Genomic DNA, 54090 nt, shown 5'->3' with positions numbered 1-54090 from the left:
GAGAAGGTGAACAACGATGTAGATACGATAACGACGTCGTGGAAAGGGAAAAACGCAAATACGGAGAAGAAGAAGAATAACGTTAGAAATCGAAGGGGCCGGTTTAAGTCGTCCGACGCTATAAACACCGATTTCAACTCGGAATCGAAGAGAAACATGGAGAGGAAGAAGAAGAAAGAAGAAGAAATGCAAGTAGGATTCATCGATTGAAGAGAAATCGAAAAGCAACACAGGTTGAAGAGATGGGTGAAGACGCGTTTAATGGAGAAGTGGAGAGGCAGACTTTTCGGCAGAATGAAAGAGAAAGAAGGTAAAGTCGCGTAACCCTAGTACCAAATACGAGTTAGGATTAAGTAACCCTAACCCTACGGTGTTAAACCGCCCCTAAACAGCCCCTTAAGCATTATGTTGCATATGCTAAAATTGCTTATTTATAAGCTTAATTTAAATTTAAGATTGCTTATTTATAAGCTTAATTTAAATGTAAGATTCTTTTTACTATAATTGAAAAAGGAGACTTCAAACTACATATTTTGTGGTTAGAAATGAAATAGGTGAGCACTAAAAGTGCCTTCTATAAGGTGTTTACTGTTTACCACTTTTGCAAACTTAAAACAAATCAACTTTAACATATCACAATTACTCGAGAAGATAATACAATTCGAAAAGAAACCTAATTGATTGTAATTAAATGACAAAAGTTGAAAAATAAGAAATAAAATTGCAACCAAGTAGCCTATGAACTGCACATGCATCAACGAATTAATGGCAGATTTACACATTCACTTGATAATCATGCAGTTTTTTAAATATAGAAAATTTAACTAAACTATTTACAAATTAGTGCAAAATTTTCTCCATTTCCTATAGTCCATATAAAGACTAATTATATAAGTCTATCGATGTTTTACTACAACAAGTTGGGGGATTTCCAATGCATAAAAGCATTGTATTAGACTGAAAATATGTCAAGAAAGGCTTTTCCGACGCACAAAGCGATGTCGGGAAGAGTGTTAGGAGAAATGCATTGGGAGAACTATTTACGACGCGCTACCAGCATGATGTCGGGAGTGAAGGTCTCCCAACGTCCCTTTAGCTGATGTTAATATGACGTTGGGAAACTACATTCCCCAACGTCATCCCGACGTAACGTCGGAAATGGTTACTCCGACGCACTTAGAGTAGCGTCAGGGAATGTGGTAATTGCCGACACATTTGCTGCGTTGGAAAATATTTTAAATATATATTATTTATTTATTTATTTATTTGAATTGTTCTTTATTCAATCGTATATTATTCTTTTCGGTTCTAATTCGATTTAAAATGAATCAAATTATAGAAAATAAGCCATCAATTAGTAAATAATTATATAAAATACAACTTTAGACCTACAATGACACAAAAGTAAGTTTAGATATACATATCACTTAATAATGCAAACTAAGAAACTTAATAATTGAAAGATATATACGTATCGCAAGGAATCATGGTCTCCTTGTGTTTTATGCATTTCTTCAACCGTCTTCTTCATTTTTTCCATTTGTGAAGTTAGCAGCTTCAATATCCTTCTCTATTCTTCAATCATGCATTTAGCTTCTTCAAGCTCGACTCTTTGTTGCTCAATCATGACTTTAGCGTCTTTGAACTCCCTAGCTTGCAAAAATGAGGTCAAAGAACTGCTAGCATGACTTGGGTATTGGGTCCCCAACCAAGACCTTTTGAGTAGTCTGATCGTCTACTCAAGACGGTCTCGCATATCTCGTTTTGAGAGAATGGCTGAGAACCCTCTAGGGTAGATTGAGATTGGAGTTCTAGCATTTGATTCTGCAACAAATTTTGTAATTAAGTTATTAAGACACAAATAAAAGTACATAATAAGACAAAAGTATTGCTCGAACTTACATGTGCATCCTCAGCGGCCTGGGAAATGAACATGCCACCTCGAACATGTGTTTCCTTGAATAATGACTTCACATGATCGACTAGCAGACCTCGTTGCTCAGCGAGCTCGTGCTGTCGTTGTAGAAACAATTTGGACTCACTATTATGATTTTAAGACTGCTTTTATCTAATAGTCTTGTTCGTTCTTGATTGCACCTGCATGAAAACTATTGTTTATTTTATACATACAAAAAGTAAAATGAAATGACCATTACAATATATAAGTCTCACCTAAAATGCACAACTCATGTAGTGATTGCATAAGAAGTGCTAATCTTCCATACGTCTCACCAATATATGTGATGGGTTGGCACGTACCTGTTCAGGGGTCGTTGTAGCTTTTTGTAATGTCTATGACAGTTGCCCTTAAACTCCTTGAAAAACGAGAGCATTTAATGTTTAACAAATCTATTCATTGCTTGATCAATGAAATCAAACAAAAAAACGTTACACATTACAAAACACCACATATTATCGTGGTTACTTAAGTATGTTTCAAATGAAAACGAATTATGTACTGCATGTACCTATAGATCACCCTTGACGACTTCAATATATTTTCTCCCAACATCAGTCCACCTAAGGTAGCAGACTGGAAATAGGTTTGATTAGTCCATCGTTAAAAACCTAAAACATAAACAGGTTTTATTAGTTGTATATTCCTCCTCTCAAATCCTAAACTTACTCCCCTGAATAAGCTATGCCCAATCTCCCAAACTTTTTCACAAAAGCTAAGTTTAAACTATAAAAACTACCATAACTGCATGATAGCCACCACAAGCTAACCACAAACAACTTCAATCTTTACAACCAACCTACACCTTCCAACATATATACTTTACAAGCTACCTACAATAGCTTCAAACTTTCACAAATACTAACAAATTCAAAACTAAAGTTAGCACTTACTAGGCTACCATAACTATAGGATAGCCATAATAAATCAACAACAAATTACTTCAATATTTACAATCTACATAACAGTTCTAACAAACAAAACTACTAAGAAATAAACAACTAAGTTTGAACTAAAGACTATCATACTACAGGATAACCAAAACAAATCTCAACCATAAATTATAGAAATTATAAAACAATAACAACCATCACCTCTTTCAAGTTTTCAATACAATCCCCCCCCCCCCTCAAATTTTCAATTAAACCACCTCCCATTCAAATTTTCAATACACAATCCCCTCAAATTTTCATTTAACCCTAACCCCTTAAATTTTCAATACAAATTCAATCTTAAAAATCCATAAAATACTTAACATTCAAATTTAATATCGAAAACTAATTCAAAAACAAAATCCTAAAACTAATTCAAAATCTAAATGCTAAAACTATTTTTAAATCTAAATCCATAATCTAAATCAAAATATACACAAAAAAACTAAACTAACCCTAAATTAAACCAAAATTAAAACTAAAATACTTACAAAAATTAGGAGGAGCGGTGGCAAACGGTGACGAATGGAGGCAAGGGAATGGTGGCGAGCGATGACAGACTTCTCTTTCACTTCTTCTCGATCTTCCTCATTCTTCTTTCTTCTCTTTCGATTTTGTGATTTACAGAACTGAAAGATCGTTTTTATAGGGGAACTCCTAATGCACAACGAAAACGTAGGAAGAATTCTCCATTTCGAACGCCATTAGTAGTGCTTCGGTAATAACCCCCACATTATCGATGCACTACTAATGGTGTCAAAAAAATGAACGTCCATTCCCGACGCCATGCAAGGTGCGTCACGAGAAAAGATATATATTATTTAATTGTTCACCTTCTCCGACGCAGTAAGTTTACACGTCGAGATTAGCGTCCTTTTTCTTGACGTCATGCACATGACATCAGGAAAGGTGAACAATTAAATAATGTATTTGTCTTTCCCCGACGTGTCCATTAGGGTGTCGGGAAAAGTCATGTGTCCCGATGTCCATTTTCCCAACGCTTGTTTGTGCATCGAAAAATTCCTGATTTCTTGTAGTGTTTATTAATGATAAAAATCGATATAAGTCTATCACTAATAGATTGCAGATAGAAGTTTATCAGTGTCTATCAGTTTATCATTGATTGAGACTCATAAAAGTTTATCATTGATACAAGTCTATCATTGATAGAGGTTGATAAAAGTCAATCAATATGTATCGACATTTTTTTCTATATTTGTAAACAGTTTGACATTTTTTTTATCAGTGAAAATTTCTCTATGATCATTTTAGTTTTTTATAATTATATCAATACGTTTGTTTTCTTACAAAATTTTCATCATTATTTTCATATGTACTAGCCAACACTTTTGAATATTTAGTCATATTTTAAAAAAAAAACCCTACTCTTTAAGAAAAATTTTAATAACGATATTATTTTTAGTTTTCTATTTTTACAATATATGTTGGTATCCTTCTAATTTTTTTATTATGATTTTTCACTTTCTTAAATTAACTTTTGAGGTCACCTTTATCTCTCCTGAAAAACATAATAAATCAACGATAGTGAGAAAAATGAGTCTTATTTGATTACTTTTGGTGTTGTTGACTTGTGTTCAATATACTACTGACACATGGAGCTCATTTTCGAATCTGTAATTAAAAAAATACAAATTGATTGACAAATGAAGCATGCTCAATCCAATAACATTTAAAAATTACGTTGTATCATTACTTTTATCATTATAGTTACTGTTACCATTATGGTTTTCACGTAATTTTAATAGATTTGAATAAGAGTGAAAATTATATATAACAAAAGTAGGAAGTTAATGGAGAAGAGATGATAATTTGAAGCAATTAATGATTGTTTGGTTGCTTTATAAACAACAAAATAATTCTTAAAAAGAACAATAAACAAATAGAAAAGAGGGGGTCAGATTAATCCCCAATCACTATACTATGAGGTCCTTGCTACTTCCTTTCCTTTGCTTGCCTAACTCCAATTATTTGTTCATTATTCATATTCCAATACTTGGGATTTCACACACATTATACTGATACTTTGTCATATTGAATATTAGTTTAAGTTATAAAAAACACACTTGAACTTCGTAGATTGTGTAAAAGATATTTCTTAAATTTTCAAAAGTTCAAAACATACCTATAAACTTTCAAAAATGGTTCAAAAATACCATCTACAGTTAGTTTTAGATGGAAACTGTTAAAGATTTGTTTCAAAAATACCTTCGAACTAATGAAAAGTTTTATAAATACAGTTAAATTTTTTTAAAAAAAGAATTAGAAATATTCTCATCGATCCAAATTTTATATCAACCGACAAAAAAAGACTAAAACTTTTAATTTAAAATATAAAATTTCATCAAATTTTAGAATAAAATATTTCTCCTAAAATCATATTAAAATAAAAACTAGTCAAATAAAAAATATATATTTAACTATTAAAGCAATAAATTTTTGAAAATACCCTTCAAAAGTTTTTTTAAAAAAAACCCTTTTTGTTATATAGCACAAGCTTTTAATACCAACTTTATTACTTATGTAGTTTTATTCTTTCTTCTTTCCATTCTTAGCTTATTCAATAAAAAAATTCTTGTAAGGTGTATTAACTCCGATAAGAGTAAAAAGAATCATGGAATATTTTAGGACTTAATGTTTTAACGAGGTTGTTTATTAATTGTTTAGTCTGTGTTAATTGTCAAATATATTTTTTTATTTGACTAAGTGTTGTTTTAATGTCTTCAAGATAAATTTTTATTTGAAATTTTTGTGAGATTTTGTGGTATTTTTATTGTTTAACTTAGCTCCGATTGGTAATTATTTTGTTTTCTATTTTTTTTTTTTGAAGTTAAGTCTATTTGCTCCTCATTTCATGTCATTATTTGTATCATTGTTAAGTCTATAATGGTTGAATTATTCTTTGTCAAATTCCAAAAATAAAAACAACTTTTAAAAGCTATTTTTTTTGCTCAATGATAAAAAATAGATGACAAAAGAAGAAAGTCAGAGGTGGGTACCGTATCTTCTATGTTTAATATTAAAAAACAAGAACCTAACAAAAATATGAAAAAGTGTTTTTTTAATTAAAAACAAAACCATTTTTATTTAAATTATTTTGATAAAAAAATGTATAAAATTAATGTTAAAAATGTCTCAAAAGCTACTTCCAGAGGTTGTAAAACAATGTCCAATTTTTTTTTAAAATGACTTATTTTCAAAAATAAACACTTGAAAAGCTAAACTAATTAAATACACCTTAAATCTAATATTTAGTACAATAATTTTGGAAATCTAATATTTAGTACAATAATTTTGGGGAGAGAGGATTTAACCCCCACCTCTACAATGGAAGGTCCATGTTCATTACTAAGTTAAACCCATCTTGACTCTTAAATCTAGCCGTTTGAATACAAAGGAAGTAAGAAAAGTATCTTAAGGAGTGTTTGAGACAAGAAATATCTAAAAAATTATAAGAACCCCTATTGTAAATACTATTTCCCGTTCCTCAATTAACTATAATCAACATTATTTCCAAACCTCATGTAATTCATACAATATTTACTATTTACTTTAATTATTTACTATTTTACATTCATAATTTTTTTTAAAACTACAATGTTTACTATTTTTTTCAAACTAAAATAGTTTACACCTCAACTCATACTATTATAACTCAAACTAAAATAATCTATATTTTGAATACAAACCATTATAATTTAATTATAATAATCAACTATTTGCTATTTTAATTTTTAACCTTATGGACTAAAGGGTTGAAGTAATATTTCAAATTTTAAGATATAGAGAAAAGAGAAGAAGTTAAAATAATATACACTAAGAGGAATATAATCCCAAAAGTCCGTAAATAGTAAAGTCTACCTCTCTAGCACTCACTCAACTTGACTTTGGAAGATAGCAAATTGGAGGCAAATTCGTATTGGTTGCCTTATATAGACCCTCACTTGCACAAACATCTCTCAAATAATCAAAATTCACCCCATTTTTCAACACTTTCAATTACTCTTTTTCCTTTTTCTAATATACACTATATTTTTTTACCATTACTATTATTATTACCATTTTAAAAAAGGTTCTCAAAAGCCATGTGTCACGTGGGATCACTCAATTTTGAATACAACCGTAGTAACACTCAATTAAATTATCCACTAAATTACCGAATCTATTCTATTACAAGTTTTGCTAGTGTATTTCTATAGTTTGATAACCTTAATAGAACATAAAATCTAAGAAAAAAAAATCTAAGAAGAAAAAAAAGAAAATCATATACTTCTTAACTACTTATTAAATATCTTTTAAGAATCATTTGAACTTAAAACAAAAAGTTTGATATCAAAAAATGTGTTTGATGTTTTAGACAATTGTTGCTTGTTTTAAGTGAATAATTTATAAGAAATATATGGTTATATTTGTAGGATTGGTGCTTGAGATTATGAATTATATCAATAATTTACTTCCTACATATTTTATATACGGTATTCTAATATAGTTTAAATTCACGTTAAATGTATTTTAGTCTTTTTCAATTTAATATTACATATTTCTAAAAATTTTAATTTTATAAAAAAAATTCAAAAATAACATTTCACATAATATTTACATTTGTAAAAATTTTTATTTTTTAGTGGTTTTGTTCTATGGAGTGTAAATACTATATTAAATTCTTTATTTTTTTAAAAACCCCAACTTTATATGTTATTTTGTACATACAATAAATTAATATATATTCAATTTATTTTTCTTTTCAAAAGAGACCATTAATATAGTTATTAAGTACAAGTGTACATTAATTTAACTTTTAAATAAAAATTTCAAAATGTGGAACAAAGAGAATTAATAAATAGAATAAGACTAATGTACGGCAAAACTATATCATATTAAGGGATGTCCTTTACATAGAAATTTTGGAAACCCATATTTCAAAACCACATCAAAAATTTGTTAGATAGCCTAGATGACAATCACAATGTCAAAAATCATTAAAAATCTTATACTATCCTAAAACAAAAACGAATGCTCTCCCATATTTAAAAACTAAAATTGTAATCTAACTTAAGTTATTTGAGTTTGACAATCGAGTTAATAGTTTAATTAGTTCAAACCTAACTTAAATCATTGAAAATTTCTTGTTTTTTTTATTTTTTTTATCAACTTTCTTTAATTTAAATAATTAAAGTTTTGATGGTTTAAAAAATGAAACAGAACTATTTTTTTCACGCAAGCAAACATAGTTGGTGATGCTCGCCTATCCAAGTGAACGGATAGACTACATACGTGTGGGGAAAGTTTTTCATGCCTACTCTCTCTGTTTTTTTCAATTCACTTGAAATACTCTCATATTTATACCCTTTAGTCATTTCCTAATTTCCTAAGAGACAAATGGAAAGTAAAATTCTCAAAGTGACTAGAGTCTCTTAATTATATATATGCGGCATTCCCAACAGTTGAAAATACTATCAAATCTAACGTATTTCATTAATCGTTTGATATTTGAATCGAAGTACAACAAATGTGATATATAGGGATTTGAATTTGCAATATGACTAAGTTATGCTCGTGTGTTGACTACATCATCAACAACAACTTAACATTAAAGATCTGAAAAATAAATTGTAATTTATGTCTTCAAAACGTATGTATATAATATAGTAATATAGAATCACTACAAGAAATTCCAGATATCCTGACGCAGATATAGCCTGTTGGGAAAAAAAGTGTCGGGAGATAGGATATCTTTCAACACAATGAATGCACCTTAGAAGATCGAGTATCTGCCAACGTGTTACACAACGTGTTGGCATAAAGCACTACAAGAAATTCACCTTTTGCCGATGACAAAAATCATCGGCATATCTTCAAAAAACCATCGGCTTTTCTTTTGCCAACGATTTTCAGCCATGGGCACAAACCGTCGGTGTAGGTCCGTCGAAAGAGCATACGCTGACGACAAAAAAGAGATCGTCGGTAAATACTGGAATCACCGACGGAATGGAATCAACGGAGCTATACCGACACTAGAAATTAACTGTCGGCGAAAGGGGTGTTCACCGACGAAAAAAATATTTTTTCGGCATTTATTACATCGATGGTGTAAGAATGTCATCGGTATATCCTCGTATTGCCGACAACATTTATAGCCGACGATGTCGATTTATTACGTTGACATTTATAATTTTCGTCGACAAATCCATGAAATGCCAACGGTTTAAAATAATGTCGTGGGCAAAAGCCTTTTTTTTAAGATATATATTTTACATTTGTATTATTTTTCACAATTCTTTTGGTTTGTACCTAAACACAATTCAAACTATAGAAATAGAAAATACTAAAATTCATTTAATGTTTCAACAAAAGTTACAATTGTTTCTTACACAATTAATATAAGCCAAAACAGTAAATTCGTCCAAAATAACAAAAATTACAATAATACATAAAACTACATAAACTTTTAATTTGCTTGAAGTGATCCCATTGAAAGGTGAACCTAAAAAAACAAATAAAAAGAAAACAATAGAAATATATTTATATATGTATATATATCTATATACATATATACATATATATATATGTATGTACACAAAAACTTTACATACTTTAATTTCTTGAAAAACAAACTTAGAATAACAAATTGCATATTTTTCTCTACGACTAAAACAATAACAATTACATACTAAAATAATCAAACTTTACATAACCAAAACAATAACAAAAACAACAATAACTTACAAAAAGAAAACTATATTTCATCTAACATCCAAGAAAACAAATCTAAACCTATATTCATAAACCTTTCTCTACAACCAAAACATAACTACTTCATACTAAATAATCAAACTTTACATAACCAAAACAATAAAAAAAACAACCATCCTACATTTTCTCATCACACATTCAAGAAAACAAATCTACATTTACATTTACTACATTTTAGGCAAAATTGCATAATGAATCAGAACATCTCTCCTAAAAACATCTCAATTGCTACCATAACTGCAGGATAGCAACAAGTGCTCAAACAAAGGTCATATGAATAAAATAATAGTGCATACCCATTTTGAAGTTCCTTCTTGTGGCGCCATGAATTGCTTGATTAATTCTTTAAAACCGTCAACCTCTGCCTTCATTGCCATAAGCTTTTCCTTTGTTGCATTCCTTGCTTCTCTCTCTTCTTGAATCTCCGCTTTTTGCATGTCAAGTTGTTCCTTCAAATTTCTTATCTCAATTGATATCAAAATTGAAGTTTTAGATGGTAAAAGAAGAAGAAAAGAAACTCAAAGCAATTTAATTTTGAAATTAAACAATGAGAAATTTTAATAAAAGCTCTTTTATGTTAGAGATAAGTTCTCTTTTGTGTCTTTTTAAATTCGATTGCTTTAAAAATAAAAGAGTTTTTGATTTAAAATAACGTTAAAAATTTTGAGAAGAAGTAGTAGAACATAGCTTCACTGGAAATTAATAATCACAATAGTATGTGAAACAAATACAATTATGTGTGGATGATAAAATTGAAAACTTGAATTGAGCTAACATAGCTAATTCTAAAAATGGGAGGAAAGTATCAAAATTTCTCAAGATCTTAAATTTCGATACAATTTTATTACAAGAAAATTCACTTTATACCACACATGCTTATTATATCCAAGCAGAAAAGTAACCAAAACATGATGATCATCAACTGGATTCAACAATACTTAACCTTCTATGCAATATCTTTAAGAGCAAAAATCATTAAATTTGTATGTTGATTATGAGTAGTAATTATGTGAACTTATTTGTTAAATAAAATCATAATTTTGGTTCTAAAATGTTTGCCCTAAAAATTAAAACAAAAATTTTAAATTCCATTTACACTAATCAATCCAAACAAAACTCTAAGTTGAAATTGAAACAAGAATAAACCTAGGAAATACAGAATAATGAAAATGAATGATAAATTGACAAGAAAGCAAGAATAAAAAAGAAGGGAATTAAATTTGAATTTACGAAGAAGAATTGGAGAAAGAAGAAAAAAAGAGGAAGGCGCTTCGATGACGGCGGCTAATGGAGACTTGCGGGGGTTGGCAGCCAATTGAGTCGGAATTGGAAAGAATAGAAGCAGCAGCCGATGGAGGGTGTTGGTTGCGGAAAAATCGTCTATAGATGTCTTCTCGGCTGCGTCGGCGTATTTTGGGAGAAGAAAGACAAAATTGGGAAGAAAAGAAAAGCCCTACTTTTGTTTTAAAAGAATTGTTGACGGTAATTTTAATTCCATCATCATTTGTCCATCTAAGCCAACGGTCATAAGACACCGTCGGCATATGTCTACAAATGCCGACAGTACAAAAACATGTCGTCGGCAAAAACTATCTACGTCAACGCTATAATTTTTGTCGTCGGCGATTCCACTTATTGTCGACGCTAACACAATCCGTCGACGTATACCACTTCTACCGACGAACTTTAGGGACGTCGGCAAAGGTAAAATTTCTTGTAATGAAGACGCAAGCTCTCGATGCAATAGGAAACATGTCGAGAAAGTGTGGGCTACTCCCAATGCCATGTGTGTATGTGTTGGTATTTGTGGGACTATTCCCAACGTTGTGCTTGTATGCATTGACAGAAAACAATCATTTTAATAACGATAGTTCTTATCTTAATGCAACACGTGTATGCATCGGAATTGGTGTGGAAACTTCCGATACATTACTAATAACGTCGGAAGTAATTGGGAACTCCCAACGCATACGATGGTGCGTTGGGAGTTCTCCTTCATAAACCATCTTCAATTTTAAGTTAGATTGGTGTAGGGATTAGGGAATTGGTTGAATGATTGAAGAATGGTTTGGGTTGGGTTGAGGAGGGTGGGGTCATTTGGATTCAGATGTTTGTCTCCCTCCTTCTACTCTCCCCTATTCCTAAACAGTCTTTTTATCAAAATAATTTCCTTCTTTGTTCCCAAATTGCCCTTTTCAAGTATTATCTTTCTGCCACTCACCTTATTCTATATATATATATATATATAAAAGAAAAGTCCTCTTTGAATTTTGATTTTCACAGCAATGCCCCTCCTTTTGGTTTCCATTTGCAATTTTCACCCTTCCTTGATTCCTTCATAATCATTTCCCCATATCGGACAATTGCCCCATTCCAATCCCAATCTTATTCCTACTTTACTTCTTCTTCTTTTCTTTTCTTTTTTTTTTTCCTTCTAAATTCTGTATCTTATTTTGAAAATTATAATTTTAGATCTATTTGGACAATATATTTCATTTTCTGTTATTTTTTGTTTTTAAAGTTAATCGTTTTTTTTTTAATTTTCTATCTATAGCAACATGTAATTTTTTGGTTTGATTATTAAAATCATTAGTAAAAATTGGATAAAAAAACCATTAAACAATGAATGTTTATAAACTTATTTTCAAAAACTAAAAAGAACGATATATTTTGATATACATAGATCTATAATAATAATTATTATTATGGTTAGAATGATATATTTTAATACATTATCATCTAAAACAATTATGATTATTATTTTAATGGTATAAATATTTTAATCGTTTTAAGGTTATAATAACATATGTTAATACAAAAACCGTTATAATCTAAAATAATAATAAATTTTGATAGATATAAATATTGTAAGGATTTTATAGTTATAAAATATATTTTAATACACTAATCATGATTGATATAAAATTGACGGTTATAAAAATTACTAACTATTTTATGATTATAATAATATATTTTAATAATTAGATCTATATTTATAATCATCATATTTTCAACTCGAACGTTAATGATGACAAAAGTTGATTAAATAAACTTATATTCTATAGAATATAACAAATATATAAGGAATAAGAATGAAAACACGTTATGATCGGAAGAAATATATGCCTAATTAAATCAATTATCCTAAAAAAGAAAAGGTTATCCTTAGTAGAAAAATGATTAATAAAATAAAAGAAAATGGGAATGATTGTGTAGGGCAGTTCAATGTGGCTGCCCTTATATTAACAAATCCAAATTCCAAAACAAAATCACTCACTCACTCACTCACTCTCTAAAGAAAAAATCTTTGAATCTTTATTTCTTTAGACCAATATTTGACTCAAAAACCACAAAATAATAATAATAATAATAATAATAATAATAATAATAATAATAATAATAATAATAATAATAATAATAATAATAATAATAATAATAAAGTTTTTATATATAGATTGAGATATGACAGCTCGCTGTTTTTTTTCTCGTTTTCTGTTTCGATTTTATGACCTTACTCCACTTCACTTCTTCCTCCTCCATCTCTGGCCGCCGATGGCCGTACTCCTCCTTCACCATTGTCGCCGCACTCATCTAACCCTTTTTCTTCTCCTCCTCCTCACTTCCTCCATTGCCGCCCGCCCCACTCCCATCGGTAAGTTTCACTTTTTATATATATATATATATATATTTTTTTTTTTTTAAAAATTTCCAATTCTTTATTCTCAAACCCCATCTCTTGATTCCTCTATTTACGAACCCATTTCTCCGTTTGTGTTTGAACAAAAACAGACGAGGAAGCAGAAGCAAAGCTTCCAGCAGGAACACGGGAGCGAGTTTTGACACGGCGGAGACTCACCGGACCAGGGTCGTCGCCGCCCACTTGTAGATCGAAGTGCGGTAGTTGCCGGCCGTGTACGGCTGTGCACGTCCCAATTCAACCGGGGCTTAGTTTGCCCTTGGAATATTACCCTGAAGCTTGGCGTTGCAAATGCGGCAACACCCTCTATATGCCATGAAATTTTATCAAAACAAAATAAAATAACAATCCTTTTTTTTTTTTTTTTCCTTTTTCCCTTTCTTCTTCTTCTTCTTCTTTGTTAAATATATTCTGCTCGAATGTTTTCGCCACTCGTAGTCACTTCAATGGAGTTTTTTTTTTCTTTAAAAGAAAATGTTTATATGATATATAATGTCATCGAAACTTGAAATCCCCCATTGTTTTTTGTTTTGCTGCGTTGGGAAAGAAAGTTTAAGCACTTTGGAAATGCAATAGTTATTTGTTTTTCCTTATTTTATTAGGCCATCATTCTTTTTTTTTTTTTCTAATTCTAAGTTTTCAATTTAATTAACATTAATTGAACAATAATTAGTAGTTATTATGTTAAACAAACTCACTGATGGAGAAGATCTTATACATTATCCTTCTTTTGTAGTTTGCTTATTTTCTAGTTATATAGTTAAGTGTACATAGTGTTTATTAATCTTGGATTTCATAAATAACTAAGAATATATATAAAAAAAATTTTCCATGGTTAATTAAAAAAGATTGTGACAAAGGGATGTTTTGAGAGGGGATTACATGTGAAGGGGAGGAATAATAATAGGGTTAGCACATTTCTATAATTAGGGTAGTAAGAGTTAAGTGGACAAAATGAGTGGAAGATGGAAAACATAGCAAATTAGAGTAATGAATGAGTGATATGTATGAAATAAAGTACATGAAAAAGGGGGAAATGGGACACTTTGGTTTCTTTTTTTAGTTCCACGAGAGGGAGCGATGAATTCAAATGTATGACCACTTTGTCAACAACGTTTGTCTAAACTTAGAAATCCTTTTTACATGGTTTGTAGAATGAATGCTAACTAATCTATTGTGAGTCACGTCAATATTGTTTAGGAATATCAATATAAGAAAACACCATTTTCTACGCCAAAAATAGTCGAAAATTTGTCGGAAATGCGTAGGAAGTTTAACTTCCAACAACAACTCTGTCATCGTTGAGAGTTTGTCTGAAATGTACCCATCGAAAAACCATCTCCCGGTACCTTAATATTCACCGTTGGTAGTTGGGTGACAACTCACGTATAGGTCTAAACATGAAGTTGGAAATTAAGTATATAATAACTATTAGAAGTACGCTAATAGCTCCCAACAGCTTTTGGCATCGTCGGGGAATTGATTTCATAAACTTAGTTTTTGAAAGTTTTTTTCTTGTAGTGTATGAAGCTCCGTAGTATATTAAAACGTTAATTAGTACGTCGATTTCTTTTCATTAATTGAACAATAGGTGTGCTAACATTATTTGAGTTGCTTCGGACCTATCATAAAATCAATCTCCTATGTCTTTGAGTTATGAGGGACACTATACAAAAAGTTGGCCTTTTCTCCCTTTTTTTTCCTTCTTCGCTCTACACACATCTTTATTAATTTATTCAACACTTTGGGTTTGTAAATTCTCACTATTACTTTGTGTGTCAAAAAAGGCTATTTCTAAGGTAGAATATATATTTCAGTCCAAAATGCCTCTCATAAAAGATGGAAGATTTTGTTCAAGATTCTATGATATATATATATATATATATAGTTGTTTTCCTATTGTAATTCTCGAAAACTGTAATAGAATATACAACATTAAAATCACTATTCACAAAACCAAATCACAACCTTATTAAGTATCATCGTAAGGTAAAATTAATACCACATAGATTAAAAGATTTGAACCTCACACTTGTAAAATAGAAAGATAATACAAATTACTATTATACTAAGCTCGCTTTCGCGATGTCTAAACAATTTAGTCTAGAAAAATTATTTTGGTGCAGGAGGAAAGAGAAGTAATATTTAACCTAAAAAAAACATGTGAGCAGTGGACTATAAATTAGAACGTATAGTAAGATGCTAAAAGTGGAGACTGTTCATAAATAATAAATAAATATGTAAAAGAAAAGAAAAAAAAAAAAAGGAAACAAAAAGTGTAAATTATTTTTGCAAATGAAATTCCAAAATAGCCCTTGATGGAAAATTTAAATCACATTTCATTTTGAGAATTATAAATATTTATTAGTAATAAAGAAAGGAAAAAATGGGGGTGGTGCATTGTGCCAGAATTTCTCAGCTCACACGTGGGGCCATTCTCACTGCTGTCACCCTCTTTCTATTTTACTTATCGATTTTCATCAAATCTATATATAATTGGGGTCCCTAAATTTTTGAATGGTCTATTCTCTCTTAATCAAGTTTATTTTATCGAGGGTAAAAATGTCAGAATTGGTCTAAATTTGAAAAAAAAGAAGTAAGCCATTAGATATTGCTAGAACATGATAGATGTCTGTTACTATTTATCGAATCTAAAATTTTAGTATACGTCATAAATATTTTCAACATTTTTATCATTTATAATAATTCTTCCTTTAAAAATGGACGACATTTGAAAAGTTGAGATGCACCTATTTTTGTGAATGTCACTCACGTGAGATATTCATTCAAGAAATAAGAACAAATTTGTCACATGGCAAAATTTGATCGAATAATTAGATTAGCAATATCTATAATGCGTTCAAGTATTAATTAGGATGGATTTTTTTTAAATCTCAATTTCATGTTATATTAGTTTTTACCGCGCTTGTTTTTCAAACCACACATCTCATAATTACCAATGTATTAGTAATTTGGTGATTAAAATTTTGGAGGTTTTTATATAAGAATAATGAGAATGTCACCCATATTTGTAGATTAAAAATAGTTTATCCAAATTCTAGCTTTCTAATTTGGAACCATGCAAACCCAACTTTTGGTTTTTTTTTTTTTTTTCTTCTTAAACAAAATTTAACATGTAGAGTTAGGGATTTCTAATCATTGATTAAAGATGCATGCCTAAATAAGTTAGACATGAGCAATAATTTTAACCTATAGATTAATAGAGACTTACACATTTGACCCCAAACTTTTTGTAGAAATAACATTATAATCCTTAATCTTTGGCTTGTAACAATTAATTTGTTCTATATTCAAATTGATAACAATTAGATCACTTTTAGAATATAGAAGTTAAATCCCTATATTTTTAAATATATAACAATTTAGTTTTTATCATGAAAAATTCATCGATATTAAATATCAATGTTTTGCTTTGATAGTTTGTAATCAAATTTAATCTTTGATCTATTTGACGATCTGCACATATAAACAAATCAATTTTCGTATGAGAACTAAGTTACTACAGGTAATAACGTTAGAAGACCAAATGCTTTTCAACTCAAATTATTTAGAATAAATTGTTCAAGTACTTGAGCCATTTTTCAAAATAACAATATGATTTAGTTATCATCAATACTTTACATTTGTAAACTGGGAAAAACATCATTTTCACACAAAATAATATATTAGATCTCACCTTTTTCTTTTTCTTCTTCTTCTTTTTTTTTTTTTTTTAAAAAGATGTAATATTAATATACTAAACCTCTACACTTTTTTTTAGTTATAGGTCCACCTCAACATTTTTGATATAGTGATGGGTCCTCTAAGGGTAATGATGATAAAGGGTTTAGGTAAAAGGTGAAAAGAAGTATATAAGACTTGAGGAGAGGGATAGTGGGGAATGCTTGTTTAATAAATAAAAAAAAAAAAATGAGTAAACAAGGTGAGGTTTTGATTGAGTTTTTAGACTCTATAGAGTCTTTAGACTTTGAGATTAAAGCAAAGGAAGAAAGGGGGAAAATAGCAAGAAGAAGACATTCAAAGAAAGGACCCACTTGTTTTTTAGGGGAAATTGGACTGTGAAATGAATTCAATTTGAATTTAAAAATAAAAAAGAAAAGAAAAGAAAAGATTGTGTGTTTTATGTGGGTGGGGAGAGACAGGTTTGACAAGGGAAGATGTGAAAGGTGTGGGCCATTTTCCCCATTCCCTTCACCATCTCCTTTTGGTTTTAGTTCTCAGATGGGTCAAAAATTAGAAAAAAAAAGGGTTATTTTTTTTTTTTTTGGTGAAGTGATGGTTTGATTTGATGGAGAGGTTTGGAAGGGAGAGGGTGGGTTTTACAGACTTTTGATGGTGCAGTCAAGACCAAAGACCATGTCCCTCCATTCCTCATGTCTATGAATTTTCGTCCATTCATTTTCACTCTCCCCCTTCCTTAACAATTATCCATTCCCAAGGACAGTTTTCACACACTTTCATGTGTAGAGATATAATAACCACAACTTATCTAACCATATAGACACACAAGGACACGGTTGTACACCCTATATCTATAGAACAAAACATTTTCAAGTAAACAAGGTTGGTGATACCTCAATTCTCATGTTTATCTAAGCATACAAAGTTGAAAGCTTAAGTGTAGATACAATTACTAGACATAGATTCAACAAAACATGAACAAACATACATATGTAATTCGAAGTGGATGAATGGGTTTGTGCATTTATATACTTAAAATTAGTTGATGAATTTTGCTCATATTTATTGTTTTTTATCACGTGTTTAGTTAGTAAATACAATAAGTGTTTAATGCATCTCTAACAAATGTTGGTCTTGTTTTGACTTTATACAACAATGTCTAACACATCTCATGATATAACAAGACATGGATACACTACCAAAATACAAAGTTCCGGCTTCTTAGGTTAAAAATGTTACTGCTTATACGAAACAAAAGTATAGACTATGTTATTATCACTAATAGAATAATCTCAAAGCAGCTTACGTAAGAAACCTAAAAGAGTGATTTAATAAAAATTTGCAGATCATTATATGATGGGGAAAAGGGAAGAAAAGGAAAAGAAAATATAAAGTATAAAGGGCCTGACCTGATGCATAAGATAGTATCTAAGTATGATATGACGCTAAAATTATGAGAGCATGTATTGTTGCTGTCAGTAATTCAGTGTCGAGAGCATGTGCTGCCTCTGCTGTTTGCTTTGAGGAGATGGGAATAACCTAGGGAAACGAAAATCTCGGATTCTTCTTCCATGTCTAAAGTATTAGGGTATATTTAACAAATAGAAGAATAGTGATGAAAAGAAGCCAAACCATTTTCATTGTTTAGCACTCAAAAGCTTTCTTTGACTTTAATTTCACATTCTATATATGGGAACTGTCCTTCTCAGTTTCATCTTTCACCTGAAACCCATGTCTACACGCACATTATGAATAGTTGAGTTAAGGCTTGAGAGGGAAATCAAGCACAGGCAGCTCATTTAATCTTATATCTACCAACATTCACTTAATTCTCTAACTGGGTTCAAGTGGTTTGGATGGGTTCTTCAACAGCATCCCCTGCTCCTTCTTGCTCTTCCATGGTTTCGGCCTCGTTACCTTCATTTGGAGTTGCTTCAAGCGTTGGCTGAATTTGAGGTGTAGGGAATACGTGTTCCACCATCGACCCCATCTCTTCCATTCTTTCAGTTGCTTCTTCTCCCATACGAACATCACAATTCTCTATAATCTAGAAACAAAAGTAATAGACTCCAAATTAATCGACATTTCATTCATCCAAATTAATATTTTCATTTCCTTCGACCAAAAACTTCTTATGTGAAGAATTCCTAACAAAGCGTCCCCCAAGTTCCCAACATAGAAAAGGGACCATGGTAAAACCACCGACAAGAATTTGTTTGGAAGCGGATTTGAAAAACAACTTTGCCTCCTAAGAATCGTCCAAGATTAGATCACATGAGTTATGGAATGTTTGGGAGGTATCTCTAAGTCTTAACTCTTAAGTTCAAGGCTCTAGCAGAAAACTTAAGAACCAAAAAAACGTCTTTGAAGTAAATTACATGAAGTGCTACAGGTACCTCTGAGGTACGGCGGAAAGAGCTCTTTATTTTTATTTACAGAAATATTTTCAAGTATAAATTTTGGGCAGCTTGCAAAAGTTAAGTTATATATTTTGCAGAATACACGAGGCTCCATCGTTTTGGAAAGGAAAAAAAAAAAGACTTTCACAGTACTATTTCTGAAGCAACTTAACCCACGAGTAGAACTTCTGTCCAGAAAGCTGAATGCTATTTAGGAATACTTCCGACTACCCCCAAGTCAGTCTTTACAGAACTACAGATTAACTGATGAAGATGACTATAGTTGAATTTAACTACAATTTCTGACACCTACTCCATGAAGTTCTTAACAATCAGACAAATGTGGTTCATAGCCAGAGAATCTAAAGCTTTTTGTATCGTCAACAGAAAAAATGAAAGGCTTCAAAGACTACGTAATTCTCTTCCAACACATATTTCTAAAATAGCTGAAATGTTATGGATTTCCTCTGTCCACCAAACTTTCTAAGGCATTCACAGTTTCTTTACCTTCGAACACAAAGACTAAGGCATCAATGAAAAGAAATAAGATGGATTTAAAACGGAGATATATCATAATATTAATTTTAAAAATTCAGGGAAGAACTACTGTGAACTGTCATGGAAGGGGGAAATTACCGGAAATAACTCAACCGGGGTAATAGGCCGCAAATTGATGATATTGAGAATTTCAGCTTTCGCGAGATCATACTCTTTGGACTTCTCAACAAAAGCAATGACGGCTTCTCTCGTTTGATTACAAGCAGGAGTTCGATTCAAATAATCAAAAACCTTTTAAAAAAAAAATCAATGAAAACCTGCAACATCAACCGTAATCCAGCACAAAAGAAGGGGAATATATAACCTTGTATTCAGATGGTAACACTTTCGCAAGAACCCTAGTGGGATCCTTAGCTGCCCCTTTTGATCTTAAAAAGTCGAGCACCTCAAAATTCGTAAGAGGGCCTGCGTTGGCCTCTAATCTGTAAGCAATACTTCCAACTACATTGTTAGCGAGAGTAATTTGACATCGATTTCTAACAGAAATCGTGGAATGAAATAATTTGAAGAATATTGAACCGAATAACAGGAAGAATGAGGACTCAGAACTGACATTTTCATGGAGAAGAAGCTTTAAGATTTGGCCGGAATCAAGAACTCCACGACGGCGGCGAGAAAACCCTCGTCGATCCGAAATCGTCAATTACCGAAAAATTCCCACGGAAAGTGTTTACCCTGGGCTTCGGAAAATAACTATTGGGCTTCTTAAATGAATATTTCGGCCCTTTTAGAGTTTATGTGCCAGCCCTATTGCTATCCCCCCATTTGGGTAATTAGGATGGATAGCAATTGTTAGAATAATTATTAACTATGTAGCAACATTTTAAACAAATTGCAAATATAGCAAAATCTATCGGTGATAGACTTCTATCGTTGATAGACTCCTATGGTTTATCAGTGATAGACCAACATTTGCTACATAGTCTATCGGTGATAGACTCCTATCATTGATAGATTTTGACAAATTTTGCTATATTTGCAAATTTTTTTAAATGTTGCTATATCCATAATTATTTTGAATATAATTGCTACATTTGCAACTACCCCTTCCATTTTGTGATGTAAAATTTTATGACAAGTTAAAGAATGTGGAATTCAATCCCTTCAAAATACGTTCTTAATGTCTATCACTTTGATTGAGAAAGTGAAAGTAAATGTAGTTCATAGAATAAATGGTGTGTAAATATATCCTTTTCATAATTAACAAACTTGGAAAAGACACATAAAATAATATAATTAGTAAATATGTGTATTCTTCGAGTTACATTTTAGACTTCACCCAAGTTGATTAGGGAATCCTTGTTTTCATGAGAAAGATAATTGAGTGGTGAGCTATGGTTCTGTATATACTACAAACTAAATACAACTACATAATTTGGACTTTGTTCTTCATCCAAGCCCCCCTTCCATTTCAATATCAAGATGATCCACATGTTTTTCCATAAGAAATTACTCAGCGGTGAGCCATTTTCAGAGAAGAGATTCAATAGTTTGAAGATGAACAGGCAAGATCGAATCGCCACCTTCAATGGCTTTCAAATCCCCTTCTTCCCCATTCAAACAACTCTTCAAAAACGCAACCACAGCCCCACCAACAAACCTCCTCATCGGCTCTCTAGATTCACCATTTTTACACAAACAGTAGCTTACCTTCCCTCTAATCCCTCCAGTTTCATCGTCCAACAAATCCATATGCCCGTAATCCTTCACCACGAAATGGTACGCCGGATTCCGACACTCCTTGAAAAACTCCTCGTGGTTGATCCCCTTCGGAGCGCAAGGCGGAAACAACGGGTTCCTTTTCAATTCCCCCAGACCGGACCCGATTACCAGAACCGGGATCCCTAGATCTAAGGATTGAGGGATGTATTTCAGGACTGGGGGGTGGGTTTGCTTGCCGGAGCCTGTTCCGTCCACGGGATCGAGGCCGATTAGGGCTGATAATTTTGGGGATTTCTGTAGGGCTAAGGCGAAAGAGGTTTTGCCGCCGCGGCTGTGGCCGGCTAGGGCTATTTTGGTTAGATTTGGGTTGACGTGCGGTGGTAGATGTTGCCGGAGACCTGTGGGCAGCCAGTTTATTACGGCGGCTGTTGCTTTGATTTCCTCGCTTGCGTCTGGTCCTGCCACTGTGTATAACTGTACACACAAGTTCATTTTGGTTAAATTAATTCCAACAAAATCAATTATTTCAACCTAACCATTTATGTCAATCATCCCAAGCAAAAGTTGGTAACCCCGACCTAAAGAACATAAACATTCTGGTATGATTTCGGGCTTTTTCTCCAAAGAATATTTTAAATTTGAGAAGAATGGTAAAGTTGAACTCTAACAAGAGAATGATGGAACCAAACCTAGAGTTGAGCTAAAATAATCCATTTCACCCCTTCAAATCTACCATTATAATAACACATATTATAATAGTCTACACCTCTAGTATAGACTATTATAAATCACTCGTCCTCTTAAATGCCTCTTGTTTCAACAAGCTAAAAAATTTGGATAATAAATTTTGAATTTCACCTCTCAACTTGTGCTAGACTAAGAGTTGATTTAAACTCAGGATTGTTATTCCATCAACTCTCTAAATTATCTCTTCCATATAATAATTCTTAAATCAATTTTTTTTGTACGAAATTGCTAGAGAATAAGATTTAAAAGTCTAGAAAGTTGCAAAATTCAACCCAAAAAAAGGGTCAAAATCTAGTATAAACTTAAAAGTGGTTTAAGAAGTGGGGAATGGGGATGGCTTTATTTCAATGTTGTGTTGACAAAGTAACACTTGGAGGTCTTTTGATAAACCAATGGCGTGGAGCTATAGATTCCACTTAAAATCAACAAATTATGAAGCATTAACACATTAGATATTTTAGTGCTTTCACCATTTATGTTTTTTACTACTCATAATAATGGTTTTCTTAAACATTTTTTCTTCCTAAACCCTCAAAATTTAGTATTTATACTTAAGTGGACATCGAAAAAAGAATAAATGATATGTTTCAATCGCATACTCGATCAATCTATAATTTGTAGTATGAGTGTCTCAAATTTTATCAATTAAGCTTTTCAAGATGTATAACATTTGGTCTTTCTTACTCTTACACAATCAATCAAAGAAAAATATTTGAAGTATTACCCTTAGCAAGTGATAAACACCCAATGGTAAGCAACTTAACCCACAACCCAAACATGAAGCTTCGCTTTAAGTTATAAAAATGGTAGCCATCTATTAAGAAAATTAAACCAATAATTTAATTGAATAAGAATAATTTATAAAATGGATTAAAAAGAAAAGGAGAGTAAGAGAACCTGAGGGGCGACGACGATGAAGCCATGAGAGGCGATGTGATGGATGAGCTGAGAGTAGAAAGTGTTGTAAAGGAGATACCCATGGACGAGCAACAGCACCGGGAACTCTCCGGCTTCGGAAGGCCGGCCGATCAGCAGTGGCTTCGGCGGAAGGAATCGCCCAGACGAGCAACATCCATCCGGTTCGACCTTTTCAAGCACCGCGTTGAATTTTCCGATCTCGAACACATTTGACAAAGTTGCAGAGCCGGCGGTGGGCAAGGGAGGAGGAAAAGAAGCAGTAGCCATAGCCATGGCGATGGGGAGTGAGGTTTGTGGGAGTTTGGATTTCAATTTTTCATCCCCTTTTTGTTTGTGTTTGTGTGTGTACGTGTTATTGAAGAGGCGATAAGCCCTTTCATGCTTTTATTCAACCGATCTGAACCGGCTGGTGAACCGAACCGAGTTAAGAGGAAGGAGAGAATGGCGGCATTAACTAAAAAAAGCATTAGCAGTTAATAGTAATGCTACATTTAAAATGTAACAAACGATTAGCTTCAAAATTCCAAAGAAACTCAAAACCAAAACTTCAATTTCCAAAATTCCCCATCACAATTCAGTTCTCTGCCTCCATCTCCGACTCTAACTTCAAATTCCCATCAATTTCTTTCTTTTTGCAGAGAACTGATTTCATTCCCATCAAAATTCTTTGTTAGAAAAAAAAGAAACTAAACCCAAAATCCCAATGGGACAGACAAAAAATAGAGATGTAGAAAACGACGAAATTTATCCCATGATGATGGAGAGTCCTCAACTTCGGTGGGGATTCATCCGTAAAGTGTATGCCATCATCTCTATGCAATTGCTTCTCACCGCCGCGGTTGCTGCGGCCGTGGTTTTCATCCGTCCCATTCCAAATTTCTTCGTCAAAACCACTCCTGGTATCATCGCTTACATTGGCATCGTCATCTTCACTTTCATAGGTTATATTTCCTTTTTTCTTTGTTAAACTTTTTTCTCATTAAAGAAAGAAAGAAAAAACAATTAGGGGTTAATAATTTGTTTTGTTGCAGTTCTTTGTCCGTTGTATGCTTATCATAGGCATCATCCATGGAATTTTATATTGCTTACTCTCTTTACAATTGGGATTGCCTTTTCTGTTGGAATAACTTGTGCATTCACCAAAGGTAATTTTTTTTTTCTTCTTCCATTCTTCTTTCTTTTTCTTTTTCTTTTTCTTTCCTTTCCAAATATACTAATTTATATTTAAAATATCAGCAGATATAGCAATAGCAATATATAAAGAAATGGCAAATAGAGCAAAATTTGTCGGATCATATTGCAATATTTGATCTCTTCCATAACACTCCTGCAGTTGTTTAACTTTGCTATTATTATTATTTCTACCATTGCCATTCATTATAATTATTTGTTTTTCTCATAATTAGTCCATCGGTTTAGCGGTTTCTTTGCTGAATCTGTCAAACTATGATTGATTTAGTTTTTTCTTTTCAGTTTTTGAAGGGCAGATTAGGTTTTAAAATAATTAAAATCCAAATTTTCATTTTTCTAAAATCATTAGGGTTTTATTCTTAAAAAAAAAAAAAAAAAAAAAAGAGTTTTACCAAGAATTTTCTTTTGTTGAATGCTTGAATTAATATGGTTTTTTAGTTGTACTAGGAATTGGAATTTTATCTCTAAACTTTTAATTAGTTTGTATTATTTTCCCTAATTTGGGCGAGCCAATGGATTCAAGTTGATTTTATAGACTCTATGTCCTATATTGTTGAATCCATAGCTTTTAACCATGGTTAATTCAAAATCCTCAAAATAAGCTGAAGTTAACAATTTCTTTTTATCATTCCTAACAAATTTAAGCTTATTATTATTATTATTAAAAACTTAGATAAACTATTGAAAATCACATACAAAACCAAATAAAATGTCTCATTACAAATATAAAACAGGGGAGATAATACTAGAGGCAGCGGCTCTAACATCCGGAGTAGTAGTGGGCCTAACTCTCTACACATTTTGGGCCGTGAAACGAGGCCACGATTTCAACTTCCTCGGCCCATTTCTCTTCGCCTCTCTCCTCGTACTCTTCATGTTCGGCCTCATCCAGGTAAAATTAACTTATTGGACAGCCTTCTCTCAACACAAAGCCCATCTTCCTTATTGGGCCTGCCCTAACTTGTTATCTCTCTCTCTATAAAAACAGATATTTTTCCCACTCGGAAAACTGTCGGTGATGATATTCAGTGGGTTGTCGGCGTTAATATTTTGCGGTTACATAGTTTACGACACCGACAATCTCATCAAACGATTCACTTACGATGATTATATTTGGGCTGCTGTCTCCCTTTATCTTGACATCGTTAATCTCTTTCTTGCTCTTCTTCATCTTCTCAGAGTCCTCGACGCCTAAATTCCACTTCACTAAAAATATCTTTCTTGGTCCCTAAAATTTGAATTTATTTGGTTCTTACATTTTAAAAGTTAATTCAATCTTAAAAAGTAAAAATGTGATATTTTGAATTTCATAAATAAAAGAAAAATAATATAAGAGAATTTTAAATGGTTATTTTGTTAGAATGTGTGAGAGAGAGAGATTTAGTTATACCCTCCAAATTCAAAATTTGTTTTGTTTTGTTGTGTTGTGTAATGATAGGTGATGAATGTGGGATGGGGTTTAGGAGATTTTTAGTTTATGGTGTGTGTGTTGTTTAATGATTGGTTTGTAAAGTTTTTTTTTTTTTTGTTGTTGTTGAGTTCTTTGTTAATTATTGTTTGTTGGTTGCTTTCACCTCTAATCATGGAGATGGAGGTTTAATATCTATCTAATTCTCTTTTTATTTTATTTCTCATCCTCTCATTTTCTTCCTTGGGTTAAATTACAAATTTTCTTCTTTACTATTTTTATTCCTCCTTTAAAAATTGTTTGGTACAATTTTTTAACTCTTAATTTTATATTTATTAAATTTCATATTTTGTGTATATGACTTTTACGTGTCATAAAATTTTAATAATGAATTTAAAATTTAAAACCTATCGAAATAAGTTAAAGCCTCTTAGATATATTATATACAAAATTAAAATTTAAGGATTGATTTGTTTTAAAATTCAAAACCTGGTTAGATAAAAAAGATTGAAAGTTAAAAAATTGATTGGACTTTTAAAAATTTGATGGCAAAATAGAGACAAATTTAATTATTTAGTTATAGAATGAGTGAGATTAATAGTATATTTAGAGTGAAAAAGTGAGAGGATTGGATATGTAAGTTGGGTGATAAGAAATATAAGGCAATGAAAAATGTTGAAAAAGAAATGTATAGGGTTGACCTACGATCGTAGGGATAAAGAGCTCAATTTTGTCAGATATTAAATGAAGGAATAGAAGAAGATTTGAGACAAATATTCACATCACTACATTGATTTAGTCCAACACTTAATTAACATCTCTCTTTCCCAATCTCTTTGACTTTCTCTTTAAACTTCATCACATTTCTCAATTCTAATTTCAAACCTTCTAAACCCAGATTTGAATTATAATCATATAATCAGTTGATTGAATTATACTTATGCTATCAAAGTCAAAACGTGACTATTTTGGTTCGTTCATTTTGGATTATCGATATATTTTCATGACACTTCATTGAATAAATAGTTTAAAATGCAGCCATAATTACAATTTTGTAACTTTAAGTTATACTTTTGTAAGTAGGTATCAATATTGTATTTTTAAAAGGTATCTGAATAAAATGAATATTTTTTAAAATATAGAAATCAAAATGAATATTTTGAAAGGTAGGTGAACTAAAACTATTAAAACAAAAACCAAATCATAGTAATATCATAATGTAGGAGATCATTACATAGCATTAATCTATTAGCACACTTTAAAAAGTTGAGCAAACAAACTTTGAAGAATTTCCTTGTTTTATTCCACCAATCATTTAGTTCTTAACGCATAACTTAAAATCAATTAAACTAAAACTAATTCTTAGGCATTTTAGTGATTTGGCTATGCTTTAGCAAAAATGGGATTTAGTGAATTAAAAAAAAAAAAAGGACCTATTATGATTAGTTGAAGTAGAACCCAATATGTATGTTTTTTTTAATTCACTAAATCCACAATTATAAACAATCCTTAAAATGATTACAAGAGCAAACATCAAGACAATGATTACCCACAACGTAACCAAAAACCTTAAACAATTAATCCTTGGCTTGAATTAATTTAGAAAAGAGAAAGAAAAAAAAAAGCATTTGTTATTCCTAAGTAGTGGGGATTTTATATTTATATTGTTATTTGCTACCTCAGTCCAAGCTACCTCTTTTGATTCCAAAAAAAAAAAAAAAAAAAAAAAAGCATTTAAAAATAACAAAAGAACTTGTATCACATGGTGTCACTTTGATTCAAATTTTCCTTTCACTTTACCATCCCAAATTCAACCAAAATCAAAATATAAAAGGGCCCCTTGTTTACATTGATATCATTAAAGAGAGACCCCATTTGGATAACCTTTTCCTTTCTTTTTTTTTTACCTTTAATCTAAAATTCTTTTTACAAAAGAAACACAAAAAAAAAAAAAAAAAAAAAAAAGAGGAAACAAAAACAGAAATTTTGACATATCTTGATCTCCCCTCTCCTATTCTTTCCCCCTCCTTTCTTACTTAGTAACAACCGACATTATGTATTTCCTCAAACCACAACTCTACCTCCTCTCTTCTCAGCAGCAATAGAGAGAAGTCGAGCCACACCTTGAGTCCAAATCTCATACTCACGGACACTCTTACATTCGAATTCGACAACCCCGCGAAGGACGGTTTTCAAGCCGAAGTAGCGACGGTGGTCTCCGCCTTCGAGCAGGTGGCGACCGGGCCAGGCAGGCATGTCTTTGATGACCTCCAAGACAACATCTGAAAGAGTTGAAAAGCAAAGGAGGGTTAAAGAATAAAGAGATTAAAGATGGGGTTCACCCTATAAATTTCTTTATTCTTGGGTTTGCTTTATAGTATGTCACATTTGTACATAACTTTCACCAATCCCAAAATGGAAGAAGACCCACATCCATTTCTGTTCAAATTATTAGAGAAAGACAAAAGAATTCTCTCTTACTCTTTTTCTTTTTTGTGAAGGTCCCAGCAACGTGCTTGCTCTTCATCTTCAACATAACCTGCACATAAAGAAGTTTCAATAAAGTTAAAAGAAAAGATATTGAAGGCTGGCCATGGTGACCAATAAAGTTAGATCCGTTGCTTCTTGTACAATATCGTTCTTTGATCTCTGTAAAACTTTATATCCCCAACAGGGTTCACATCCCCAAGCATAAAAAAAAGCTGAACTTCAATACTGAATGATTAACAGATTGAATTTAGATCAGGAAATTTAAACAAATTCAAGATCTAGTAGCTTTTTCTTACCTGATTCATTCTGTTGATATATACAGAAACTATTTTCCAGTGAAGATCACCTGCAAATGAACAATAAAAAGGAGCAATCAAATCAACCATCTCATGAATTGAACTCTACTCACTACTCACAACAAAAACTGCCAGAGTATGACTTGTGTTTGATGTAACGAAATGGCATATCAATCAAACATCTTCGGAATGAAACTTGAATGGAAAGCAAATATTTTACCTTTACGAGTGCGTTTTAGGAGTTCACAGCCTCGAGCGAGAAACTCTCGGCTGCAAATGCCTAAGAAATTTTCTTCAGGGACAAGTTCACCACTGAAACTACTGTTGGAAGTGCCATTACTAGCATTCTCAGCAACTCCCATCCCTTTATCCACTGGGATCACTGCTGCTATGTTCCAAACTTCCTTTAATGCCCTCGCCTTCAAAGTAGCCGCCCCACGTAAAGCTGAATTGAAACAGAAGCTTTGATGTTATTTAACGTTAGAATCAAGAACTGTTAAATAAGCATATCTATTTCACATACCAGTGGCTGCAGCAGCAGTTAGTGTCATGATATCACCAGCAGACTTGACGTTAACGGCGTTACTCAAGACCGAAGCGAGGTGATCGCGTTCGGCACCCATAACTTCAGCTGCCTCAACACATTGAGCAGCGACAAGCGTAGCAGCAGAGGCAACAGCCATATCTGTCTTGGCTTTATGTTCATCTTTGCTAGATCCAGATGAAGCAGCAGTGGCAGCAGCAATAGCAGCTATGGCTGCAGCAACACCAGCAACAGAAATAGCAGCATGAAGCTGAGCATTCTGAGCTCTTGTTTCTTCTTTCTTCTTCTCTTTCCTGTCCTTAAGCCATCTACCAACAGTCTTTCCACCACCAGCAGTGGTGGATCCTCCAGCGGCAGTAACTCTGTACTGGTTACTGAGTGGGATGTTCGAACGGCCACACTACAGAGAGAAGGAAATTACAGGTGGGACATTAATCGAAATGGATCACAAAAAACTTAGATATGAGTCAATTTATGGTGAATAACGAAGAATTGACAACCCCCAACATGCCATGGTGCTGGTGCTAACTCTGTAATACCGCACCAACCAAAATGGCCTTGGGGTCCATAAGTCATTAAATGCCTAAACATGAAGACAAACCCTCTAAGAAATTAAGCTTAACTAACAAAGCACACTTGCCGGAGATGGATATAACTCAGCAATTAGCCGATGGGAGCAAGTTTTCAGAAACCACAGAAGCAGAAACAGAGAGGCAAAATTATAAAAACCAAAACCCAATAAGCAAAAACTGTGAAAAAGTGAGCGAGGTGTTAATTAAAGAACATCGATTACTGTGAAAGCTGAAACATATATTTGGTCTGTGAGAAATGGTAAGTGTGCACCGTAATCAGAAAAACAACCCCTATAATATTAACCGAAAGAGAAGAAATAAACAAACAGAAAAAGAAAAGACAAATGGGTCGGCACGAACTGTGAGTGTCAGAATCGGAAGACTCTTCTATTAAACAAAAAGCCACGGATGATCGGAAAACTAACCTTAACGTCGTCGATCTCCGACGGGGAGACAGGTGGGCTGTCTGTTAGTGAACCGCAACTTTGAGCTCCATTGAGAGGGCCACTGCTATGAGACAATCTGCCTGAAGTCCGCGGTGAAACTTCTTGCTGCCATCAAAGTAAAGAAAAGGAACAAATCATTAATGGGGTTCGCAGACTGAAATCGGAAACGTAGAGATCACGAAAGGGTAAATGCAGCAGTCCATAAAACTGGGGTTGGGAAATTGGAATTATCCTTCTGTTCTCACCATAAATTTCGAAAACCCCATTGATGTTCTTGGAAGGTTCGATTAAGGGTTTAAGAGAAAGAAGACGAGAAGGAGAAAAGAGAAAGACCCAAATACAGAATACAATGCACTAGAAATTGGGTTTAAAAAACAAAGAAACAAACAAACAACAGGAATTCAGCAAAAAGAAAGTGGGATGTACGCTGCGTGAGACAAAAGTTAGGCAAAATAAGAGAAATCAGAAGCATGTTTTATTAGTAGATAAAGCCAGAGAGAAAATGGGAGAGAAGAAGAAAAAAATAAAAACAAAGGGGATGAGTGTATAAACAAAGTTACAATCAATTTCAATCCCTCCAAAATATAAAACAAAAAGAGAGCAAATCCCATTATTTGTCCACACATGCTCTGCAAAAAAAAACTCTGCTCCACCAAACTTACCGACTGTGACATAATCCGCTCCATCACCATCTGCGAAGTTTCAGAAGAGGCAAACGAAAATGGGTTTCCAGAAAAAGTGGTACCCTCATCGAGTTCGCCAGTCAAATCCTCCAAAATGACACCACCGCCGCCGGCAGCGACGGTGGCGATGAGGCCATTTCCAGAGGTGGGGTGCTTAGAAAGGGTTAAACGAGGAGGGGCGAGAGCTTTGGAGACCTCTAGAGCCGAGACACTCCAAGAGCGGGAGAGGAACTCCATGGGCTCGAGTGGAGTGTCCGGAGGGCGGTAGACGGCAGAGGAAAGAGGGTGTGGCGGCTCAACACGCCAAGGCTCGGTGGCAGTTTTGTCCATAGTAGTGGGAGGAAGTGAATGGGAGTATTTTGGTTGAAATGCAGAGACTAAGTGAAGATGAAGATGAAGATGAAGTTAGTGAAAGAGAGAGAGAGAGAGAGAGAGAGGGGGAAAGTGGGAGCTGAAGAAACGAAGGGACCTGAAACTGGGAGTTTTATCGAACCTCAGTAAAAATCAAACTTTTCTAAAATTAAAAAAGAAAAATTGAAACTGTTTTCATTTTCCATTTTAAAAAAAGCAATTTGTACTATGAACAAGAAGGATATTATTGGCATTACTTGTTGGAGGTGGGGATAGTTTCTCATACATAAATTTTGTACTATCACTTCAAACCTTACAACTTTAGTTCTCATAATTGATTAAAAACACTTCTTAATCTCAATTTTAAATATAGTTTTTGCTATTATTTTCAAACTTAATTTTTCCCTACTTATTTATTTACCTCTTCGTAATCAAAATTACAAAATTATCCTTAAATTTTCTTCTTTCCTTTTTTTCTCTTCTTCTTTTCCAATTTCATTCTCTCAATTGTGTCGACCATTCTTCATTTTCCCCTTTTGTCCACCTTTCAAATGTTTTGCAATGGATAGATTGTTAAGAGCAAAGAACCAGATACCGAGATGAGACCAAGAAGGAGTAATACTAAAATGCGGATCTATTTAAATAAAATTTTCCTCATGATTTATGAACACTTCTTTTCTTTATTATTATTTTTTATTTTTGAAAATCTAAATACTCGTTATATGCGAAATTGAAAGGATCTTAATCAACGTATATTTGTATTTTAAAACATGTGTATATGTTAGGGTTGTTATAAGAAACAAAAACAAAGATTGTGGCGACATATTTAGCAACATTTGTGTAGAGGATATTATTTTTAATATATTATAAGATATAAACTATATACTAATAATGTTCTAATCAAACAATCCACTTATATGATCGTAACAGTAAAATTCAAATTCTTTTACATTACTTTTCTTCCTCAAATGGGGATGAACAGGTAGACATTTATGTGAACATTTTGTGGCCAAAGACTGTGGAATACCAAATTTTCATACTTTCTCATGCAATTTGCAACAGTTGGTGGTACTTCAAAAATTAGTTTATGCAATATTTAAAGCACTTAATGTTAAAATCTTACAAGTTTAGGCAGTAATTGATCAAAGAAAATGGCTAACAATATGATAGCAACAACTCAATCGATTGTAGACTAATATATTCTTGACAAGAAAGTTAGATGTTCAAATTCATCATTTCGCTCGGTTGTTTTAATTAAAGTAAAGTCCCTAAACATTGAAGTAATTTTGGTTTAAAAGTTCAAAAATATATTTGACAAACTTTTAAAGATAGAAACAAATGTTCAATTATTTAGAGAAATAACAAAAACAAAAACGGTAGACACGGGTAAACTTTTTAGTAAACACTTGTATCAATTTCAATCATCAATATTATCAATCATATGGTTCTATATATCAATTTCCATCATTGACGGGCGTTTTTATCACAGACAGACAGTAACATATTTCTATCAACATTTATCAATAATAGACTTCTATCATTTCTTATCAACATTGATAAATTCCTATTAACGTGTATTAAATATAAGCGTGTATCACTTTCTATCTAAACGGTAGATAATATATATAAAAAAAAAATTATTATATCTTGTAAATAATTTAAAGATTGTATTTGGAGTATTTTATTTTATTTTATATTTTTTTTAATTTTGGTTTATGAGATATAGAGCAGAGGGGTTAAGTGAAAGCAAAAGTTGTTTGGACAAAAATGGAAAGAATAGAGAAATACGCGCTGCCAATTGGCGTGTTTAGTACTTTCCTATATCGTACGGTTGGATTTCCCTGCTTCTATTTTCCTTAGGTTTCTGCACACGTGTCACTTCGTGACTGGTCCATGTTCTTTATCTCTTTTGTTTTTTTTAACCCTCGAGGCTAAATTTGGTATTTCTCCATTTCTTCAACATCGTAACATTTCTTTTAATTTCTTTCTTTTCAATTCTTCGTAACAACACTGGCGGATTTCGTATAAGTTTAGTAGGCTCGACTTCATCGTCTTTATATAATATATAAAGAAAATTATTTAATTTTCAATATTTGTAAGTAGTTTAGCAGTTACTAACTCTTCTACACCGAAACATATTTATAAGCCACAATAAATTAGTATCCGTGAGTCTATCGTGTATCACAATCTACTAACTATCGCTGATAACCAGTGATATCTCATTCTTATTTGAATTATCTAAAAGAAATATGATATTTTTAGAATGAAAGATTAATATATATATATATATATATATATATATATATATATATACAATAGAATGTTTCCTTATGATATACCTTAATTAGAAATAATGGATGTTGAATTCAAGGGCAAAAATGGGAAGTGGGAAACATTTGTTACTTATATTACATGGTTGTTCCCTTTTAAGGAAATGTTTAAAATATGGTTCTTGATCTTAGATTTGTATTTCTTTCTTTTCTACATCAATTGTCATTTTTACATTTTTGTGCATTGGATGTGATGATAAGTCATTGTCACCCTTCAAGGATTTTACAAGGAAGAAGATTAATTTTAATGATTAGTTGGACTAGTTTCACCATCTAATTAATTAAAACTATCTAATTGCAAAAGATAATCTAATTAAGTTATAAACATATTTATGCAAAAATTTGAAGCATAAAACTTAAAATGACTATTCAAATTTATCGTTTTTTAAGATAAAGTAATTAATATCAAAGATCATGTGTAAATAAGATTTATTATATTATATTATATAAAAATTTGTGGACTTATCGAATTGTGCCTTCATATGGTATGTTGAAAGAGAAGTGACGAAATTAAACATGGAAGTAAATAGTTTGTTTTTATCGAATAATAATAATAAACAATAGTTTTTTCCTGTGAATTATTTATATTTACAATTGACTACTTGATTTTTATTTTAGTTTTTTTTTAGAGTTTAAGGTAAATGAGGTTCAAAGATGTTATATCCTTATATATAACTCTATATTTGAAAGTTCGAAAAAGAACAGATTTGATAAATAATGTGCATTCAAATAAGAAGATTTAAATTTAAATAAAAATGATTGATCAATCAATTATATATCATACCCATAAAGAGTTAAAAGAAAAACCTACACCATATTATTCAAATGAATGAACATTTAATAATTGAAGTTTGTATGCTTCATAAAAACAAAAAAATAAATCTTCATATATATATATATATATATATATATATATATTGTATTATTTGAGTTAATTTTCCACTCATTACACTGTATTTGTATAGGACATCTCATTCAAATAATCAAAATTTTCTACTTTCTATTATTTCTTTTTGCAATTCGACATTTGATTATTATTTCTTCAACGAGGTGTATATAATGATTGGTTACTCCACTCAATAAGATAATAAATATATATAATCATATTCAATAGTATGATATTGTTGGTTTTGAGTTTTTGAGATCAATCTCATGGTTTTACTAACATCTCTTATTAACAAATTAAGTTTTTAAACATAATAGTTTTCTTATCATTTTTTAAGATGGTCAATCAATGTTTGAATTCTTAGTAAAACTCAGAAAATAAAAATATTTACCTTTTCTTTTTTAAAGAAAATACAAACTTATTTTTCACTTTAGAAAAATTCAGTTTGAGTTTGTTTAAATATTTCAAAAAGTAAATTTAGAGAAACAACAAAACTTACGAGTAAAAGTATCGTTGAATTTTAAAAATCAAAACAATCATGACCCACCATTTAGCGAACATCTTATTTTGTATTTTAAAAAATTAAGCATATAATCACTATTTTAATTCCTAAATTTCTTAATATGTTATATACTTTTACTAATTAAAAAAATAGATAAAATTTTGAAAAGACAAAAAATTTTTTTAGGAAGTATAAACATTTTATCAAATATTCCAAAACGTCTTGAAATAAGAGTAGTCCTTAAAAGAGTTGTTTTTATTTTAGAATTTTACTAAAAATTTCAAACTAATTGACTTAAGATGCAAACAATCTAAGTAGAAATAGTTAAAGAAAAGAAAAGGGTATGAAGGGAATTATATTCAAACTATAATGAGTAAGAAAGTTGAAGAATGAAAACAAAGAAGGGGCAGCATGAGAAATAAAACAAAAAGGAAGGAGTAAAGTGCAACAATGAAAGTTGAAAGAAATTTTAGAAAAATAAAAATGGTGTGTGATTGAGAGAAAGTAATGGATGATATCACAATTTATTGCATAATACAAAGGAGGAGTGTTAGTAATATATTTAGGTGTGAGGTTATATGTCAAAGATTTAATGATCCCTCAACTGTCACTTTCTCTAAATTTGGCCCCAATCTAAAATTAAAAAATAATAATAATAATAAAAAAAAAAAAAACTCCATGGTCCTAATAATCATAACATAACTCTTTTCTTTTCCAAGAGGCCCTCTTCCCCCCCCTTCATTTAGGTATCATATTTAATTCCTCTTCCCTCAATTGGTTCTTAATCTTACAAAAACAATTTCTTTTTTTTTTTTTCCTCCAAACCAATGTTTTTGTCTTCTATACTTTGCATCTTTACTTTAATTTGTTTAGTGACCGTTTAGTTTATTTATTTATTTTTTTAAATTAATTGTGTTTTTTTTTTCTTTTTTACGATATTTACTCATGACTTTTCTATATTTTCTAGTCAACATTTAGTCAATTTTTGAAAAGCATTTGATGTGCTTATATTAGACTAAAATTGATTTAAGATAAATATTTAAAACCAATTTTTAGGAAAATAGATTTCGAGAGAGAGGTTAATTGTAATTAATATATGACAAACTTCAACCAATTCTATTCACTGCTTATTGATAATCACCATTGGCCAACTTCGACCACTACATTCTCACAACAACTTCCAACTAACCTTCGACCATCACAAAGTGAACTCCACCACACCTTTGACATCCACATTTTGAAATAAAAGGTTGTGAGTTTAAAAATGCTATTATGATTTACAATCAAATTCTAATATTATATTACATTATTTTTCAGACATGGATAGAAGTTTTGTTAGCAATAGATTTAAAAAAAAAAAAATATGATCCATCTTTTTATATTTGAAAATGTTTCTATCTAAAACTCATTAATCACCTTTTCAATATTTATATATTAAAAATATTCAAATGATTTTGTTTAAAATTAATTTGAACCTAAAATCTCTTAATTCTTATTAGATATAGATTAGATTTCAGTTGAACTAAGTTCTTATTAACTAGTCAATAGCGATTTTAGAACATTTTAAAATTGTATTTTAAATATTTATTTTAACAATATGTTAGATGACAAAATCGAATGTCCATCCTCCAAGTTGACAGTAAGAACTATGTCAATTGAATTATCATAAATTTCTAAACATATTTGATTTAATGATAGCTCTTATATGAGAAAGTTACTAGTTTATTTATTTTATTTATTTTTCTATTTTACATGTTATTTAAATTTTATAAATATCATAATGAAAAAAAGAAAAAGAAAGAAAGAAAAGATTATGTAATTTATGCATGCACTTTGTTTTAAATATTTTTATTGTAAATAATCATTTACCCTTTTTTTTCCCACCAAAGTATAATCATTTACCCATTTCATACTTTAAAAATAACATTTCATCTCCTTATGTCTCAAGAAAAAAAGAAAAAAAAAATAAAATCTAAAAACACTCTTCCTCATCATTTCTACTTTATTAACATCATCATTGACATCCTCCTCCCAACACAAAATTACAACTTTTCTTTTCCCATTTATTCAACATACAGTACACAAAAATTGGTAAAACAAAATATTCAACGTTTAGAGGTTTCTTCCATTTCGGTTTTTCAAAATTAAAACTATTAGTGATAATAACTATAGTTAATAGTTGTCACCATTTATAACGTTCAATGAAGCTACTTAAGGGAAGCTTGATATCTTAATTTTTTTAAATTTTTTTAACAATGTTTGGTTAGGACACATCGAGTAGAAAAATGAATACGAGGGTGAGATAGATGGTAATAAAGCAAATAGAATTAAATTAATGATGAAGGTAGATACTGGTCAAGGTAAAATGATAGAGTATTAAAGAGAAAAAAAAGAAGAAGAAGAAGAAGAAGAAAGAAAATTGAAGGAGAGACAGAGAGATTTGAACTGTATCCATCTGGAAAAATTAAATGAAGAGAGGGCCCTTTGTAGTTTATATATATATCCTTTCTCTTTGGGTATCAAAGAAAGAACCTGAGAAAGAAAGAAGGGAATACCTCTCAATCATTCTCATTCATCAATGCATTCTATGACTTATAAGATTTATACTGATCATATTTTTGCTCACTTTCTTTCTCTTATATTATTATTCTTGTTATCATCCTCTTTTATCATTACCTATATCTCATCATTATTTTAATCTTTTATACTTTATTTCGTTACACCCAATCCAAATATTTCGTTGATGAGTACTAGACAATACTTTAATTGTTATTTCAAAGGTCGATATAGTTGATAATTGATATTTTTTTGGCTTATACATGTTGTGCGTGAGTCGGTCAATATTTACGCAAAAATTCATTGGTTTGGGTTCTCTTAGTTTATAAGTTGGGTTGTTATCCTATTGTAAGAGATTGCTTTCAATTTCTATTATTTGGTATAACTTATCTTATGAAATTAAGTTTCCTTATCATGTATGTATGCCATACATTACTTCTACTACAAATTGAGGATCGAGAAATTTAAACTGCAAACTTTTTGGTCTTCGATATATAAGAATGATAGTAAAACTAAGCTTTTGTTAAAACATATACAAGACTTAATTTGTATATAAGTTGACATGGAAGGAGAAACGAGAAAGGTAATTTTTAAACCTATAACGACGAATACGTAGGCTATTTTAAAGTTATTTGTTAGAAAAATAAATAAATGAAAAGTAGAAACTAGTTTTTGAAACACCTATATATGGCCAATTGTGTTCTGTTTAGGTGAAATGGAATGTTTTGAGAAAAGTGAGTTGAAATTAAATTCTACATTATTAATAATCAAACCAATAATTTCATATCTTCTATTTGTTTTATTTTATTTTACTTAAAAGATACTTTCATTCATATACTTGATAATGATGAATTTTGACTGGTATGTTGTTGATAAATTTGTCAAAATCATATACTCATTTATACTATTAATAAACTTGATACAGTTTATTGATATGCTTGATAATTATTTGATTGATATAATTTACATGAAAACCTCCTAATTTGGAGAAAAATCATCAATATGAAAGAAATCAACTATGTGAAAAATTGCTACAATTACAGAAAATAATTTCACCTTTTATCCACTTTCCATCTAGAGAATACAAAAGGAATAATATAATTAGAGTTAGCACACTAAAGCTTAATTAAAGTGTTTCTAATTAAGATATTCATAAACAAATGAAGTGAACTTCTTTTATAGACTTGGAGCCACCCACATTTCTAACAAAATAATCGGATATCCCACAACTTTGCCAAATCCAACAATTTTATCCACACAATTCACTTCCCGTCACTTACCTCCGTCAGTTGTTGCACGTCTAGCTACTAGTTGCCTCTAAATAAGCCCCTCTCACCTATTCTTTCCTCCATCCCCCTCTCTCTCAATGTTGATCATATTTTTTACATACATGCAAATTTTTATAGTTTAGTTCAACTCACATCTATCGAAACCACCACGAGATATGTTGTTCATTTTTTTTTCCTTTTTCTAATTTTCCTAAAAGAAATGATACATTTAAAATATTGATGGTAAAACCACTTTTTCAATTCCTATTATTGTGTGGTCAATTAGTGAGGATTCCAGTCTTCCTATTTCAATTCCCAACATTCATTTTTTCTTCCATCACATTTAAAAAATGGAACATTATTTCTATCACAGATTTTTCAAATTGCCACTCTCATGTTCCCCAAAATAAATAAACTTCCTATCATTCTGTGTACCATATCACATCACTCCCATTAATTCATCATTTCTGTTACACATTCTTTCCTAAACTTATGACCAAAATATCACACACATATATTTACACATTATAAACAAAACCCTAATCATTTTTTCAATAATTGTAGCCATAAAAAAAATATTGATTTTTCACTTTATTTTACTAAACGATTGCATTCTAATAATCTATTCTTTTTTTTCTTTTTTTTTTTTTAACAATATCACACTTCTCTTATTACATTTTGGATTTATTTTGTGGTCGGTGGAATAAAACATTGTTGATAAATAGTTGTTTGATTGACATTATTTTAACTTTTGTTTTTAATCAATTATTTCGTCAAATATGATTTATTCACTTTATATAATAATTCTTATTCTAACGCTTTGCTCTATAGAGGATTTACGACATTGAATTTATCTTCTTTATAACCTATAATTTTTTTATACTCATTTTTGTTATTGTATTACATTTCTTATATTTGTGTCCATTTGATCTCATACAAAAAAAAAAATTATAAGATTGAATTTTGAATTTTATGTTTAATAAATCTAATATGATATTTTTTTTTTCTTTTATCTAATATATTATTCATTTTATTTAATTTTGTTATTGTTGATTAATTTTTAAAATTACTTGGGAAGAAAAGATCTCAAGGATCTTGTCTTTTATGATTAACACTAAGAGCATAGGTTTAAGGAAAAGTTATGTGCTTATGTATTTTTAAACGCATAGTTTCTTATAAATCATATTTTAAAATTTAGAAACTCATATTAAAGATAGGTTTTGTTAGAATGTTTAAAAGACATTTTAAACGAGTTTTGTGTTTGACAAGCTTCTGCATGGAGATGTGTATCATGTATTAAATATCTTGAAATGCATAATGTACTAATTACATATTTATCTTATAAATCCAAGGTTGGTAAAAAAAAAAAAAAAAAAGAAAAGGAATGATATAATCCAAGGTTGGTAAAAAATGAGTTTATGGGAAGAGGAGGGGGAAAGGGTGGGGTTGATAATTAATGTAAGAGAGTGGGAGAATAGTAATAGGGTCCACTAAACTCGATGGCGTGGACGTGGGTAGGGCCTACGGGCAATTGCATTGCATTGCATTGGATCATAATATTAATATTATCAAATCCCATTTTTTTCCATTTCTAATTTCTTTTTATTCTTGTGGATCCCACCATCTCCCTTCCTCGAAAATACCCTTTTTTTTTTTTTATAATTCAATTATTTATTTATTTATTTTGGATTTTTCTCCCATTTTTTCTCCCACGAGTCAGAGAGACACCATTCCTTGTTTAAGTTATTAATATTATTATTTTATGAATTCTAAAAATCATCTCATTCTCAATACACATTGTGGTAAAGATGATGAGATATAAATATTTTAATTGTCTTTTAGATTTTTGTTATTAATTGTGAGAGTGAAGATTGGAATTATATTGTTGAATACAATTGATCGATTTCTCATAGTTTTATACTTAAAACTATGTTCAATGATGAGTCTTTTCCTATGTGTCATTGTCTATTGTAATTAAACTCATTTGAATAAGCAATGCTAATGTTCAAAGTTTTTTTAGGTTACTATTTTTATTATTCTTCATGGTTTGGAAATATAAAAGAAAAATCTAAATTAGTGTTGCACTACTCAAATATATTGTATATTTATCTAATGCCAAATAACCTAATTAATTAGGGTATGAATTATTATTTCTAGGGGAAAAAAAAATACCTTTTTGATTCTTAGGGTTTGAGTCTAGTTCTTAATTGGTTTCGAAATGTTACACATTTAGTTCTCAAACTTTGATTTTGGTTTCAATTTAGTCTATAAGTATTTAAATGTTTGTAATGCTCTGAGTTTAGGAAGAGAACATGAATGAACTGTATCACATCTGAATCAGAGCAATCCTAATGATATGAAAATAAGGTTAAAGAAAGATTTTAAAAGAATTAAAAGTTACTACCTATACCAATAAGATGCACTTTCTTTTTCGACAATTCAATAATTTTTAGCCAGGTCAGGAAAACGTTGGGGATCCAAATTTGGAATCCTGGATCTAGTGCGTTTGAATGTTACAATTTTACTTTTAATATTTGAATTTTGTTTCAATTTGGTAACTTACAACTAAAACGAAATGAAATTCAAAACTAAAAGAAATAGTAATTTAAAACTTACATACCAATGGGAAAAAAGAAAAGGAAAAGGAAAAACCACGGGGCATGGATAGAAGGAAACCAACCAATTATGTTGATGGCGGTGGAGTAAACTTGGGAACAAGAGAACTTTGGGTCCATCTCTCACCTCTCCCTCTAACATTCTCTTTTTTGCATCCTCATTTAATTGCTTAATTCCTCATCCTCATCCTCATCCTCCCCCTTCACTTTCTTATTTATTTCCCTCAATTATCTTTTAACACAAACTAATTCTACTTTGCCTCAACAAACTCATTCTTCAATCCTTATTAAATCTGTACATCAACAACTTAGATACTATTTTCAACTATACCAAATATTATCTCTCTTTACAAATTTTAATATAATAACTACCAAATAGGATAGGATGGAAGAAATGTTCAAATAAAAATGAAACATTTGAATGGTCACTTTTTAAGATCGTGAAACATTTCTTCCTAATATATTATATAAAAGTTCTAAATGGGCTATTTTATTTCACGAAAGAATGGGTCAATTTACTTTAATACTCATATTTACTTAATGTAAATGAAAAAAAAAAAGAAAAAAGAAAGTTTTGGAGATGCGTGAAAAGGGAAAACTATTAGCACGTATAAAGAATTTACACTCTGTCCGACAAAAACTACCATCGTTTTTTCAAAAATTTCCCAGTTGTTCGTCGTCTTCTGTTCTTCTCTCACATTAGAGTTTTCATTCTTCGTCTCCAACAGTGCTGGCACCGTCTTTCCACTGTGTTGTGAAGCAATCTTCCATTCGGGTGAGTCTATATTTCTTCGGTCTTATATGAAATAAAATGGGGTATATTTGCAACGCAGCCTCGAATTTCTTTAAAGTATGCAATTTTGGCCATCCTAACGAAATATATTAGAAATATACGTTACTAATAATTTATGTTGTAATTAATGAGGGGTATATATATACTAAACACTGAAAAAATATATAATCTTCTTTGATTACTGGATGTCCATATATATGTATTATGGTAAATAAGAAGTGGTATATATATAGAAAATCACATAACACATATATCATATTCATCGATTACTGTATTTCAATTTATATGTATTATTGTATATATTCACATAACAAACGATTCATATTCCTTGGCGACTGTATGTAAAATTATATGCATTATTGTATATATGAAGTGGTACATATCTAAAACAAGTATTTTAGAATATAAGGTTAAACGTTTTAGGAAACTACGATGTAATGGAATTCCAAAAAATATAAGGAATCGAGGAAGAGAACTAACCGGAAGTATGAGGAGAATGAAAGTTATCGGTGGTTGAGGAAGACAACTAATCGGAAGAAATTGAGGAAGACAACTAACCGAAAGGAATTGAGGAAGACAACTAAACGGAATTGGTGAACAAATTCGATAAGTTGCCTGCGGCGAAAAGTGGACGATGTATCGAAATTTGATGACTGCAGATATTACCAATGATAATCGAAGAAGTTGACGGGGGCGGATGAAGAATTAAGATGATTTAACCGACAGATGAAGAATTAATCAAGAGCTATTATCAAATTAATCAAGGTGACAGATGAATTAGTACCAAATTAATCGATATCTATTTTGAAAATTATTTTTATATTAAAAGATATATTATTAGATGATAAATGAAAATAAATTATAAAGGTAACGTTTTTTTTTTATTAATAATAAACCTTTTATATTAATTAATATAATAATTAAGGGAGTTATGAGTTAGATTTGAAGAATCAGTGGGATGTAAATAAGGAAATATATGGTATTTAAATTTGATAAGGTTAAAACTGTCTTAAAAATATATAAAAAAGAAAAATAATTAAAAAAAATTATTATAGAATGTTTGTGAAAATGAGAGTGGAAAGGCATTTTTTCTAAATCTTTCCTAACTAATTACAGAAACATTTAGATGGATAGTTTTAGAGTTTTAGGATGGCGGGTAAAATCAAAATTCAATTGTCACGTTTCACACACGTGGCAGTGGCAGGACGCATCTTGTACTACACACCACGTCATCATCTTCTTCCTTTCGAAACGAACCAGAGGCAAAAACGGAAAAAGAAAAAGAAACAGAAACAGATGCTTTTGAACTTTTAACCTTTTTGCAGCCATGGATCTAAATGAAACCCAAAAACTCCCACTCTCCTTTTCTTTTTTTCTTTTTTTTCTTTTTTTTTAAGATTAAAGCACTAAATTTTACTCTGAATTCCATATATAATACGTACCCTCTTTTTCTCTCTCATCACCAATCATAAATATAACATATTTGAGATTTGTATAAATTGAGAGGTTAATTTGGGTAAAACCAATAAAAGAATAGTTACAAAATAGTAAAATATGATATAGTGACATGAATAACTATATATTCTATTAGGGTTTATGTTTATTAATGTCTAAAAATTTTGTTTTATTTGTAAATATTTGATAGTTTTGTTATTTTAAAATAATTATTTTAAATTTAAATCTAATAAATAATTGTATCAAATTTATAACTATATTTTAAGTTCTATTGGATAAATATTTTTATTATTTATTTATAATTTCATCGATAATTCCTATATATTTATTTACTCTTAATTAAAGTTTTATTGATAATTTGTTTATGGGTCAATCTTAATTGCCTATTATATTTCAACTTTTGAATAAGTCCATACACATGTAATGTAATTATGTAAGAGTGGAATGCATGAACAATTTTCAAAGATAAGCACAATTGTTAATGTCAATTTTTAAATATGGGAGAGTGTATGTGTCTAACTTTCACGTGACATCAACAGTGAATTTGTTTGAAGAAAAGAAGAATGTGACCTGCAAAAGATAAAAGTTTCACGTTGGTATAGTACTTATCACACACACTCGATGATTAAATTGGAGAGTGAAAGAATGCTAAAACTACAAAGTTTGAGAATAAGACTAAAGTTAGTTCATACGAAGTAATAAATGGTGTATTCATAGACATAGTTGACTTAGATTTTTTCTTAGAATTTCAGGATCACCTCAAGATGATTAGATAATTTATAGGGTCAATAGACGAACTTGGTTTCATATTTGGCTAAACCGGAGTCGAGCATCTTGTTTATGCCCGAATCTTTTGGGTCGAGACATGCATAAAGCATGTCCCATTCAATATTTAGCAAGGCTCATATTCGACCGCAACCGTCATTTTTCTTAACACATTTTGGTTCTCAAATGTTAGTTTTAGTCTATATCATACCTTTTCTAAAACTTTGTCATTCCCATTTACACTAAATATCAATTATATCATTTGATATAACACACCCATACAAGCAATGAATGGTTGAAATTTATTGACTTGTAACAATTTAAAAACAACTACATATTTTGTACTATATTTTTTTGGATTACCATTAAAAGAGAATGTTAATGTATACACTTTATATAACTTGGAAAGTTTAAGGTGTGCCCTAAAAATTGTTTGTATAAATATTTTATTAATTAAAGTTAGTACTAGATGTCTCACAGCATTGGTAGAAACTAATCATACTGACGCAAGTTTTCCATAGAAACGTGGGACTGTTGGTAGCATCGAGGAATGTTTGTAGTTTGTTCATACGATTCCCAACAATTTACTGTCACTTTCAAAAACACCAAATTAACAATCTTTAATTAATTAATTAATATATAATAATTAGCTGCCTAAATTTGACTGAAGTATTTGTATAGAGTTTTGTGATTGTCGATGTAATTATATTCCATTTTCTGTACTAACTCCTCTATTTGTGTTCTTTCTCTCTTTGTTGCTTTCCGTCCTTGGTTTCAAATCACATTTTAGTTTTTAACTTTATTTTATGTTTTCAACAAACAGACATAACATTGAATTAGAAAAAGGCCAAATCTCATTTCCACCTCTTTTGTTAGAGGAGGAGACCCAAGAGGGAAACTTAGATGAATGCTTTTCAAACTAGCAGAAAGGAACCTACGCAAAGTTTCCATGAATAGTCGTGGCCGGTGGATATTATGGTGACTATATTATAGACCCACGAGAATTGGGAGATGGAGACTAATCAGCACTCTTGCACCAGGACTAACGCCTCCATCTCCCCCCGCAAAATCTAAAGTTCAATTTATAAACTCGATTACCCTAATTGAGTCTAGTTAGATATATACATGAGTTGGGACAATTTTCTGGACCAACCAAAAAACTTGGATCGGTTGAGTTGGCTACCAAAATATTCCAAGCATGGTATCCAACTCCATGTTTAAAATTCGAGTTGAGTTGAGTTAGACAAACCCAAGATGTAACTAGTGTAACGATATAATTTCTTATATACATGTTAACAATATAAGAAATTCTAGAGTTTAGTTGGGTTTGTTGGGTCAACCCAAAATGTTACCATTGTATCCCAAGATCCATCCCAATCAAACTCATACAATTTGGATTGAGTAGTTTGAGTTGTTTTAGTTGTCAAGTTATTTGAACAACTTTCGAGAAAAAGACTTACCTCAAAAAGAATCACTTACACGTTTTATGATTAGGCATGATAGACTAAAGCCTACTTGAGCACAAACAATACATATTGAAGATCTAGTAGAGCCTTGAATGACCAAAGCCTTCGACCTCTACCGAAATGACTTTTGATCTACGTATATGTGTTTCTTTTTCCTAAAAATTAGTATGAGACATTGAGAAAGCCCCCAATTCAATAGAGCGTTTGATATAAAGAGTTGAGTAGGTCCCAATGAAAGCGACCAATCCTCAATCCACAAAGAATTTTAAATAGATTATCATTTGCGAGTAATTACATGTTCGAAATTAAAGTAGTTTTGGAATAGTTAAATGAATAACTCTAGTTTTTGTTCGGGCAAAATTAATTTAATGTATAATTTTATTACATCAAAATTGACTCTTGAGGGTTTAAAATCATATTTTGGTTTAATTTTTTTAAAAAAAGAAAGTGATTTAAAAGTAAATTTAGACCATCGTTTAAATAATAGGATTAATTCCCTTTAGGAGGGACATTATAGTTATAAAAAATGTGGAGACCCCATTTGAAAATTAAGGAATCTGTATTGTCGATAGAGATAAGATTTATGTTATTGTTTTTCTTCTATTTTAATTAAAAGGACAATGACTTATAAATACATTCCACCATCCTTCTAGGCTCCACCTCCAATTCTCAAACAATATTATTTAATTCATGTCATCTCTGAATGTTTTCTTTATATAAACTCTCTCATATATTAAAAATTTATATTATAAATATTGTGATAATACATGTCAAATAGATGCTCGGATCTATTGTTAAGTGGTAAATTATAACTATTCCATTTATTGTCTATGTGTCTCAATATGATACATCATTAATGTTTATCATTTGTCTCGTTTTCATAACAATGTAAATATTATTATTATTATTATTATTATTATTATTATTATTATTATATTTAAAAATAAGAAATTGAAAAAATCTTTTTTAGAAAAAATAATGTAAATCAATAGTGTAAAGGTAAATACTAAATTTTTTTTATTGAAAAAGACAAGAATACAAATAAGACATAGATAGTTAAAGATAGAGAGGAAGGGATTAATGTTGGTGTTGGAAAAAGTAGATGCAAATAGATTCCTTCTGGTTGAAAGTTGAAAAGAATTAAAGTAGAGAGAAAGACAAGGATTATTACTAAGGTGATGAGAAAAATGAGAGAGTTGGAATATGTATAGCATCTCACTTTCATTACAATTATTTCAACACTCAATAGAATGCAAACATGCAACGTGTAACTTTGAAAGCCTTTCATACAAATTTTACTACATCCTAAGTATTTACTCTTTAAATTTCACTTTTGTGTTTGTTAACACTTTGATTTTTGTTGACATGTGTAAGTAAATTTTCGTACTAATGCAGTGGCAAGTACTTTTTGTATCTCTTTCAATATTCAAATTCTGATGGTAAGTAGCTAAGTATCTTTTGCACTGTCTGTTGAAAAAACGATAATGCCTTTAAGTTGAGTCGTTCTTCTGTTATTCCGTGTGGTCTCATCGAATCGCACACCATATAGAAGTCTTTCAAGTGCTTACGTGGATCTTCTCCCAACTCCATTTGAAGATGAGAAAGAGGTGGAGTGGTGGATTAGTCTCTGTTTTACAACTCAAAGAAAATGTTGTGGAAATGACAATGCAAGGAAGAATTTGCGTGAGATTCGGCTCGATGAGCCCTCCCAACATTCTTTTATGTACTTTATCCATTTCTTTCTCTTTCTTTTTTGGAGCTTCAAACTCCTCGAACTATCTTTCTTGATCTCGATCTTGTCGGATTCTTTCTTCTCTTCTTTCCCTTCGTAATCTCTCCTCTCCTTTCGAGTTATATCTTCAAAGCAATTAAACTTAAAACTTGAGAAGAGCGACAACAAATGAAAGCTTAAACACAAATAATACAATCTCATTTTGGTATTTTTTTTAGAATTCAAGATTTTTGATTAAAGATTTGCAACTTTACTATATTTTTGATGCCGGCATAAGTACGAATGTGATTATAATAAATTTGGTAATATCGTGTTGTTTTTGACGTTGTTTAAAGCCTGCAAGATGTCAAAATGTCAAATCAATGAGGTTTCGAATTTTGTCTTTTGGGCACATGTGTTTTTAATCTCATTATTGAGCCCACAAAACTCAAAACGCAAATTAAGTTCAACCAGGCCTAATCCAAATCCAGCCTAGACCAACATAATCGAATCGGGCATTTTCAAAAATTGAATTGGATATGAATCTATCCCTTCCTAAAAGAAAATTTGGATATATAGCAATTTGGTAGACGACAGTGGCAATTTTTTTTTAAGAAATATAGCAAACTCCTCCATGTACGTCATATTGATTTTCTATATATAATACCCAAAAAAATGTCCCTCAACACAATATCTTGTGTAACTAATTTTGTATTCTATAGATATATAATCTAATTTTCTCCTATATTATCTTCTCAGGTTGGATACAATATAATCTCTTTTTCATTTTTCAAATTTAGCAACCATACATGAGATACAATAAGGAAGGGAAGAGTACTGTACACCATAATCTTCCCCAACATTGTTTTGTACTTAAAGTGGATCTCCTCAACCAATTGCAATTTCTTATGTGTCTCTACAGCTGAAGAAGATGCAACTGATCAAACAGCCAAAAGAAAACATTTATCTCATGAGGATATATGTGGGTTTCTCTGACCTATCACCTATATTTCACTACAACTATATAGTTGTGGACTAGCTACTTCAACGTTAAAATAAACAATTACACTAACTTTTTTTCCTTACCAACCAATCCTACGTTATAATTATCCCCTTTTGAATTCCAATCTTACTTGTAATTATGGATTTCTTCAACTTTGAAACTGAACTTTTTTTTTTTTTGGTGTACTTGAAGCACATTTCAATGCAGTTTTTTACAAAAGAAACCCTAGGGACGGTGAGTTTAAATAATATTTGCATCAAACTTATATTTTTCACCAAAATACTCACATATGTTACTTTATTTCTATCAACATCCTCTATAACTTACTTATAATTATTACCAACTCAATCGTGTCAACTCCCCGATAACTTCTTTGTAATTATTACCAACTCAATTTAACTTAATTCTTTGTTTTTATCGCTAACCAAACGTCCACTAACTCCTATCTTTTCCATCTAAATCATTCCGTCTTCTTTTGTTTAGTTTTATTGTCTTATAGTAAATAAACCTCCTTTTAACAAATTTTGTATCTTTATTCCATTCAAAATTTTCTTTATTTTTAAAATTTTATATTATTGTTGTATTGAACATAACTATATTTTTTTAGTGTCTTCTTAATATATCTTCACCTTGTTCCAATTTTTCATTTCTTTATTTTTAACTTATTCTAATTTTTATTTGTTCTTTAATGGCTTGTTACTATAATTAAAATTTTTGCATGAATGAAATCTATTAGGGTGGAAGATATTAATGACAGTTGTAAATTATTAGATTGATTCTCCTTTGCCTCCTCCAACTACCCTTTCTCTTTGCCTTTCATCAACCTTAACAATGTTCAAAAGGATTGCACTCTAAAATATGGATATATCTTTAAATAAGTCTCTCAATTTTCAATTTTATATCAAACGAAAACTTCGAAAATGAACTCATATAATACATATACAATTGAATTTTCTTTTAATGTTTAATAGAATTGTGAATGTTAAAAGATGTCGAATAATAGGATCAACAAGTTACCAACACACAAAACTAAGATTTCAAAAACTGGTTGAATACAAAATTAAAAGTCTAAAGACTAATTATAAGACTTTTTAAAATAAAATTCTAAGATTACATATTGACACAAATCAAATTGACCTAAATTTTAATTTAACCTATAAATTTAATATACATTTATATCATCTGTATATATAGCAATTATATATTAATTAACTTCAAAACGGGACTTGGAGTACGGATGCAACATCTATCTTAAAGTGTAAATAATATAAGTTCTTAAAACAGTAAAGTTTAAACATTGACGTTTACATTTAAAAGTTTTGTAGTTGTCCTATAAAATTTTTGTATGTTCAAATTCGATCCTCAACTTTTCAAATCAAATATTAAACAAAACGAATTGTCCAAGGTAAAAAAATGTTGAGAATTGATGGAGAAAATACAGAGAGGGATTTGAAAAGATTGGGATGAGTGGAGTATATAATAATGCACATTAAGAGGATGATATGAAGGTCCAAGTCTAAATCGTTGGATTCAAATAATTGGCAATTCCACAATATATATATATATATATATAACATCTCTTTCTTCTTTATTCAACTTTGATTTCATTGGAATCTTTGAGTATCTCCATTTACTTCTTCTTGTTTTCTTATATATATGTATGTTGGTCAATAAGCATGCTTGTGTTATTATTATTCATATAACATCACCATACACACTATTTCAATACTCATGCCCCGTTTTTGGATATGAAATGACTTGTCTACTCGACCAAATTGAAAGTGATATCTCAAGATCAAGATCAAGGCACGTACGTATGATATTGGAAAAATTAGAACTTGGTGTGTTGTTAAAAAGTACACGAGTAATTCTCGAGGCCTCCCACGATTCAAAGTTGATTAACTTTATGTCTCTTTCATTCAACAAGAAAAATATCTCCTTAATAATTTATGCATTTCAAAATATATAAAGAAATAAATAGAGTTCTAAGAAAATTAGAAGATAAAATAGCAGAAGCATTTCATTCCTAGTGAAAGCAATTGAGATACGTGAAAGATGAACAAAAAATAATTTTGATAAATGAAAACAAAAAAAAAAAGACAAAATAAAAAGATGATATTCCTTCAAAAATAGTCAAACGAGTCGACATATTTATAAATATAGCAAAATTTTAGTTTTTATATGTGATAGATCACGATAAGCTCATACAAACATCTATTACTTCACTAAAATGATAGGAATTAATACTTATCTATTTAAATTTATTGCAATTTTCACTCGTAGAAGTAAATGTTTCTAAAAATTTTTCGATAGTTTTTCTAAAAAAAATAGATAAGTTCCAAATTTTAAGTAGACGAGATTTCGGCCATATTTTTACAAATAATTTTAAAAATAAACTTCAATATTTTTCTAAAAATAACCTTACTTTAGTACTTAATTTGAATATATAATATTAATTTATTATAACATACGTCATTAAAAAAATTTATTAATAAATTTTGTGATTCCCAAATAGGTTTGGTTGAAAAGAAATTGATAGCATAGAATATGGTAGTAGAAATATTATATTGTTGGTAATGGATGAATTAAGCTAATAAGGTATGAAAAGATGAAAAGAAAGGGTAGGCAGTAAATAATAGGAAAAAGAAAAAGGAAAAATTGGAGACACCACCAAACACCAACCAAATCATATTCCTATTTCAAACTTAACCAAACATATTAAGCTTCAAGTTCCAATGTCCATTTTCTTATATATATATATATATATATATATATATATATATATATATATATATATATATATATATATATATATATATAGTTTTCTTACCATTTTGAGTATACTCTCTTTTTTTTCTTCTTCTTCTTCTTGTTTTGCAGGTTAGATATGTTTTTTATTGCTTAAATTTCACATACAATTATTGGAACTAAGAATTTTGACAAAAGAGAAAATATCAAAGTATTAAACTAAAAGGGGTTTTCTCTTTTACAAATATCACATTATAGATTTCTTTTTATATTTAATATAAAAGTAAGATCAAATTACACTAATATTCCCAGTTGCCTATACTTTTAAAAGTTGCAATAATACTCTTGACATCAACAAAAGAATCTTATGAAACTTTTAACTAAGTCCAAAAAGAAATTAAGACCACACTCATTCATTCGTGGTTTCAATTTAAATCTAGTAAAATTTTAATGGATTTTTCTATTTTAATAGTAAGTTAGAGTCGAAACATTTTAAAAAAGTTAGACAATTTTGTAAATTTTTGAAAGAATAAAGATGTTGTTTGCAATATTTTTAGTCTTAAATTTTTGCTATCCATCATTTTTTAAAAAGAAATTTAGTCTAATGATGATGATGATGATGATGATGATTACTTTGTATCATCTACCTCCAAAATTGGATTACATATATTATTATGGATGTGATTACTCAATGAGTAAAATTAAATTAGTTGTTTTGAGAGATAATTTATATTTAGGGAGACACACGTGCACATGTTTACATAATTGCTTACAACATAAAATAATAAAGTTAATTTGAGATTATATGATCATATTATTGTTTGGCTTTTTCTTTTCTTAATGTGCTTAATTACACTTGATTTTTGTTTGTATATAAAATAAATAGTTGTATTTCTTAAAATTTTATAAAGTGGCTACGAAAATACACTTTAAATATTCCGATAATAAACAAATAGTTTGAGAAGTTTTTAATACAAAGTAAAAAGTAAATAAATTATTTTATATGAAACATTTAAATATTTATTGACAAGACAGGTTTTAATACAATTAAGGATAGCAAAAGATCATTACCTCTTTAAAGTGAATATTTAGCACCAATTTTTTTTTTTTTTTTTTTTGTTAAACTTTGGGCTTAAATCTTGTTTTTAGTCTATATAAAATTTTCAGTGTGTGTGCTATTTTATGGTCTTTAAACTTGTAATTTTATTCTCTATTTTAGTTGTTACAGGAACTTTTTAACATTTCTATTTTAAATCATAATTAATGTTGAAGTGCTTTGAATTTGTTACGTGGTGCCACGAGCAATCCAGTACGAGAGTCTTGTTGGTGCTATATTGAATTCTGAAAACATTCTCTCAAATAATATTTGTTCTTCCACTACTTATATATATAGTTAACACACTATTATTAAACCACACATATCTGTGCGTAAATAAAAATGTAATCCCTGCTTGGGTAGCAGGGGCTATGAGCATCGATGACTAGTAAGTCGAAGAAGGTAGTTGTGCGTCGGATGACAAAGAATGATAGACTCTTGAAGAGAAGGTGCATTCGACGATCATGTTGTGTTTCGCTGATGACATCATCATCGAGGTCGCAGATGAAGAAATTGCCATCGGTTTGTGGTTGAAGTTGGAGAGTATCTATATGACGAAACCTTTAACCAAGAAGTTGTTTATGAACAAATGTCTACATCATCTACGTATGTAGGAAGGTACATCTCTTTGAAATCATCTTGATTAGTCGAATAAAATATTGCTAGACCTACATAACGTAGAAGTTAAGATTGATGATGAGAACGTTGCCTTAATTTTTTTTGACATTTTTGCCCCCATCGTATGAGACTTTCATTGATTCTTATATTGTAGGGAAAGAAACTATAACTTTAGAAGATACCAAGTCCATGTTGTTGATGAGAGAGGACCATCAGAATGCAGAAAGCCTGGGTATATAAAGTCAAGCATATAGGTTAGCTGTTATAAGGAACAATAGGCATACAAATTTTGATAGGCGAAACTCGTATCAGAATCATAAATCCTTGAAGTCCAAAGGGCCTAAGTCAAACAATGAATGTAATTATGGTAAAGAAAAGGGGCATTGGAAAAATAGAATGTCCTAAACAAAAAGTGTATCAAGAAAAGAAGAAAAAGAGTGATAAGAAGGAAACATTTGCCTTTGTTGCAGAGTTGAGGTAGATCTTGAAGAAGTTGAGATCGACTATAAAGGAGACACAACTTTAGTTGTGAATCAACATACACAGTTTGATAATGTGTGGTTCTTGATTCTAGGGCATCTTATCATATGTTTCCAAATAGAGAGTAGATGGAGAGAATGTTAGCATGACAAAGGTGTTGCATGCAAGATAGTTGGAATCAACTTAGTCAAGATACGAAAACATATGATGACAGTTTCTACACTTTGAATGAGGTCAAATATGTTCCATAGTAACAAAGAGTTTGACATCCTTTAGTGTACTTGACAGTGTGGGTTACAATTTTCGAGTTAAAGGTGGAGTGATATATGTCTACAAGGTTCTGAGGTAGTTTTGAGAGGCACAAGATGTGGAACATTATATCTTCTATCAGGTTCCATTATAACAGGTTATGTTGATGTTACATCGTCTACCGTTCATAAGGATGATATGACTAAGTTATGGCATATTCATCAT

General features: G+C 30.5%; 4 protein-coding genes across 4 annotated transcripts; 1 reads left to right on the top strand and 3 right to left on the bottom strand.

Annotated features, from left to right (window-relative positions):
• Nucleotides 1-18675: 18675 nt before the first annotated feature.
• LOC103491231 (uncharacterized) lies at nucleotides 18676-20769 on the bottom strand. Its single transcript, XM_008451095.3, has 4 exons — nucleotides 20570-20769; nucleotides 20321-20438; nucleotides 20095-20247; nucleotides 18676-19106 (listed from the first exon to the last, which is right to left on the bottom strand). Exons 1-4 carry the CDS (start codon nucleotides 20575-20577, stop codon nucleotides 18903-18905), a joined length of 483 nt encoding a protein of 160 aa, XP_008449317.2. The 5' UTR covers nucleotides 20578-20769; the 3' UTR covers nucleotides 18676-18902.
• A 456-nt stretch (nucleotides 20770-21225) lies between these two features.
• On the bottom strand, nucleotides 21226-23707 carry LOC103491233 (chlorophyllase-2). The gene is made up of 2 exons (XM_008451097.3): nucleotides 23323-23707; nucleotides 21226-22152 (listed from the first exon to the last, which is right to left on the bottom strand). The coding sequence occupies exons 1-2, from the start codon at nucleotides 23614-23616 to the stop codon at nucleotides 21487-21489; spliced, it is 960 nt and encodes a 319-aa protein (XP_008449319.2). The 5' UTR covers nucleotides 23617-23707; the 3' UTR covers nucleotides 21226-21486.
• An 18-nt stretch (nucleotides 23708-23725) lies between these two features.
• Nucleotides 23726-26162, top strand: LOC103491232 (protein LIFEGUARD 4-like). Its single transcript, XM_008451096.3, has 4 exons — nucleotides 23726-24284; nucleotides 24375-24488; nucleotides 25269-25426; nucleotides 25523-26162. Exons 1-4 carry the CDS (start codon nucleotides 24047-24049, stop codon nucleotides 25727-25729), a joined length of 717 nt encoding a protein of 238 aa, XP_008449318.2. The 5' UTR covers nucleotides 23726-24046; the 3' UTR covers nucleotides 25730-26162.
• A 1533-nt stretch (nucleotides 26163-27695) lies between these two features.
• On the bottom strand, nucleotides 27696-31628 carry LOC103491234 (VAN3-binding protein). Its single transcript, XM_008451098.3, has 7 exons — nucleotides 30953-31628; nucleotides 30270-30395; nucleotides 29252-29672; nucleotides 28949-29173; nucleotides 28729-28778; nucleotides 28424-28481; nucleotides 27696-28224 (listed from the first exon to the last, which is right to left on the bottom strand). Exons 1-7 carry the CDS (start codon nucleotides 31301-31303, stop codon nucleotides 28007-28009), a joined length of 1449 nt encoding a protein of 482 aa, XP_008449320.1. The 5' UTR covers nucleotides 31304-31628; the 3' UTR covers nucleotides 27696-28006.
• Between the last annotated feature and the right edge of the window lie 22462 nt (nucleotides 31629-54090).

The sequence above is a fragment of the Cucumis melo genome, chromosome 5, assembly GCF_025177605.1.
Source record: "Cucumis melo cultivar AY chromosome 5, USDA_Cmelo_AY_1.0, whole genome shotgun sequence".
In the NCBI taxonomy this organism is placed as follows: Eukaryota; Viridiplantae; Streptophyta; class Magnoliopsida; order Cucurbitales; family Cucurbitaceae; genus Cucumis; species Cucumis melo.
The sequence above is the reverse complement of the archived record's forward strand: the minus strand, read 5'-3'. Positions and strand labels throughout refer to the sequence as shown.

Bases quoted from the DNA above. Each gene is read 5' to 3' on its own strand.
- LOC103491231 (XM_008451095.3), bottom strand. The intron at 20,248-20,320 runs GTTATATATTCC...TTTTTTTAAAAG, and splicing joins TGTTACCATCTGAATACAAG to GTTTTTGATTATTTGAATCG. The intron at 19,107-20,094 runs GTAATTTCCCCC...TTTTGTTTCTAG, and splicing joins CCCCGGTTGAGTTATTTCCG to ATTATAGAGAATTGTGATGT.
- LOC103491233 (XM_008451097.3), bottom strand. From the start codon at position 23,616: ATGGCTATGGCTACTGCTTCTTTTCCTCCTCCCTTGCCCACCGCCGGC. The intron at 22,153-23,322 runs GTTCTCTTACTC...TTGTGTGTACAG, and splicing joins TCATCGTCGTCGCCCCTCAG to TTATACACAGTGGCAGGACC.
- LOC103491232 (XM_008451096.3), top strand. From the start codon at position 24,047: ATGGGACAGACAAAAAATAGAGATGTAGAAAACGACGAAATTTATCCC. The intron at 24,285-24,374 runs GTTATATTTCCT...GTTTTGTTGCAG, and splicing joins CGTCATCTTCACTTTCATAG to TTCTTTGTCCGTTGTATGCT. The intron at 25,427-25,522 runs GTAAAATTAACT...CTATAAAAACAG, and splicing joins TCATGTTCGGCCTCATCCAG to ATATTTTTCCCACTCGGAAA.
- LOC103491234 (XM_008451098.3), bottom strand. From the start codon at position 31,303: ATGGACAAAACTGCCACCGAGCCTTGGCGTGTTGAGCCGCCACACCCT. The intron at 29,174-29,251 runs GTATGTGAAATA...GTTTCAATTCAG, and splicing joins AACTGCTGCTGCAGCCACTG to CTTTACGTGGGGCGGCTACT. The intron at 28,482-28,728 runs GTAAGAAAAAGC...CTTTATGTGCAG, and splicing joins ATATCAACAGAATGAATCAG to GTTATGTTGAAGATGAAGAG.